At 42.1% G+C, this 71,328-nt stretch overlaps 5 protein-coding genes across 8 annotated transcripts in view; 2 read left to right on the top strand and 3 right to left on the bottom strand.

The window, feature by feature from the left end:
* LOC109874357 (V-type proton ATPase subunit B, brain isoform) overlaps nt 1-6,956 on the bottom strand; it is a 17,179-nt gene extending 10,223 nt beyond the window's left edge. The window contains exons 1-5 of one of the 2 annotated variants that reach the window (XM_031809382.1): nt 6,724-6,956; nt 6,119-6,265; nt 5,708-5,763; nt 5,444-5,542; nt 5,235-5,328 (exon numbers count right to left, since the gene is read on the bottom strand). In XM_031809382.1, the coding sequence (XP_031665242.1) occupies nt 5,235-5,328; nt 5,444-5,542; nt 5,708-5,763; nt 6,119-6,257 (388 nt within the window). In that variant the 5' untranslated portion in view covers nt 6,258-6,265; nt 6,724-6,956. Of the gene's footprint in view, nt 1-5,234; nt 5,329-5,443; nt 5,543-5,707; nt 5,764-6,118; nt 6,418-6,723 lie in introns of those variants that run through there. The other variant, XM_020466229.2, reaches the window with a different exon arrangement.
* Nucleotides 6,957-11,083: 4,127 nt separating this feature from the next.
* Nucleotides 11,084-19,692, bottom strand: dusp11 (dual specificity phosphatase 11 (RNA/RNP complex 1-interacting)). Of its 2 annotated transcripts, none has more exons than XM_020465861.2 (10): nt 19,264-19,692; nt 18,966-19,058; nt 18,764-18,839; nt 18,024-18,155; nt 17,822-17,945; nt 17,618-17,678; nt 17,467-17,513; nt 17,316-17,391; nt 17,095-17,217; nt 11,084-12,175 (listed from the first exon to the last, which is right to left on the bottom strand). In XM_020465861.2, exons 2-10 carry the CDS (start codon nt 18,998-19,000, stop codon nt 11,782-11,784), a joined length of 1,068 nt encoding a protein of 355 aa, XP_020321450.1. In that variant the 5' UTR covers nt 19,001-19,058; nt 19,264-19,692; the 3' UTR covers nt 11,084-11,781. The 2 variants fall into 2 exon arrangements, with proteins under 2 accessions (XP_020321450.1, XP_020321451.1); XM_020465862.2 differs by having other exon boundaries at nt 18,966-19,017; nt 19,264-19,684.
* Nucleotides 19,693-23,420: 3,728 nt separating this feature from the next.
* Nucleotides 23,421-31,120, top strand: LOC109873559 (caspase-7-like). The gene is made up of 3 exons (XM_020465215.2): nt 23,421-23,980; nt 29,942-30,105; nt 30,207-31,120. The coding sequence occupies exons 1-3, from the start codon at nt 23,764-23,766 to the stop codon at nt 30,627-30,629; spliced, it is 804 nt and encodes a 267-aa protein (XP_020320804.1). The 5' UTR covers nt 23,421-23,763; the 3' UTR covers nt 30,630-31,120.
* Nucleotides 31,121-32,211: 1,091 nt separating this feature from the next.
* Nucleotides 32,212-54,214, bottom strand: tcf7l1a (transcription factor 7 like 1a). 2 transcript variants are annotated; one of them, XM_020465663.2, is made up of 12 exons: nt 53,155-54,149; nt 52,932-53,010; nt 52,424-52,587; nt 43,601-43,684; nt 41,314-41,431; nt 35,411-35,504; nt 35,190-35,276; nt 34,363-34,479; nt 34,111-34,276; nt 33,855-33,962; nt 33,682-33,769; nt 32,212-33,571 (listed from the first exon to the last, which is right to left on the bottom strand). In XM_020465663.2, exons 1-12 carry the CDS (start codon nt 53,338-53,340, stop codon nt 32,997-32,999), a joined length of 1,866 nt encoding a protein of 621 aa, XP_020321252.1. In that variant the 5' UTR covers nt 53,341-54,149; the 3' UTR covers nt 32,212-32,996. The 2 variants fall into 2 exon arrangements, with proteins under 2 accessions (XP_020321252.1, XP_020321251.1); XM_020465662.2 differs by having other exon boundaries at nt 32,215-33,571; nt 52,932-53,013; nt 53,155-54,214.
* A 9,062-nt stretch (nt 54,215-63,276) lies between these two features.
* The window catches only part of cox5ba (cytochrome c oxidase subunit 5Ba), an 11,381-nt gene continuing 3,329 nt past the window's right edge, over nt 63,277-71,328 (top strand). The window contains exons 1-2 of the mRNA XM_020465873.2: nt 63,277-63,456; nt 63,940-64,010. Of these exons, the coding sequence (XP_020321462.1) occupies nt 63,360-63,456; nt 63,940-64,010 (168 nt within the window). The 5' untranslated portion in view covers nt 63,277-63,359. The remainder of the gene's footprint in view (nt 63,457-63,939; nt 64,011-71,328) is intronic.

Genomic DNA, 71,328 nt, shown 5'->3' on the forward strand with positions numbered 1-71,328 from the left:
AGTTTGCCAAAAGGCACCTACAGGACTCTCAGACCATGAGAAACAAAATTCTCTGCTCTTTTGAAACCAAGATTGAACTCTTTGGCCTGAATGCCAAGCCTCACGTCTGGAGGAAACCTGGCACCATCCCTAAGGTGAAGCATGGTGGTGGCAGAATCATCATGTGGGGATGTTTTCAGTGGCATGGGACTGGGAGACTATTCAGGATCAAGGCAAAGATGAACGGAGCAAAGTACAGAGAGATCCTTGATGAAAACCTGCTCCAGAGCTCTCAGGACCTCAGACTGGGGCAAAGGTTCACCTTCCAACAGGACAACAATCCTAAGCACACTGCCAAGACAACGCAGGAGTGGCTTCGGGACAAGTCTCTGAAAATAGCTGTGCAGCAACGCTCCCCATACAACCTGACAGAGCTTGAGAGGATCTGCAGTGAAGAATGGGAGAAACTCTCCAAATACAGATGTGTCAAGCTTGTAACGTCAAACCCAAGAAGACTTGAGGCTGTAATCGCTGCCAAAGGAGCTTCAACAAAGTACTGAGTAAATGGTCTGAATACTTATGGAAATGTAATATTTCAGTTTGATTTATTTTTATACATTTGCAAAAATGAATTTTAAAACTTTTTTGCTTAGTCATTATGGGATATTGTGTGTAGATTTAATCACTTTTAGAATAAGGCTGTAACGTAACAAAATTTGGGAAAAGTCAGGGAGTCTGAATCCTTTCCGAAGGCACTGTAAGTCATCAAGCATTGATATTTATTCGCAACAAGTTGTTGGTGGGGAAATGCTGATATTTTCAATTAACAAAAATATAAACGCAACATGCAACATTTTCAAAGATTTTACAGATTTTGTTTGTTTGTTTGCATATTACCCCCTTTTCCCCAAAAATGTGATCTTGTCTCATCGCTGCAACTCCCCAACGGGCTCAGGAGGTGAAGGTTGAGTCATGCGTCCTCCGAAACATGACCCGCCTAATCGCGCTTCTTAACACCACCCGGAAGCCAGCCGCACCAATGTGTCGGAGGAAACACTGTTCAACTGACGACCGAGGTCAGCCTGCAGGCGCCAGGCCCGCCACAAGGAGTCGCTAGAGCGTGTTGAGCCAAGTAAACCCCCCCCAGTCAAACCATCCCCTAACCCGGATGACACTGGGCCAATTGTGCGCCGCCCTATGGTAGGCCCGAGTTACAGTTCATATGAGGAAATCCGTCAATTGAAATAAATTCATTAGGCCCTAATCTATGGATTTCACATGACCAGGAATACAGAAATGCATCTGTTGGTCACAGATACCTTAAAAAAAGGTTGGGGCGTGGATCAGAAAACCAGTCAGTATCTGGGGGACACCATTTGACTCATGCAGCGCAACAAATCTCCTTCTCATAGAGTTGATCAGGCTGTTGACTGTGGCCTGTGGAATGTTGTTCCTCTCCTCTTAAAATAGCTGTGCAAAGTTGCTGGATATTGGTGAGAACTGGAACACGCTGTCGTGCACGGCGATCCAAAGCATCCCAAACATGCTCAATGGGTGACATGTCTGGTGAGTATGCAGCCCAAGGAAGAACTGGGACATTTTCAGCTTCCAGGAATTGTGTATAGATCCTTGCGTCATGGGGCCATGCCTTATCATGCTGAAACATGAGGTGATGGCAGCGAATGAATGGCACAACAATGGACCTCAGGATCTCATCACGGAATCTCTTTGCATTCAAATTGCCATCGATAAAATGCAGTTGTCTTTCGTTGTGTGTAGCTTATGCCTACCCATACCATAACCCCACCACCACCACAACGGGGCACTCTGTTCACAACGTTGACATCAGAAAACCACTCGCCCACACAACTCCATACACGCTGCCATCTGCACGGTACAGTTGAAACCGGGATTAATCTGTGAAGAGCACACTTCTCCAGCGAGCCAATGGCCATAGAAGGTGATCCTTTGCCCACTGAAGTCGGTTATGATGCCAAACTGCAGTCAGATCAAGAACCTGGTGAGGACGACGAGCACACAGATGAGCTTCCCTGAGACGGTTTGTGACAGTTTGTGCAGAAATTCTTCGTATGTGCAAACCCACAGTTTCATCAGCTGTCCGGGTGGCTGGTCTCAGACGACCCGCAGGTGAGTGGTTACACGTGATCTGTGGTTGTAAGGCCTGTTGGACGTACTGCCAAATTCTCTAAAACGACATGTATGGTATAGAAATTAACATCACATTCTCTGGCAACAGCTCTGGTGGACATTCCTGCAGTCAGCATGTCAATTGCACGCTCCCTCAAAACTTGAGACATCTGTGGCATTGTGTTGTGTGACAAAACTGCACATTTTAGAGTGGCGTTTTATTGTCCCCAGCACAAGGTGCACCTGTGTAATGATCAAGATGCTAATCGGCATCTTGATATGCTACACCTGTCAGGTGGACGGATTATATTGGCAAAGGAGAAAGGATCGCTAACAAGGATGTAAACAAATTTGTGCAAATATGAGAGAAAAAAGCTTTTTTGTTCATATGGAACATTTCTGGGATCTTCTATTTCAGCTCATGAAACATGGGACCAACACTTTACATGGAAACCTAGCTAGTGTTAGTAAATGTCGCAACTTGAATGGCTTGGTGTGCTAAGTTAAAATCAGGGCTAGAATTGAGGGGGTATGTGAGGGTATTGGGGCCTTTGTTAAAGAAAAAGGCTAAAAGCATAGGCTTACCTCTTAAGATTTTATATAAAGCGATCTATAACTAAGCTTTAGTACGCAATGCCATTTAAAAAAAAATCTATTGTGAAGCATTTGTTACACACAACAGGCTGGCAGGAGCGCTCAGCATTTCAACAACACATCAACAACATGCCCGTGATTTTGACATTTAGTATAAAATGTTAACTAATTACTTAGAATCAGATAGTAATTAGACAAAATAGTCTTATTATGCTATACAGTCATTCTACAGTGCCTTTTGAATTCACTTGAAGAAATATGAGTTTGGCCAGTCTTTGGTTTGAGGATAATGCAGTGACCTACGCATGTTCATTTAGACTAGCAAATGCTCTTATATTTCACAGTCAACACAAATCTATTTTGTAACAACAATATCATGGAATAAAATATAATAAATTAGAAAAATGACAGGTTTCCAAATGACAAAATGTTACAACCTGATGATATGCGGCTGCTGTTTTAATAAACAAATGGCTTTTTCTCAAATGTTTTGATGATGATCAGATACTTCAGTTGTCATTGGTTCTGTTGATCGACAACTGTTCCAAACTTAGACTACCCTCTTTTTTTTTAACAATAGCCTACAGTGGGGCAAAAAAGTATTTAGTCAGCCGCCAATTGTACAAGTTCTCCCACTTAAAAAGATGAGAGAGGCCTGTAATTTTCATCAATAGGTACACTTCAACTATGACAGACAAAATGAGGGGAAAAAAATCCAGAAAATCACATTGTAGGATTTTTTATTAATTTATTTGCAAATTATGGTGGAAAATAAGTATTTGGTCAATAACAAAAGTTTATCTCAATACTTTGTCATATAGCCTTTGTTGGCAATGACAGAGGACAAACATTTTCGTAAGTATTTACAAGGTTTTCACACTGTTGCTGGTATTTTGGCCCATTCCTCCATGCAGATCTCCTCTAGAGCAGTGATGTTTTGGGGCTGTTGCTGGGCAACACGGACGTTCAACTCCCTCCAAAGATTTTCTATGGGGTTGAGATCTGGAGACTGGCTAGGCCACTCCAGGACCTTGAAATGCTTCTTACAAAGCCACTCCTTCGTTGCCCGGGTGGTGTGTTTGGGATCATTGTCATGCTGAAAGACCCAGCCACATTTCATCTTCAATGCCCTTGCTGATGGAAGGAGGTTTTCACTTAAAATCTCACGATACATGGCCCCATTCCTTCTTTCCTTTACACGGATCAGTCGTTCTGGTCCCTTTGCAGAAAAACAGCCCCAAAGCATGATGTTTCCACCCCCATGCTTCACAGTAGGTATGGTGTTCTTTGGATGCAACTCAGCATTCTTTGTCCTCCAAACACGACGAGTTGAGTTTTTACCAAAAAGTTGTATTTTGGCTTCATCTGACCATATGACATTCTCCCAATCTTCTTCTGGATCATCCAAATGCTCTCTAGCAAACTTCAGACGGGCCTGGACATGTACTGGCTTAAGCAGGGGGACACGTCTGGCACTGCAGGATTTGAGTCCCTGGCGGCGTAGTGTGTTACTGATGGTAGGCTTTGTTACTTTGGTCCCAGCTCTCTGCAGGTCATTCACTAGGTCCCTCCGTGTGGTTCTGGGATTTTTGCTCACCGTTCTTGTGATCATTTTGACCCCATGGGGTGAGATCTTGCGTGGAGCCCCAGATCGAGGGAGATTATCAGTGGTCTTGTATGTCTTCCATATCCTAATAATTGCTCCCACAGTTGATTTCTTCAAACCAAGCTGCTTACCTATTGCAGATTCAGTGTTCCCAGCCTGGTGCAGGTCTACAATTTTGTTTCTGGTGTCCTTTGACAGCTCTTTGGTCTTGGCCATAGTGGAGTTTGGAGTGACTGTTTGAGGTTGTGGACAGGTGTCTTTTATACTGATAACAAGTTCAAACAGGTGCCATTAATGCAGGTAACGAGTGGAGGACAGAGGAGCCTCTCATTTTGTCTGTCATAGTTGAAGTGTATCTATGATGAAAATTAGAGGCCTCTCATCTTTTTAAGTGGGATAACTTGCACAATTGGTGCCCCACTGTATATTTTAAAAAATTAAACGTCTCTGTTGCTGCAGCGTGCGCTTATTCGTTGTCATGCTCTGATGTGGTATTAAAAACTGATTCTGCAGTCATGTAAAATGACAGAATTGTATGAAATGCGTTTTTAAATGGATATTTTTTTCTTAGACCGCAAATAAGATGGTTCATTCGGTGTATAATAATGGAGATCTCTTCACACCTTACCCTTACCCTTACCTTACCCTTACCCTTACCTTACCCTTGTCCTTCTGGCTACGTTGCCATGTAATGCTTACAAAATGCAGAACAGTTTCTAAAACGGCATATCAAAGGGTCTGGTCTGTCTGTCCTAGGTGTGAGGGTAAATGATAGGCATGTTCTCTGCTATCCACTTTGTTTTTATCTATATTTTGAGTATAGGGGAATATCTGACCTCACTTCAGAGGTCAGATTTTCTCCAGGTATCCCTCATTATGAATAACATACAGTCCCTAACTGCCGTACCCAGCATATCTTCAGAGACAGGGGTGCGTAGGATGTCTCCTGTAAACTCACAGCTGGTCTTCTTAGCATCAATACCTGATGTCCCCTCAAACACCTACACACACACCCACAAACATACACACACACACGCGCAAAGGGACAGTTAACACTGGGCTCTGAGTTGTAGGATTTTGAGACATGACTGGCAAGTCACACACAGACACACTGACCTGCACCACGGCTTTAGACCCTGTAACCTCCAACACCTGGCCACTCCTCTTGGTTCCATCTGGCAGGGTCAGGTGGACGATCTCTGCATACCTGGGGAACTGTCTCACACACACACACACACACACACACACACACACACACACACACACACACACACACACACACAGGGTCACCTGGGAAACTGAATAACACGCTGGTCAGAGCCTGGCTGTGTTTTAATACAATATGTTGATTTGAAGATGTACTAATCTGTGATCGCTCACCTTCACCTGGTCCAGAATCACGAGAGGCCCGTTCACTCCAGACACTGTCCTATAGGCTACAAAGAGAGCAGAGTCAGGTATTGATGCTACAAACAGAGAGCAGAGTTACTCACACACTGCTCACACCCGTTGTAGTAAGAAGCTGCAAGTCATGCAACTGCTGCAAAACATTTTGAGGGAGTGATGGTGAAATTAGATTTATTTTCATTCATTAGGATATGAGAAACGTATATTTCCCAGCAACATATGATACAAATGCGTTTCAATAGCAATCGATCCCCCTGAATACTACTACTAGTCATCATAACTTGCCGCAGAATGCGCAACGTTATCTCCTATCGTGCTGTCTGTCTAGCCCCTCCGTTCCTGCGTTATTCTCCGGTTTACCGGGCACGACAGCTAATAACTCACTCAGGCGCGGCTGGGAGATGTAGTCGCGTTTAACGGCCAGGACTTGCTCCCGGGAGGCAGCCGTCTTGTTGCCGGTAACGGCTGATGAGAGCTCGTTAACAGCTCCGCTGACCATTCCCTTCAGCACCTTCAACGCCATGTTTACCTCTGGATTGGAGTTGGAGCAGACAGTCGTGACAGCAAAACTGCGCATGCGAGGTAGCTACGCGGAGGAGCTGATTACTCCAAGATTTATTTTATTATAAGGTGTGTGACATTTTGGGCTAAAACAAGTATTATAAATTGGGTGGTTCGAACGCTGAATGCTGATTGGCTGACAGCCATGGTAAATAATACCTGTATACCACCGGTATGACAAAACAATGTACAGTATTTTAAAATGTTCACACATTTATAGTGAAATGTTATCAAATCAAATAAAACAATCAAATGTTATTTGTGACATGCTTTGTGAAGAACAGGTGTAGACTAACAGTGAAATGCTTACTTATGAGAAATAATAGAAAAATAATAACAAAAAAGGGATAACTACACAATGAGTAATAATAACTTGGCTATATATTATATTAACTCAATACATTAAGTAATGACTTAAGAATTATTACCTTCTACACTAAAAGATAACGAACCTACAGCACTAGACTAACATCACATGCATCATCCTTGTGGTATTGAGAGATAAACATGGTAATGACTTCACTGATTGCACATAAATGAAGATAGTTCCGACCCGATAGAGTGCTTGCTTTGTTATCCAACTAATCTTGTGTTCTTTCTGTCATCCTGTGAACCCCGTTAATTGCTGCTAGCAGCTATATTTCAGTGTTGTGTTTCTGTGATCCTGAGGCTGAGAAATTTGCAATTGCGCTAATATGACCACAGGAGGTTGGTGGCACCTTAATTGGGGAGAAGGGCTTGTGGCAATGACTGGAGCGGAATTAATGGAAAGGTATCAAATACATCAAACACATGGTTTGATGCCATTCCATTTGCTGTGTTCCAGCCATTATTATGAGATGTCCTCCCCTCAGCAGCCTCTACTGATTCTGACATACTGGTACGACCTAAGATGGCGGCTGATATAGGGGCCGGTGCCATCAGACATTTAGCTCTAACTTTGGAACGCTATGGGCTATCAACTCAGTTCTAATTGACCCAGAATTTTGACCAACCAATTGCAGAGCTCCATGAAAGCCAGTGAGGGCAGTGGGGAATAATTTGGCTAAATAATTTAACAATGAACCAGGTGTACTTGCTAATGTGATTCCTGAAATCTATAATACATTTTTCTAATCTGAAATTATATTTTTGTTACATTGTTTGCTAGCTCAGCTGGTAAGCTAGCTCTGTTTCATTGACCACCAAACATGGCTAATGCTAGCTAGCTAGCCACATAATATAACTTCTCTCATAACGGTTGTTAGCCATGTTAATAATACAACTCCCATCAGAATACAATTTGGGAGAAGTAGTTTGCTCCAAAATTGGTTGTAGCTTTGACAATGCTGACAGTGAATTCAGAGCTATTCAGTGGCTAGCCACACTACAAAGATAATTTTACGAGGTTCACGTGAAGCAATTATGATGAAAGTCCACAACAAATACCGAAGAGTTTCCTGATTAGCAAGGTGTAGTTGGTGTTTAATTTCAAAGTATATTAAAAACACAGTTTGAAATCAGTGGTTAGAAGGGGGAATCGAGTTTTCCAGAAAAAAGTTGTCAGAGATTGCAACAGTAAACAAGGGGATCAGGGCTTAACAATGAGCCAATTGCATCTGAAAGCTGAGACTCAACTTGGTATAGAGACATTAGTTGTTGTTTTTTTAGGTCTGGTGGCACTTTCAGGGTTAAGGATCGGACAATTTTTTTCAATTTTCCAAATCTAACTGCCTGTAGCTCAGGACCTGAAGCAAGGATATGCATATTCTTGATACAATTTGAAAGGAAACACTTTGATGGTTGTGTTAATGTGAAATGAATGTAGATCTGGTAAAAGATCATACAAACCAACAAACCAAAAAACATGAGGTTTTTTTGTACCATCTTTGAAATGCAAGAGAAAGGCCAGAATGTATTATTCCAGCCCAGGCACAATTTTGATTTTGGCCACTAGATGGCAGCAGTGTATGTGCAAAGTTTTAGACTGATCCAATGAACAACTGCGTTTCTGTTCAAAATGTTCTATCAAGACTTCCCAAATGTGCCTAATTGGTTAATTAATAACTTTAAGTTCATAACTGTGCACTCTTCTCAAACAATAGCATGGTATTCTTTCATTGTAAAAAGCTATAGTAAATTGGACAGTGCAGTTAGATTCACAAAAATCTAAGCTTTCGGCCAATATCAGATATGTCTATGTCCTGGGAAATGTTCTTGTTTACTTACAACCTCATGCTAATGGTATTAGCCCATTTTAGCTCAACCACCCCAAGGGGGACCTACTAATCCTGTAAAGGTTAATATGTAATCAGATTATGAAATCAAATCTAAATCTAATTTTACTTGTCACATGTGCCGAATACAACCGGAGTAGACAATGAGAAATAGTTACTTTCACTACAGCCCCGTCGATGAGAATGGGGGGGTGCTCGGTCCTCCTTTTCCTGTAGTCCACAACCATCTCCACAACCGTCTTAATCACGTTGAGGGAGAGATTGTTGTCCTGGCACCACACGACCAGGTCTCTGACCTCCTCCTTATAGGCTGTCTCATCGTTGTCGTTGATCAGGCCTACCACTGTTGTTTCATCAACAAATTTGGTGTTGGAGTCGTGCCTGACCATGCAGTCATGAGTGAACAGGGAGTACAGGAGGGGACTGAGCGTGAACCCCTGAGGGGCCCCTGTGTTGAGGATCAGCGTGGCAGATGTGTTGTTACCTACTCTTACCACCTGGGGACCACCCATCAGGAAGTCCAGGATCCAGTTGCAGAAGGAGGTGTTTAGTCCCTGGGTCCTTAGCTTAGTGATGAGCTTTGTGGGCACTATGGTGTTGAACGCTAAACTGTAGTCAATGAATAGCATTCTCACATAGGTGTTCCTTTTGTCCAGGTGGGAAAGGGCAGTGTTGAGTGCAATAGAGATTGCATCATCTGTGGATCTGTTTGGGCAGTATGCAAATTGGAGTGGGTCTAGGGTTTCTGGGATAATGGTGGTGATAGCCATGACCAGCCTTTCAAAGCACTTCATGGCTACAGACGTGAGTGCTATCGGTCAGTAGTCATTTAGGCAGGTTACCTTAGTGTTCTTGGGCACAGGGACTATGGTAGTCTGCTTGAAACATTGGTATTACAGACTCAGTCAGGGACAGGTTGAAAATGTCAATGAAGACACTTGCCAGTTGGTCAGCACATGCTCGTAGTACACGTCCTGGCAATCCATATGGCCCTGCGGCCTTGTGAATGTTGACCTGTTTAAAGGTCTTACATCGGCTACGGAGAGCGTGATCACAGTCATCCGGAACAGCTGGTGCTCTCATGCATGTTTCAGTGTTACTTGCCTCGAAGCGAGCATATAACTAATTTAGCTTGTCTGGTAGGTTCGTGTCACTGGGCAGCTCGTGGCTGTACTTCCCTTTGTAGTCTAAGTTTGCAAGCCCCGTCACATCCGACGAGTGTCGGAGCCCGTGTAGTACGATTCAATCTTAGTCCTGTATTGACACTTTGCCTGCTTGATGGTTCGTCGGAGGGCATAGCAGGATTTCTTATAAGCTTCCGGGTTAGAGTCCCACTCCTTGAAAGCAGCAGCTCTATCCTTTAGCTCAGTGAGGATGTTGCCTGTAATCCATGGCTTCTGGTTGGGGTATGTACACAGTCACTGTGGGGAAGAAATCGTCGATACACTTATTGATGAAGACAGTGAGAGATGTGGTGTACTCAATGCCATCGGAAGAATCCCGGAACATATTCCAGTCTGTGCTAGGTTAACAGTCCTGTATCTTAGCATCTGCTTCATCTGACCACTTTCTTTTTGACCGAGTAACTGGTGCTTCCTGCTTTAGTTTTTGCTTCTAAGCAGGAATCAGGAGAGAATTATGGTCAGATGTGCCAAATGGAGGGCGAGGAAAAGCGTTGTACGTGTCTCTGGATGAGCTTTTCCGGTTTGCTTATGGAAGAAAACAGCTCATTGAGTGCGGTCTTAGTGCCAGCATAGGTCTGCGGTGGTACATAAACAGCTACGAAAAATATAGATGTAAACTCTCTTGGTAAATCGACTTGTCTACAGCTTATCATGAGATAACCTACCTCAGGCGAGCAAAACCTCAAGACTTCCTTAGATTTCATGCACCAGCTGTTGTTTACAAATATGCATAGGCCACCTCCCCTTGTCTTACCAGAGGCCGCTGTTCTATCCTGCCGAAAAAGCTTAAAACACGCCGGCTGTATGTTAATCATGTCGTCGTTCAGCCACTACTCGGTGAAACATAAGTTATTTCAGTTAATGTCTCGTTGGTGGGATACACGTGCTCGTAGTTCATCTATTTTACTATCGATTGATTGTACGTTGGCTAATAGGACCGATGGTAAATTACCCTCTCGGCAATGGATCCTTACAAGGCACCCGGACCGTCGTCTACAATACCCCCGTCTTTTCCTCCATGCAAATGACAGGGATGAGGGCCTTGTCGGGTGTATGGAGTAAATCCTTCCCGTCCGAATCGTTGAAGAATTCCTCCAGTACAGTGTGAGTAATCGCTGCCCTGAGATCAAGAAGCTCTTTTCGGTCATGAGACACAGTGGCCGAAACATTATGTACAACATAAGTTAAAACACACAAAAAAAAAAAAACATACCGTAACCAATTGTGCTATTGTATCATAAAACGGCTGCCATCGCCATCGGCGCCATTATCACCAGGAGACAGAAGTCTTTACAGCAATTCAACAAGTATTGTTTCATTCTTGTAGTTTGAACAGTTGGAACAGACCATGTAGTTAGTTAAGACATAGTGACCATTCAACCATGACACATGTTTTTCCCGCTCCCAATGTTCTTTATTACCTTTGATCAAAAACACTCAGACCAAAAAGCACATAAATGACATTTTCATGCATGTATATGATTTGCCTGTCATACATGATACATACATGAAACAGAGTGCATTGGCAACTCATGTCTAATTGAAACCAGTCAGTCAGCAAATCAATCGTCAAGTCATCTCATTCCCAGGCAATTCCACCCAAATTGCGCAAAAAGCCTGGTGGACCAACGTGTTAAACTTGGCCTCCGTTAGCCAATACAGAAAGACCTGGAGAAACTCCAGGTGCATGGGAGTCAACTTAATATACCAACCAATCATCTCCCATAATACCTCCCCCATACGCTAACACACCACAAGCAGAGCCTTGCCTTTCACAAGTGTTATTCTCTCAAACAAAATGCCCCTTTACCCAGTAAGGCCAAAATTGAATAGTTGATGTACCAGCCTTACATACGCAATAGCCTGGGGACAAGGTTAGTCAGTCAGAAAACAGTCAGTCAGGCACTTTATGTAAGTGAACTAAGGCCTTTCTCTCCGTCTCAACCGTACACATCTCAATTAAAACCTCAAATCTGTTTCTAAAAGCAAATCAAACTATTCAGCCCCCATGGAACTGTAGCAGTCAAACACAGGGAAGCTTCACTTTTAATTTTTAAAAAGCTGCACTGCACTCCCCCTCTCTCCTCTATTTAGTCCAGTCGTTGCTGCGTTTGTGTCGTGGGCGGAATTTCCTCTGTGGGCCACTTATCTCTTCAGAGGGGAGGGAGGAGGCAGACCCCTCAGGCTCATTAGTCCACCCTTTGGGGGAGTAACGAGGAAGAACAGGGAAAGGGGGAGGGCAACGAATTCTCCTTTCGCCTTCGTAGTGGGAGGACCTCCAGTCCTCCCATCCCCTCCTGTCTTCCTCTGGTGGGTAGGGCCTCCTCCAGTTGTTCTGTGGCTGGGGGGGTCTCCATTGGTAGTTGTTGAAGTGAGGAGGATGGGGGAGAAGGCTCGGGTGGGGAGGCCACATGCCATAAGGAGGCAGAGGAGGGGGGAAGCCGTGAGTCTGGTGGTTCATACCCCTCTGGTGGAGAGGCCTGTAGAGAGAGCGAGAGCAGAACCGGCAGACCAAACTTCAACATATGGAGTGAATTCGGGAAGTATTCAGACCCCTTGACCTGTTCCACATTTTGTTGTTACAGCATTATTCTAAAATAATAACTTATTATAAACTTAAATATCACATTTACATTATTAGTATTCAGACAATTTACTCAGTACTTTGTTGAAGCACCTTTGGCGACAATGAAAGCCTAGAGTCTGTGGTATGAAGCTACAAGCTTGGTACACCTGTATTTGGAGCGCTTCTCCCATTCTTCTCCGCAGATCCTCTCAAGCTGTGTCAGGTTGGATGGGGAGCGTCGTTGCAGAGCCATTTAAAGGTCTCTCTACAGATGTTCGATCATGTTTAAGTCTGAGCTCTAGCTGGGCCACACAAGGACATTCAAAGACTTGTCCCGAAGCCACTCCTGCGTCGTCTTTGCTTAGGGATGTTGTCCTGCTGGTAGGTGAACCTTCGCCCCCCAGTCTGAAGTCCTGAGCACCCTGGAGCAGGTTTTCGTCAAGCATCTCTGTACTTCGCTCCATTCATCTTTGCCTTGATCCTGACGAGACTCCAAGTCCCTGCCACAGCACGATGCTGCCACCACCATGCTTCACCGTAGGGATGGTGCCAGGTTTCCCCCAGATGTGACACTTGGAATCAGGCCAAGCTTGGTTTCATCAGACCAGAGAATCTGGTTTCTCATGGTCTTAGTCCTTCAGGTGTCTTTTGGCAAACTCCAATAAGGCTGTCAGGTGCCTTTTACCGAGGAGTGGCTTCCGCCTGGCCACTACTATGGTGGAGTAGGGCAGAGATGGTTGTCCTTCTGGAAGGTTCTCCAATCTCTACAGAGGAACTCTAGAGCTCTGTCAGAGTGACCATTGGATTCTTGGTCCCTTGCCTGACCAAAGCCCTTCTCCCCCAATAGCTCAGTTAGGCCAGGCGGCCAGCTCTAGGAAGTCTTAGTCATTCCAAGCTTCGTCCATTTACGAATGATGGTCACTGTTTGTCAGGGGCTTCAATACTGCAGACACTTTTTTGGTACCCTTCCTAAGATCTGTGCCTCGACACAATCCTGTATCGGAGCTCTACGGACAACTCATTCGACCTCATGGCTTGGTTTTCGCTCTGACATGCAATGTCAACTGTGGGACCTTATATAGACAGGTGTGTCCGCCTATCCAAATCATGTCAAATCAATTGAATTTACCACAGATGGACTCCAATCAAGTTGTAGAAACATCTCATGGATGGTCAACGGAAACAGGATGCACCTGAGCTCAATTGCAAATCTCATTGCAAAGGGTCTGAATACTATAGTTGAAGTCGGAAGTTTACATACACATCAGCCAAATACATTTTAAAAATCAGTTTTTCACAATTCCTGACATTCAATCCAGGTAAAAATTCCCTGTCTTAGGTGAGTTAGGATCACCACTTTATTTTAAGAATGTGACATGTCAGAATAATAGTAGAGAATGACTTATTTCAGCTTTCATTTCTTTCATCACATTCCCAATGGGTCAGAAGTTCACATACACGCAATTAGTATTTGGTAGCATTGCCTTTTAAACAATTTTACTTGGGTCAAATGTTTCAGGTAGCCTTCCACAAGCTTCCCACAATAAGTTGGGTGAATTTTGGCCCATTCCTCCTGACAGAGCTGCTATAACTGAGTCAGGTTTGTAGGCCTCCTTGCTCGCACACGCTTTTTCAGTTCTGCCCACACATTTTCTTTAGGATTGAGGTCAGGCCTTTCTGATGGCCACTCCAATCCCTGGACTTTGTTGTTAAGCCATTTTGCCACAACTTTGGAAGTATGCTTGGGGTCATTGTCCATTTGGAAGACCCATATGCAAACAAGCTTTAACTTCCTGACTGATGTCTTGAGATGTTGCTTTAAAATATCCACAACATTTTACTTCATGATGCCATTTATTTTGTGAAGTGCACCAGTCCCTCCTACAGCAAAGCAACCCCACAACATGATGCTTCCACCCCTGTACTTCACGGTTGGGATGGTGTCCTTCGGCTTGCTAGCCTCCCCCTTTTTCCTCCAAACATAAATGGTCATTATGGCCAAACAGTTCTATTTTTGTTTCATCGGACCAGAGGACATTTCTTCAAAAAGGACATTGTCCCCATGTGCAGTTGCAAACCGTAGTCTGGCTTTTTTTTAATGGCGGTTTTGGAGCAGTGGCATCTTCCTTGCTGAGCGGACTTCAGGTTATGTCCTTATAGGATTTGTTTTACTGTGGATATAGATACTTTTGTACCTGTTTCCTCCAGCATCTTCACAAAGTCCTTTGCTGTTGTTCTGGGATTGATTTGCACTTCTCGCACCAAAGTACGTTAATCTCTAGGAGACACAACACGTCTCCTTCCTGAGCAGTATGACGGCTGCGTGGTCCCATGGTGTTAATACTTGCATACTATTGTTTGTACAGATGAACGTAGGACCTTCAGGCATTTGGAAATTGCTCCCAAGGATGAACCAGACATGTGGAGGTCTTGGCTGATTTCTTTTGATTTTCCCATGATGCCAAGCAAAGAGGCACTGAGTTTGAAGGTAGGCCTTGAAATACATCCACAGGTACACCTCCAATTGACTCAAATGATGTCAATTAGCCTATCAGAAGCTTCTAAAGCCATGACATCATTTTCTGGAATTCTCCAAGCTGTTTAAAGGCACAGTCAACTTAGTGTATGTAAACTTCTGACTGGAATTGTGATACAGTGAATTATAAGTTAAATAATCTGTCTGTAAACAATTGTTGGAACAATTACTTGTGTCATGCAATGTAGATGTCCTAACTGACTTCCCAAAACTATAGATTGTTAACAAGAAATTTGTGGAGTGGTTGAAAAACAGGTCAATGACTCCAACCTAAGTGTGTGTAAACTTCCGACTTCAACTGTACATGTAAATAAGGTATCTGGTTTCAAAAATGTCTAAATACCTGCTCTCGCTTTGAAATGATGGGGTGTTATGTGTAGATTGATATATTTCATCAATTGTAGAATAAGGCTGTAACTTCACATTTTGGGGGAAAAAGTCAAGGGATCTGAATACTTTATGATAGTACTGTATGTAGACATACCTGTATGTCTATAAGGGTTAGAGGTGATAGTACTGTATGTAGACATACCTGTATGTCTATAAGGGTTAGAGGTGATAGTACTGTATGTAGACATACCTGTATGTCTATAAGGGTTAGAGGTGATAGTACTGTATGTAGACATACCTGTATGTCTATAAGGGTTAGAGGTGATAGTACTGTATGTAGACATACCTGTATGTCTATAAGGGTTAGAGGTGATAGTACTGTATGTAGACATACCTGTATGTCTATAAGGGTTAGAGGTGATAGTACTGTATGTAGACATACCTGTATGTCTATAAGGGTTAGAGGTGATAGTACTGTATGTAGACATACCTGTATGTCTATAAGGGTTAGAGGTGATAGTACTGTATGTAGACATACCTGTATGTCTATAAGGGTTAGAGGTGATAGTACTGTATGTAGACATACCTGTATGTCTATAAGGGTTAGAGGTGATAGTACTGTATGTAGACATACCTGTATGTCTATAAGGGTTAGAGGTGATAGTACTGTATGTAGACATACCTGTATGTCTATAAGGGTTAGAGGTGATAGTACTGTATGTAGACATACCTGTATGTCTATAAGGGTTAGAGGTGATAGTACTGTATGTAGACATACCTGTATGTCTATAAGGGTTAGAGGTGATAGTACTGTATGTAGACATACCTGTATGTCTATAAGGGTTAGAGGTGATAGTACTGTATGTAGACATACCTGTATGTCTATAAGGGTTAGAGGTGATAGTACTGTATGTAGACATACCTGTATGTCTATAAGGGTTAGAGGTGATAGTACTGTATGTAGACATACCTGTATGTCTATAAGGGTTAGAGGTGATAGTACTGTATGTAGACATACCTGTATGTCTATAAGGGTTAGAGGTGATAGTACTGTATGTAGACATACCTGTATGTCTATAAGGGTTAGAGGTGATAGTACTGTATGTAGACATACCTGTATGTCTATAAGGGTTAGAGGTGATAGTACTGTATGTAGACATACCTGTATGTCTATAAGGGTTAGAGGTGATAGTACTGTATGTAGACATACCTGTATGTCTATAAGGGTTAGAGGTGATAGTACTGTATGTAGACATACCTGTATGTCTATAAGGGTTAGAGGTGATAGTACTGTATGTAGACATACCTGTATGTCTATAAGGGTTAGAGGTGATAGTACTGTATGTAGACATACCTGTATGTCTATAAGGGTTAGAGGTGATAGTACTGTATGTAGACATACCTGTATGTCTATAAGGGTTAGAAGTGATAGTACTGTATGTAGACATACCTGTATGTCTATAAGGGTTAGAGGTGATAGTACTGTATGTAGACATACCTGTATGTCTATAAGGGTTAGAGGTGATAGTACTGTATGTAGACATACCTGTATGTCTATAAGGGTTAGAGGTGATAGTACTGTATGTAGACATACCTGTATGTCTATAAGGGTTAGAGGTGATAGTACTGTATGTAGACATACCTGTATGTCTATAAGGGTTAGAGGTGATATACAGGTATGTCTACATACAGTACTATCACCTCTAACCCTTATAGACATACAGGTATGTCTACATACAGTACTGTCTATAAGGGTTAGAGGTGATAGTACTGTATGTAGACATACCTGTATGTCTATAAGGGTTAGAGGTGATAGTACTGTATGTAGACATACCTGTATGTCTATAAGGGTTAGAGGTGATAGTACTGTATGTAGACATACCTGTATGTCTATAAGGGTTAGAGGTGATAGTACTGTATGTAGACATACCTGTATGTCTATAAGGGTTAGAGGACAAGGTGCTTACACAAATTGGTTGTAGTCATGCCTGTCGTAATGTCTGTCGCGGTCAGGAGAGTCGAGAATGTTATGACGACTGCCAGAGCGGCCTCTGATTGGCTCCTGCTCCGACTCCTCCATCCCATCATTACTGCAGAGGGAGGGAGGAGGGATGGATGAATAAAAGTATGGATGGACAGAGACAACAATAGAGAGACCGACCGATCAACCAACAGAGACACAAATTACCTTCTCTTTGGCCCAGTCTGTAGGTCTTTCAGGTAGTTCTCTCTTTCTATGGGGTGACCCCGCGAAGAGTTAAACACTGGAATAACACATAGAAAATACATTACACACATGCATGTGTGCACACAATTTTTGAATGAGGTTCAGTACTCACACTCCACAGCCTCTTTAGGATCGATCCCATCTACATCTATCAGATACCTGAAAAGGAGAGAGTGAGAAGAGGAAAAGAAAGATGTAGGTTACAAACTAAGCACATGTAGAATCTACCAGAAACTCCACAAAATCTGCTGAAAGCTCCTTACCTACAGACCAGGTAGCCTGTCCTGTTGAGCCCATGAGTGCAGTGTACTCCGATCAGCTTATCTTTGAAAGAGAAAGATAATAAATAAGTTTACATTATCGTGTATTTCTGCTGATGTGTTGACGATTAACTAACAAGACACAGACAATCAGTTTCACGAACCACAAGTGAGGGTGTGGATGTGTGTGTGTGGTGTGTGACTGACCGTTGTGTGTGTTGTCTCGTAGGAACCCGCGGACGGCACGTTTGAAGCTAAGGATTGTGGGGTCACTGGGAACTTCATGACCAGCTGTGAAAATCTTCAGGTAGAACACGGAGTCTGGAAGGTCCTACACACACACACACACAAACTACACTAGACTACACAGTAAGTGATTGTGTGTGTATGTGTGTGTGTGTGTGCGTACCTCAGGTTTGTAGTAGCGCGTAGTAAAGGTGAGGTCTATAATCAGTCCCAGCTCCTGTCCATCTTTCTCCATAGTCTGCATCAGCTCCCATGGACCAAACGCCTGCGAACGTTCAACATGACGACACAGGGACTGGAACACACACACACAGTTATTAGCCTAGTAACTACTAACACTCCTAGCTACCAGGGGTGTACCATTATTCGGACTCCGTTGCAAAACGTTTCGTCTGTTGCAAAAATGTTTTGCAACAGAAATAATTTACTCCAAACGGAAAACATTTTGCAACAAACAACATTTTCTATTTGACATATTCAGGTAGGTCCCACACCGTTTTGTTTGCATCCTAGAGTAAAAGGTTTCTGTTGCAAAACGTTTTGCAACGGAATCTGAATGACAAATACATCCCAGTATACCTATTACAAACCCCAAGGCCACTAACACCAACCCTGTAACCCAGTGCTTAATCTCTTTTGGACAGACTCGCATAATGGTAGGCCTTCATTGTAAAATAAGAATTTGATCTTAACTGACTTGCCTAGTTAAATTAAATAAAACATAACATTGAGCAGCTGACACAATTCCGCTAGATTCTAGTTCTGGGTTTCCTAACTACCCAGTGCTTGACAACACACCAGGGGGACACACAGCGAAGTCACTGAAATCCATGTATTTCACATCAAGTACATCGTGGAGTTGAGTGACTTAACACACACACACACACAGCTCTTGACTGTTACCGGTTTCAGAGGGACTTTAAAAGCGATGAACCGCGTCCCAGATATAATCTTCCCTACGGCCTGGTAGTCTCCCCATCTGTAGGAGAGATTGCAGGACATCAATATGACAGTCTAGAATCCCGTCTACATTACTATTTGAGGTCCAGCTCTGGGGGCTAACATTAGCATTAAATAGTTAACCGTTTAAACAGTGGCTATTTACCTGTCCGGTATCCCGTTTTTCTTGTGAGGAGGCATCTTTTTCTTGGGTTCACCTTTGGATAACAGTTAACATCACTTATACAATCAACATGATCTGCAATAAAAAAAAAAATATATGTATTAGCCACTAGCAGCAAAACCAAAGTATGTCTACGTTAGCTATCCAATTATATCGACAACACAGACGTATTGCGAAAGGTATCACAAAAGTCTGGGCGGTCGACGGAGGATTAGCCAGCGCTAGCTAACTACGTTAGTTCCCAAGGCACATTTTTCACGTCAACAATTTCCTTACTCACCCAGTCAAATATTAACTCTTCTCAACAGTTAACATGAACCGTGTTTCATTTGACCTGAAAACAGAAGTCAATGTATTCAACCGAAAGCAAGTTAGCATGAATCGCATTCCACCTTTCAGATGCCGCGTTTGGATGACGTAAGGAGAGTCTAGTGTATCTTGCGGTCTCTGTTCTCCCCTAGTGGTTTGGATGTGTTATGGCAGGAGAGGAACCCCAATTTAAACCTGAATACAAGCATAGTAGATATTGCTAGACCAATTTTGACACGGTCTTTCTAAAGCACCATTGGGTTGTCAGTCAGTTGTCTGTAGTGATACCGGAGCACCGAGGCCGGCGGCGAACTCGCTAAGCAGCTGAATTCGAAGCAGTGTGCGGGGTGGCGGACGCGTTTTTCGCTTTATCAAAATGACGTCATCAACGACATCCGAAGCTTCATTTAATCACGTGATTTTTCAACCCTTGTGTAGCAAAATGCGGGATCCCGGCTGGTTTTGCCATGGTTCCGGTGTTTTCTTCCGAGTCCAAGCTGCTTTCTAACGCCGACTTCTACTGTACACCGTACTCACAAATATAATTAGGATGTTGTGCCAATAGGTTCACCTGACTGGTAGACCGGTAGCTTAGCCGGTAGAGTCGGGAACTATAACGGTTCTATACTATAGTATAGTCTATACTAGTATAGTCTATACTATAGAACAGTTAGAGACGTAACGGTGTGAGGTTGAAGGCACTCTATTTTGCAAATTGTTTTATGTGAAACCATACTTTCTGCAGTGTGTTCATATAATGTGTTTTACTAAGTCTAGTGTAAGATTCGGTCTTAAGCACCCTAATTAATGCAATAGGTTCCGTTTTAGAAAAATAGTCAACTTGAAGGCAGACAGGATGTAGACATGCTATTCCAATCTATTATAGGCTATTACAATTTAAAGTGCCTTTATTGGCATGGGAAACATATGTTTACATATTTACAAGTGAAATAGATCATTAACAAAAGTGAAATAAACAGTACAAATATGTAACAGTAAACGTTACACTTACACAAGTTCCAAACGAATAAAGACATTTCAAATGTCATATATCTATATACAGTGTTGTAATGATGTGCAAATAGTAAAAGTACAAAAGGGAAAATAAATAAACATAAATATAGGTGTTTGTTTTTCACTGGTTGCCCTTTTCTTGTGGCAACAGGTCACACAGCTTGCTGCTGTGATTGCACACTGGCATTTCACCCAATAGATATGGGAGTTTATCAAAATTGGAGGTCTGTGTAATATGAGGGAAACGTGTCTCTAATATGGTCATACATTTGGCAGGATATTAGGAAGTGCAGCTCAATTTCCACCTCATTTTGTGGGCAGTGTGCGCATATTTATTTAACCTTTAATTAAGGCAAGTCAGTTAAGAACAAATTCTTATTTAAAATGATGGCTTACCAAAAGGCCTCCTGCGGGGACGGGAGCTGGGATCAAACATAACATATATAAATATAGGACAAAACACATATCACGACAAGAGAGACAATACAACACTACATAAAGAGAGACCTAAGACAACATAGTCTTCTCTTGAGAGCCATGTCTGCAGTCGGTGGCCTTTCTCAATAGCAAGTCTATGCTCACTGAGTCTGTACATTGTCAAAGGTTTCCTTAATTTTGGGTCAGTCACAGTGGTCAGGTATTGTGACACTATGTACTCTGTTTAGGGCCAAAGAGCGTCCTGTTTTGCTCTGTTTAAAAAAGATATATATTTCCAATGCGTCAAGTAATTATCTTTTTGTTTTCTCATGATTTGGTTGGGTCTATATGTGTTGCTGTCCTGGACCTCTGTGGGGTCTGTTTGTGAACAGAGCCCCAAGACCACCTTGCTTAGGGGGGGCTCTTCTCCAGGTTAATTTCTCTGTAGGTGATGGCTTTGTTATGGAAGGTTTGGTAATCAATTCCTTTTAGGTGGTTGTAGAATTTAACAGCTCTTTTCTGGATTTTGATAATTAGTGGGTATCGGCCTAATTCTGCTCTGCATGTATTATTTGGTGTTTTACATTGTACACAGAGGATATTTTTGGCAGAATTCTGCATGCAGAGTCTTGATTTGGTGTTTGTCCCATTTTGTGAATTCTTGGTCGGTGAACGGACCCCAGTCCTCACAACCATAAAGGACAATGGGTTCTATAACTGATTCAAGTCATTTTAGACAAATCCTAATTGGTATGTCGAATTTCATGTTCCTTTTGATGGCATAGAAGGCCCTTCTTGCTTTGTCTCTCACATCGTTCACAGCTTTGTGGAAGTTACCTGTGGCGCTGATGTTTAGGCCAAGGTATGTACAGTGTTTTGTGTGCTCTAGGCTAGCACAACAGTGTCTAGATGGAATTTGTATTTGTGGTCCTGGCAACTGGACCTTTTTTGGAACACCATTATTTTTGTCTTACTGAGATTTACTGTCAGGGCCCAGGTCTGACAGAATCTGTGCAGAAGATCTAGGTGCTGCTCTCGGCCCTCCTTGGTTGGGGAGAAAAGCACCAGATCATCAGCAAACAATAGATATTTGACTTCAGATTCTAGTAGGGTGAGGCCGGGTACTGCAGACCATTCTAGTGCCCTCAACAATTCGTTGGTATATATATTGAAGAGGGTGGAGCTTAAGCTGGCCCTGTGGAAAGAAATGTGTGTGTTTTTTACCCATTTTAATCGCACACTTGTTGTTTGTGTACTTGGATTTTATCATGTCTATAATAGTTTTCCCCCAACACCACTTTCCATCAATTTGTATAGCAGGCCCTTATGTCAAATTGAGTCAAAAGCGTTTTTGAAATCAAGAAAGCATGAGAAGACTTTGCCTTTGTTTTGGTTTGTATGTTTGTCAATTAGAGTGGCAGGTAGCCTAGTGGTTAGAGCGTTGGGCCAGTAACCGTAAATGTTGCTAAATCGAATCCCCGAGCTGACAAGGTACAAATCTGTCATTCTGCCCCTGATCAAGGCGGTTAACCCACTGTTCCTAGGCCGTCATTGTAAATAGAATTTGTTCTTAACTGACTTGCCTAGTTAAATAAAGTTTTTTTTTTTTTTAAGTGTGTGCAGGATGAATATGTGGTCTGTTGTACGGTAATTTGGTAACACAGATAATGAACCTCCCAGTAACGATCAGTTTTTTCGGGCAAGCGCCGAAGCCTTCAGAGAGCCTTGGGATCCCATTACTGTTAGTATGTGTCTGCTCCAGGCAGGTGTGTATGTCTGTCAGTCAGTCATCCGGGCTGTGTTAAGTTCATGTGGCGATTATTATGTGGCGCTCACAACAGCTCCTCCTCTGACGTCACACACTAAGGAAATTACCTCGATAACAGCATTTTTCAGAAGTTAAATGCAACAACAAAACATTATTTGTGAAAAACAATATATTAATATGGTTTTTAACACTACAATTTGCGGCGTTCTCAAGTTGAAAGCACGTGAATGCACACAACTCTTTGCTCCCAGTTTACTAGTACTTTCTGAGTATCCCACTTGAACACAGCATTAGTTATTGACTCCTAACCTTGAATTGAGTACTCAGACCCATCCCTAACAATAAGTAAAAATAAGATAAAGACAGTAGTCTGGTCTTTGTGGTTCCTCCCCTGTGTGTAGGTGAAAACAAATACTTTAAATGTTCAGGCAAGTGATCATAATCTTTGGGCAACACCTCAAAAATCCTGACCTGCCTGATGGGCATGTGCCTTTCAGACTTTGGTTTAATGTCAATCCCTGCAGTGATGTGATTTCTCAGAACCCTTTACCCCTATTCATATAATGTGACCTTTTAAGTCCCAAGTCATTGTGAAAGTGAAGCTACTGATGATAGTCTGTCCAGCAAGCCCTGTAAAAATGATAGATGAGCTGGTAATGAATTGCTATTGAATGTAAAAGGTGGGTAAGTCCAGAGATGAGCTAGCACATGTTTTACTGAGCTGGCATTCCCAGTAGACAGCAAAGAGGAATGGAGGAGGGAAGGAGGAATGAATGTAGAAAATAACAGGTAATACCAGGAACTGTGATGCAACAGCATGCGATCGTGACATTTTGCCAACAACCACCCAGGTGTGTTAGTGTTGAGGGCGTGGCTGTAGTCGGTAGCCTTCCTGTCTGCCAGTTGGAACAGCTGCAGTATAAAATACATATGCACACATGAACCGGACACTCTCCGACATTACACTGACTGACACACAGCTCAGGTGGATGCTGGTGGTCTATTCAGGTAGGTTTTTACCTGTTGGACCTTACCCCATAAGGGACTCACTTCATTCAGTGCTCTGATCCACACTCTGTCTATTACATTGGACTTGTGTCGCGCTTTGTGCACAATATAGTGGTATATTTGTCACAGACTCTGACATAAACACCCAGAGAGCAAGCAGGGGAAGACAGGAGCACGGACACACTCCCAAGGGATAGGTAGAAATCTTGAGAGGAACCAGACTGCAACAACGTGACTGGGCCGTTGGTCTCTATATATTTGGACATGCCGCTGTGGAGAAGGACAAATGCTGGCGATGAGGAGTGCAACCGGGCCGTGCTGGTCTCCGAGTCAAACTTTGACCACGGGGTACCACTGGGCAGAAGGCCGGGGGCAGAGAAAGACACCAAGAGACTCCACGGTGCCTTGACCAGACTGGGCTACAGGGTGGACATTCACATGGATCTTAACGCTCAGGAGATTTACACACTCTTCAAGACAGGTAACACACATCTTATACACACACCCCTGCTACAAATCAGCTCCAAAACAATAATAAATACTTTATAACCTGGTTTTATCAATGTTATCAAACTTATCAGAGTTGCTACATAATGTTATCAATTAGGGGATGGTCACGGAGTCCGCCGCAGCCCAGCACACAAAGCAATGGAAAACGTATACACACACATACAAACACACGTATCATGTTCTCTAATCCAAAAGTCCTAAAAGTCTATGAAGGTCTCAGATTCTGGGAGGAATCGTTAACTGTTCGTCTCCTGAAAACAGCCCAACCCTCAAGATCCTTCGGAGTCAACACTGATTGATCTTGTTTTAACACCAGAGAAATATGTTAAATGTTGTTATTTTACTGCTGCTCTTTAATTATTTGTTACTTTATCTCTTACTGTTTTTTAGGTATTTAAAAAAAAACTGCATTGTTGGTTAAGGGCTTGTAAGTAAGCATTTCACTGTAAGGTCTACACCTGTTGTATTCGGCGCGTGTGACAGATAACATTTGATTTGATTTGATTCTACTGGTGTCTTTGCCCAAGACGTTAATGACCATTGCCCAGTTGTTTGTGTTAGAGATGTGAGAATACAAAAATCTAAGCCTTGTGTCATGACAAATAGGAACTTTAAAAACCACAGCGAATATACTTTTTTACAGGATCTTTATTTTAGTGAGCTTGATTGTATTTCAGCTTTCCCTGAACCTGATTGAGCTTTGAGCCTTTTTGCAGATGTCTTCAATGCTATTGTGGATAATCATGCTCCCTTTAAAAAATTAAGGGTTAAAGGTAGTTTGACTTCCTGGTGCACTCCGGAATTATCAGAAGTCATTCATAAAAGAGATAAGGCTTGGGTCAAGGCCAGAAACACAGGCTTAGGCCCAGACTGGCAAGCTTTTAAGCAACTGAGGAATCATTGTGTAAAAAAAATCAGAAAGGCAAAATCTGATTAGTAAGTAACTGTGCTTTCAGATTGTAATGGGAACCCGGCTAAATTCTGGAAAACTGTAAAAATTCCTTAATAGTTCTAGTTCCCCCTCTCTGCCACAACAAATTAATTCAGACTCTGGCTTCATTACAACAACAACAAAAATGTCATAATTGAATCACCATTTTATTTGGGCTATCTCTTTGAAAATAACTTCTTAGCCTATTCACAATGATATTATGCTGGATGCTGATAGCCAGTGCTTTTCTTTTTGTTTATTTACAGAAAGGGAACTCCTGGATGCTTTGCTAGCAAATAGACAACAAGAAATCTATAGGAGCTGGAGCTGACCAATTTGGATCCTGGTCTGCTTCATTGTGCAGCGCCCATCATCGTTGGTTCAATAACCCACCGTTTTTATTTAACGTTGTTATCAGGAAATATTTCAAATGTATGAGAAATCAGCTCTTGTGCTGCCACTCCATATTTGCGGGGATAGAAGAGATCTTAATCACTATCGCCCCATTTCAATATGTCCTTGTCTAGCTAAGATTCTCGAATCCTTGGTAATTGTACAACTTTGCTAAAAAAAAAATATCGGAGAAATGTATTTTGAACATAAGCCAATCAGGGTTTAGGCCTGGCGTAGCGTTATGACAGCAACCACTTTAATTGTTAATGATCTTGTCAACAGCTTTTGATACTGTTGGTCGTGCTATTTTATTGACTAAGTTGATAGGCCTCGATAGGCCTGAGCTCTGACGCCTGTTCATGGTTTCATGATTATCTTATTGACAGAACTCTGGCCATCGAGATTTATGCGGTTTAGTCTGAATTTCTAGTCCATAAAGGTGTACTACAGGGGTCAGTTTTGGGACCTGTTCTCTATTTATATTAACATCATACGTCAATCTGTTACATTTCATCTATATGCGGACGATAGTATTATGTATGTTATTTCCTGACTGTTGGTCTGGCTGTGTCTAAACTACAGTCAGGTTTTATAGCTGATTTAAAACTTGTGCTTAATATGGGCAAGTCTATATTCATGTTGTTTTTAAATTCTCATAAGAACGTTTCAAATTACTTACATGTTCTCTCATTAGATGGTTCTCCGATTGAATGAATCCCGCGTATAAATACTTAGGCACTTGTATTTGTATGTGTTTGACATTTAGAAAACATATAGATGAGCTGGTTAAGGAGCTAAGATTTGAAGTTGGCTTTGTCTACAGAAACAGATCATGCCTTTCTCTAAGCAGGTAGGAAGCAGATCATTCAGTCAACCTTTTGATCTGTTCTTGATTATGGTGATGTTATTTATCAAAGGGCAGCTGCTCCTACTCTTAAACCTTTGGATGCCACCACCCATAGTGCCCTTCGTTTTGTTTACAGGTGACAGTTTCGATACCCATCGCTGTATCCTGTATCAAAACGTTGGCTTAACTTCGCTAAAGACCTGTAGATCTCTACATTACTCCCAGGTGAAGCTGGTTGAGAGAATGCCCAGAGTGTGCACAGCTGTCATCAAGGCAAAAGGGAAGAATCTCAAATGTTTTGTTTAACACATTTTCTGGTTACTACTTATGTGCTATTTCATAGTTTTGATGTCTTCATTATTATTCTACAATGTATAAAATTGTGAAAACATAGAAAAACCCTTGAATGAGTAGGTGTGACCAAACTTTTGACTGGTACTGTATACTGAACAAAAATACAAATGTAACATAAAATAATTTCAAAGATTTGACTGAGTAGCCATTTGATTAACTGTTTAGCAGTCTAATACAGTGCCTTGCGAAAGTATTCGGCCCCCTTGAACTTTGCGACCTTTTGCCACATTTCAGGCTTCAAACAAAAAGATATAAAACTGTATTTTTTTGTGAAGAATCAACAACAAGTGGGACACAATCATGACATTTATTGGATATTTCAAACTTTTTTAACAAATCAAAAACTGAAAAATTGGGCGTGCAAAATTATTCAGCCCCCTTAAGTTAATACTTTGTAGCACCACCTTTTGCTGCCATTACAGCTGTAAGTCGCTTGGGGTATGTCTCTATCCGTTTTGCACATCGAGAGACTGACATTTTTTCCCATTCCTCCGCTCGAGCTCAGTGAGGTTGGATGGAGAGCATTTGTGAACAGCAGTTTTCAGTTCTTTCCACAGATTCTCGATTGGATTCAGGTCTGGACTTTGACTTGGCCATTCTAACACCTGGAGATGTTTATTTTTGAACCATTCCATTGTAGATTTTGCTTTATGTTTTGGATCAATGTCTTGTTGGAAGACAAATCTCCGTCCCAGTCTCAGGTCTTTTGCAGACTCCATCAGGTTTTCTTCCAGAATGGTCCTGTATTTGGCTCCATCCATCTTCCCATCAATTTTAACCATCTTCCCTGTCCCTGCTGAAGAAAAGCAGGCCCAAACCATGATGCTGCCACCACCATGTTTGACAGTGGGGATGGTGTGTTCAGGGTGATGCGCTGTGTTGCTTTTACGCCAAACATAACGTTTTGTATTGTTGCCAAAAAGTTCAATTTTGGTTTCATCTGACCAGAGCACCTTCTTCCACATGTTTGGTGTGTCTCCCAGGTGGCTTGTGGCAAACTTTAAACGACACTTTTTATGGATATCTTTAAGAAATGGCTTTCTTCTTGCCACTCTTCCATAAAGGCCAGATTTGTGCAATATACGACTGATTGTTGTCCTATGGACAGAGTCTCCCACCTCAGCTGTAGATCTCTGCAGTTCATCCAGAGTGATCATGGGCCTCTTGGCTGCATCTCTGATCAGTCTTCTCCTTGTATGAGCTGAAAGTTTAGAGGGACGGCCAGGTCTTGGTAGATTTGCAGTGGTCTGATACTCCTTCCATTTCAATATTATCGCTTGCACAGTGCTCCTTGGGATGTTTAAAGCTTGGGAAATCTTTTTGTATCCAAATCCGGCTTTAAACTTCTTCACAACAGTATCTCGGACCTGCCTGGTGTGTTCCTTGTTCTTCATGGTGCTCTCTGCGCTTTTAACGGACCTCTGAGACTATCACAGTGCAGGTGCATTTATACGGAGACTTGATTACACACAGGTCTAATGTTATCATCATTAGTCATTTAGGTCAACATTGGATCATTCAGAGATCCTCACTGAACTTCTGGAGAGAGTTTGCTGCACTGACAGTAAAGGGGCTGAATAATTTTGCATGCCCAATTTTTCAGTTTTTGATTTGTTAAAAAAAGTTTGAAATATCCAATAAATGTCGTTCCACTTCATGATTGTGTCCCACTTGTTGTTGATTCTTCACAAAAAAATACAGTTTTATATCTTTATGTTTGAAGCCTGAAATGTGGCAAAAGGTCGCAAAGTTCAAGGGGGCCGAATACTTTCGCAAGGCACTGTAGCTTCGGTGTAGAAGCTGTTGAGGAGCCTTTTGGACCTAGACTTGGAACTCCCGTAATGCTTGCTGTGTGGTAGCAGAGAGAACAGTCTGTGACTAGGGTGGCTGGAGTCTTTGAAAATGTTTAGGGCTTTCCTCTGACACCGCCTGGTATAGAGGTCCTGGATGGCAGGAAGCTTGGTCCCAGTGATGTACTGGGCCGGACGCACTACCCTCTGTAGCGCCTTGTGGTTGGATGCCAAGCAGTTGCCATACCAAGCAGTGATGCAACCTGTCAGGATGCTCTCGATGGTGCAACTGTAGAACTCATTGAGGATCTGAGGACCCATGCCAAATCTTTTCAGTCTCCTGAGGGGGAATAGGCATTGTCGTGCCCTCTTCATGACTCTTGGTGTGTTTGGACCATGATAGTTTGTTATTGATGTGGACACCAAGGAACTTGAAGCTCTCGATCCGCTCCACTACTGCCCTGTCGATGTGAATGGGCTACAGACGTGAGTGCTACTGGGCGGTAGTCATTTAGGCAGGTTGCCTTGGCATTCTTAGGCACAGGGACTATGGCGGTCTGCTTGAAACAGGTAGGTATTACAGACTCGGTCAGCGAGAGGTTGAAAATGTCAGTGAAGACACTTGCCAGTTGGCCAATGCAGCCACTGAGTATGTATCCTGGTTACCCTTTGTAATCCATAATAGTTTGCAAGCCCTGCCACATCCGAAGAGCGTCAGAGCCGGTGTAGAATTCTAGAATTCAATCTTAGTCCTTCATTGACGCTTTGCCGGTTTGATGGTTCGTCGGAGGACATAGCAGGATTTCTTATCAGCATCCGGATTAGTGTTCCGCTCCTTGAGTGGTAGCCCTAGCTCAGTGTGGATGTTGCATCTAATCCATGGCTTCTGGTTGGGATACGTACTGTACGTATGGTCACTGTGGTGACGACGTCGTTGATGCACTTATTGATGAAACCGGTGACTGATGTGGTGTACTCCTCAAAGCCATTGGATGAATCCCGGAACATATTCTATTCTTTTAGATTGCATTATACAGGGTACATTTGTAAATAGACTTAGGTCTCAATATGTCTTCCCTGTCAAAATAAAGGTTAAATAAATATTAGGGAGGGGGGAGGCAGAGGAAAGATACTGTCACTCATTGTTATTTACAGTAAAAACCACTGGAGATGTGAAATATGTAAAGGGCGCAGACAGGATGAAACTATGACACACACACATGCACACAGCGAGAGAGACATAATGTCCTAGTGATGCATTGCACAGTCCCATACACACCTATTTAATAACTACTCTGCAAACACCTGCAGACATGCGCACACTGTGTTGTGCCCTGCAGACAGAAGGATGACTGATGGGTGAGCTAATTGTTAGTTGAAGCAGACTGTTTCGAGGAATCAAGGGCCACCATCGTCACATGCCACAGCAGGAGATAGAATTTTCTAGTTGTCTTTTTTCTGCTAACCGGCTCAGCCAGAAAGCTAGTCTGGTCCTCTCAAGGTTTTTTTTACTTGCCACCGTGCTGCTGCTTGCTCTTAGTGGGTCTAGGCCAATAAAGCATTTTCTGACCCAAAAATGTATAAATGAATACAATTTGATTAATTGATTGATTGCAGAGAGCGAGCAGCCGGTGAAAGAGTGCTTCCTGGCGGTGCTATCATCTCACGGGGAGGAGGGTTGTGTGTTCGGGGCGGACGGAATGCCGGTTAGACTGTCCCACATCTTCTCCTGCTTCAACAACACACACATGGAGGGAAAGATCAAACTGTTCTTCATCCAGGTCAGTACCATCATCACCACACCCACAACAGTGAAGTCAGTCATTCAATCAGTCAGTGATAATAATCAATAGTAATCATCTTTCCCTCTTTCTCTCTCTAGTCGTGTCGTGGGGGTGAGCTGGATGATGGCGTGACAGTGGAGACGGATTCAGCAGGAAGTGACATCATTGAGGACACCTTGTCTCAATACATGTCCATCCCCATGGATACGGCAGTTATGTACGCCACCGCACCAGGTTACGGGGCGTTCATGAACCCTCTGGGGGCCGTCTTCCTCCAGACATTCTGCATCCTATTGGAGGAGGAAGGGGGTGGTGCCCTGGAACTGACACGCCTTCTGACACGCCTTTCCCATCGTGTGGCCTTTTGCTTCGAGGCCAAAGGTCGTCTGCTGGGGGGGAAAAAGGAAATGCCTTGCTTCGTATCACGACTGACCAGAGAGGTGTTCCCATTTGCCGAGCCCGGAAGGAGGGCGTGGCCAATGGACTTTCTGCCGAGTACAACAGACCTCACAAACATATAAGCTGAACCCAAAGCCTTAGTTAGATCTGAAGAGAACGGTCTCTCTCGGATTGTTATGCTTGACTCTTGCTCTGTCAGCTAGTACGGTTGACTTCGAGTGTTGTTGGTCAGAAGGTTGTGTTTGTGGGTCTAGGTTGCGATGGAATTTCATTTGTGTGCATGAAATAAAAATAACATTGTGATGATCAGACATGTGGATGCAGGAACAGATCGGGAGGTGTTGATGGTTTGACCATAGCGTAGATTATCATGGCCCCTTTCCTCAACAAACGAATGCGTCTTAAAATATCCTAGAGGGTGAAAATGGCTAGATATCACTTAGCTTCTGCTGCTATGCTCTTATTTGAAACCATTTAATGTAAGTTGAGTGTGCTAAAAACTACCTTGAGGAAATTGATATTTTTAATTCATTGACTGATATGTTCAAGGTATTTTTTTGTATTGTAACTAAGACAAATTAGATTATTTCTGTTATGGCTCTGACTGGGCTGATACAGTTGATTTATTTTTTATTTCACCTTTATTTAACCAGAACAAGTTCTCATTTGCAACTGCGACCTGGTCAAGATAAAGCATAGCAATTCGACACATACAACAGAGTTACACATGGAATAAACAAAACATACAGTCAATAATACAGTAGAACAAAAGAAAACAAAGTATATATACAGTGAAGTTGAAGATACAGCCAAATATGAGTACCTCTGCTGTAGAGGAATGAGGAGCAACAGCCCATATATACTAAAAGATTAAACCCACTTGTGTAGGTGGGCAGGTGAGGAAGACATACTGAGCTGTTGGATGGACTAGGGGCATTTCCCGACACAGACAGGTAAGAATGGGACAGAGGAACACATGAGTGACCGAAAGGTCGCCGATTAAAAATCTGTCTGTGCCCTTGAGCAAGGTAGTTATCCCTAATTGCTCCTGCAGGTCGATCTGGATAAGTGTCTGCTAAAGGCTTTTCAATTAGGAACATTTGTTTTGATTTCAGAGTTGACAAATATAAATGGAGTCGACCCCAACTCTGCCACACATTATTGATTCATTACTGATAAAATTGTGCTTCTTAGCTATTGCTTTTCACTCTAAAGATTAATTTACGGGAAGCCGGTGTTCCATCAGGAAGCTGATCAGACACAGAACTGAAACAGTTTAAAAGAGCAAACATTATACAACACAGTTTACCCAGGGACGGTACAGGGAAACCTAAACTGGTTCGTACGCACACATACAATCTAAGCAGGGTTTAGCATAATTTGGGTAAGACGATCATATAATATTAAATTAGTCCGGTAGTTTCTGCAACATATTGGGTGTTTCTGGAGCACACCCAGTAACTGCATTTTGTAGTTTGTTTATTGTAGCAATAAAAGGTTGAGTTAAGGAAACATGTTCTTGGACAAAGTCCATATCTAAAACATGTTACATCTGCTGGTCAAACATTGTATTTGTTTGTTAAGAAACAACTAGCTTCAATGATGAGATCCATTGAAGTTGCCTTGAGTTCATGTCAAAGACCATCCTACCAAAGGCAAAGACCACACAGGAACAATAACACACAGATACATACAGGCAAAGACACGTTTCAGAAATAAGTAGATGTTTATTATCAACAAAGACTCAGTCATACAGGAGGGGGGATTTATAAGAGTAGGGGGGAGAAACAGATCTGCACTCATTACTACCAAAGACAGAAATTATTACTTTGATCTATTTTTCTTTAAAAAAAAATGTGCCTTTACATTTTTGTATTTCATACAAGTAACAAATTGGACAAATTCATCAAAAAAAGGCAATATTCTACAATTCCATTTGACTAAAAATATGCTTGGTTAAAAAGAGGTGGTCAAATATTGACCAATAATTGTTTTCTTTTCATACTAATATAAAACCAGATCTACTATCTAGAAAAGGTTTAAAAAAAAAAAAGTTTATTTACAAACAGACAAAAAAACAAAAACAAAGTGTAGGAAAAAGTTGATCCTAATTCGAAGGCAACAGGTTATTGGTTATTGCAGGCTTTTTCCCAGCCCAGCACATGATTCAACTAACCAACTAATCATGATCTTCATTTAAACCACTATTCAAATTGGGTGTATTGCTGCTCTGGAGCTAAAACCCTCAAGGAGTTGTTCACCCCTGCCCAGACTAGAGTACCCTCCTATCCACTGATACAGGGTCAGATAGTTTTTCATCCGACCCATGAATATGGATAGACTGTGCATAAAGGATCTGGGGGTAGTGTAATGCTTACGATTTGGTAAAATCTGATCCCAGATCAGTGGTTAGGGTTAGTGTAATGCTTAAGGTTAGGACTGGGCATAGCAAAATTGTATCCTAGATCTGTGGTTAGCATCTTTGGGTTTCAATGATTATTTCTGGTGACGAGGGAGAGAGGCTGGGACTGGAGCATGGCATGATGGGAGCTCATCGTCGATTGGTGGATGGAGGTGGTAGGAGCTAAGCCAGAGGTGAAGGGGATTGGTCCAGTAAGGAGCGGCGGAGTCTGGTTACTGGATGAGCTCGTGTGGGGAGAAAAGGGGGGATGAGAGGAAGAGGATTGAGATGAAGTGGTCTTAGTGGTGAGGGGCAGGTGTGTGTGAGTGAACAAGTGTGGGTGTGTGTGAGACTGGATGTGGGTGTAAGTCTGACCGTGTGTCTCCCTGTGCGAGTGTGGGCGAGGGGGTTTGGTGGTGAGGGAGAGGGGCTGGACCTGCTCAGGATGTGTGTGCTCAGAGTGAGAGTGTGTGTGTTCAGTGTGTGTGGGTGCGGGAGCGGCAGGAGAGGCCAGAGCAGTGGTGGGCGTGGCTGGAGAGTCCAGGGAGGAGGCGGGACTAGCCTGGGACAGGTGTGTGTGTGTCAGGTGTGTGTGAGAAACACTGGGCCTCTCCTGAGTTCCATACGACACACATGACTTCTTGGGCTGTGGAGAGAAGTGCTCTGGAGAGACAAAATAAAACACTGATCAGTCTTTGCCGTTAGTTTCCAGTAATGTCAAAAAATATAGTTTGGTGACTTCTCATAATTCTCTGGTGTTGGAAGTCACTTACCCTCTGGAGCAGCAGACTGGGTGTGTGTTATTTGTCCATCTGGAGCAGTCTCTGGCCTGCCATCTCTCTTCCTCTTCTTTCTCTTCCCCTGCACACAAACAACCAATCACATCACACCCTCCACCTCAAAGCAACCAATCAAATCACTACTAAATGTTTACTATAGTACTTACGTAGTTGTCTCTAGCTGACCATCCAGGGTAGAGTTGGGAGTGTAGCTGTCTCTCTTTACGGGCCATATCGTAGTATTTTGACTGCTCCTCACGAGATAGAGAGTGCCACTGTAGAGAGACACACACACACACACACAAAGGGTTAACACATGCTCCCTTCTGGAGCATAGGCCATCGACAACAGTTTTCAGTATGAACACAGCCATTGTATAATCCTCCAAAGAAAGACAGTGTGCAAGCTCACGCTGCCACTTACCCTGCGTCCCAGTATCTGGTTGATGGCAGCGCTCTCCTTCAGCGTGCACTCTGCCACCACCTTGGGTCTCTGCTCCTTCATGTACAGCATAAAGGCATTCAGGGGCTTTTTCACATGGGGCTTCTTCTCCTCCTCTTTCTCTCTGTCCCCCATGGATACGCCACACCTACACACACCAGACAGAGACAGTCAGTGAGTCGGCAAGAGGTGTTAACATGTGTGTGATAGAAAGGTGTGTGTTTGGATGCGTACCCGTGGCGGTTGCCGTCTCTTGGTTCCTGTTTGATCGCCGTGGAAACGATGGCAGGGTGAGGGACAGACGTCTGCAGGGACGGGACCATGTGGGGCGAGAAGCGACTGGCCACCAAGCTGTCAATCACACACACAGGTCCATAAAGCATAAATGCCATTTGAAATGACATGATTGCTGTAATAAATACAGAGGTTCTCAAAGTGGGTCCGGGGCTCAAAATATAACGATCAATAAACATTTTTTCATGAATATTACTAATAACCGATGAAACACATTTTGATCAGGGGATTCGCGTAATAAGTTGAGGGAGCAATATAATTTTCTTCATCTCCAGTAGATGTTAACAACCCTGGGCAACATGGACCAGGGAGGCTCACAGGGGGATATTGGTATCCATAGTACTCCACCAATTACTCATTATCCAAATCAATACTTCTTGTATTTAATTAAAGCATAAAAAAAAGCAGCCACATTTTCTCTCTGCGTTATGGCAAATTGTGTAGAATTCTAGAATATTAGCTTTAATGCGGCAACAACATAAATCTCTGCCCCATGACAAATTGTATAGATTTGCAGAAAATGAGCTTGGACACTGCAACATTTTCTCACCGATGCCAAAAGGCAGGCCTTTAAAAATGTTATTTCCCAGGGCCCGACACTTGGTTCATCCGGCTGAAGTCATAGTAAAAATGTTCTATTTCAAAAGGGGTCCAGGCCACAAACAGTTTGAAAGCCCTTGCTTTACAGATATAAGTCCAGTCTCTATAGTATTAAGTCTCCAGAGCAGTAATACATGGATGTGTGTGAGTGATTAGGTGAGCTGTACCTGGACATAGAAGAGTTCATGGCGAGAGCTGCAGGGTAGGATGGTCTAAATCCCCCCGCTGGAATACCGTACATAGACTGGCCCGGCCTGGAGACAAAGAGAGAGGGGAAACAGTGTCACTTGTGTTGCAATATCATTCATTCGGCTAGAAATTGTTAGCAAAATAAACTAAACCATCATTGTATCCATCACAAGATGGTAAATGTGAGTGTGTGACTCACAGCCAGCCCAAAGGATGTGTCATGTGTCCCATGCCTCCAGGAGAGAGAGGGTAGTAGGGGGAGAGCTCTGCTGGGTGGGGAGTGCGGGGAAGACCTGGAAGGTGGAGAAGGACAGTGGAGAGAAAGCAACACACACATATACACACAGTTAAAGTCAGAAGTTTACATACAACTTAGCCAAATACATTTAAACTCAGTTCACAATTCCTGACATTTAATTTGAGTAAAAATGCCCTGTCGTAGGTTAGTTAGGATCACCACTTTATTTTAAGAATGTAAAATGTCAGAATAATAGTAGAGAGAATGATACATTTCAGCTTTTATTTCTTTCATCACATTCCCAGTGGGTCAGAAGTTCACATACACTCAATTAGTATTTGGTAGCATTGCCTTTAAATTGCTTAACCGGTTTTGGAGACTGGTTTTTGTTCGGAATTTCAGATGACTGACTTGCCCAAAGTAAACTGCCTGTTACTCAGGCCCAGAAGCTAGGATATGCATAAACTTGGTAGCATTAGATAGAAAACCCTCTGAAGTTTCTAAAACTGTTCAAATGTCTGAGTATAAGAGAACTGATATGGCATGCGAAAACCAGAGGAAAATCCATCCGGAAATGTAATTTGAGGTCACAGTCCATAAGAAATACAAATAGAAAGGACCCATATTGCAGTTCCTATGGCTTCCACTAGATGTCAATTCTTTAGAAAGGGTTTCAGGCTTGTTTTTTGAAAAATGAGTAGTTGGAAAAACTACAAGGTGTCTCATTAGAAAAGTGGTCTTGTTAGAGCGTGAATGAGGTGCGCACTCTTCATTATTTATCTTGACAATTCAACATACTATTCTCCATCTTAAATATGATCGTTAATTTAGATATTAGAGTACCTGAGGATTAATTAGAAACAGCGTTTGACTTGTTTGGACAAACTTTACTGGTAACTTTTTGGATTAGTTTGTATGCATGTTGAATGAGTGGATTACTGAGATCATTGGCGCCAACTAAACATACTTTTTTTAAATATAAAGGACTTAAACAAAAACGACCATTCATTGTGTAGCTGGGACCCTTGGGAGGAAGAGGAAGCTCTTCAAAGGGTAAGTGATTTATTTAACCACTATTTGTGATTCTGTGACACCTGTGCTGGTTGAAAAAGTATGTGTGGGGAGCTGTCCTCAGATAATCGCATGGTATGCTTTTGCCGTAAAGCCTAAAAAGAGTAAATCTGACAACGCAGTTAGATTAACTTCTTATGGCTGGGGGGCAGTATTGAGTAGCTTGGATGAATAAGTTGCCCAAAGTAAACGGCCTACTCCTCAGTCTCAGTTGCAAATATATGTATATTATTATTAGTATTGGATAGAAAACACTAAAGTTTCTAAAACTGTTTGAATGATGTCTGAGTATAACAGATCTCATATGGCAAGCAAAATCCTGAGGAGAAATCAAAACAGGAAGTGAGAAATCTGAGCTTTGTATGTATTCACCAGAGTCCCCAATGAAATCCCCTTGAGATATGATGTTGCACTGTCTAGGGGTTCCACTAGATGTCAACCATCAATAGAAATTATAATGAGACTTCTGGTGTTGTGGGAGTGAATGATAGCAGAATCAGTCAGGTGTCTGGGAGTCAGCCATTTTCTGATCATGCTTATTCCTCATGGTCACTTGCGTTCCATAGCTCATGAAGACAAGAAGGAATAGTCCGGTCGGAACTTTATTGAAGCTATATGTTAAAAACATCCTAATGATTGATTCTGTACATAGTTTGAATTTTTTCTTTGACCTGTAATATAACTTTTTGAAGTTTTTGTCCGATGTAACGCTGACCAGAATGAGCGTTTGGATATGTATACCAAACGCGCTAACAAAACAAACATTTATTGTGGACCTGGGATTCCTGGAGTCCTTTCTGATGTAGATCAAAGGTAAGGGAATATTTATCATGTAATTTCTTGTTTGTTGACGTCAACATGGCAGCTATTGTGACAAATGTTTCTAAGCGCCGTCTCAGATTATTACATGGCTGGTTTATTCCGCAAAGTATTTTTGAAATCAGACACAGCGGCTGCATTAACTAAGGAGAGGTATATCTATAATTCCATGTGTATTATCATCTACATTTATGATGAGTATTTCTGTTGAATGATGTGGCTATGCAAAATCACTGGATGTTTTTGGAACTAGTTTTTGGAACGCGCCAATGTAATCTCATATTTTGATAAATATGAACTTTATCAAACAAAACACATGTATTGTGTAACATGAAGTCCTATTAGTGTCATCTGATGAAGATCTAAGGTTAGTGATTAATTTTCTCTATTTGTGGTTTTTGAAACTCCTCTCTTTGGCTGGGGGAAAAACAACGGCTGTGTTTTTCTGTGGCTATGTGGCGACCTAACAATTGTTTGTGGTGCTTTTGCTGTAAAGCATATTTGCAATTGGATACTGTGGTTGGATTAACAATGAGAATAGCTTTAAAATGGTATGAGACATGTATGTTTGAGGAATGTTAATTATGAGATTTTTGATGTTTTGAAAATGGCGCCCTACACTTTGACTGGCTGTTGTCATATTGCCCCCGTTAACAGGATTGCAGCCATAAGAAGTTAACAAGAAGTTGAGCTTTTAAATGACACATTGTATTTTCATGAATGTTGAATATTACGATTTTTTATTTTGAATTTCGCACTCTGCAATTTCACCGGAAGTTGTCGAAGAAAAAAGGTTAACTTGGGTCAAATGTTTCGGGTAGCCTTCCACAAGCTCCCCATAATAAGTTGGGTGAATTTCGGCCCATTCCTCCTGACAGAGCTGGTGTAACTGAGTCCGATTTGTAGGACTCCTTGCTCACACACTCTTTTTCAGTTCTGCCCACAAATGTTCTATGGGATTGAGGTCAGGGCTTTGTGCCACACCACTCCAATACCATGACTTTGTTGTCCTTAACTTCTTGGTGACAGGGGGCAGTATTTTCACATCCGGATGAAATGCATGCCCAAATTCAACTGCCTGCTACTCATCCCCAGAAGATAAGACATGCATATTATTAGTAGATATGGATAGAAAACACTGACGTTTCTAAAACTGTTTGAATCATGTCTGAGTATAACAGAACTTATTTGGCAGGCGAAACACAGAGGTCACTCCATTCAGATGTTTTTTTTTTTTTGAGGTCACTCTTTTCAATGGGTTTTCATTGGGAATCCACATTTCTAAGAGACCTTCTTGTAGTTCCTATCACTTCCACTGGATGTCAACAGTCTTTAGATATTGGTTGAGGTTTTTCCTTTGTGTAATGAAGTACGGCCATCTTGAACGAGGGTCACTTGAAGATAGAGGCATGTGACCAGAAAGCATGCTACAGTTTGTTTTACTCCTGTATTGAACACAGATCATCCAGTCTTCAATTTGATTGATTATTTATGTAAAAAAAAACACCTAAAGTTGTATTACAAAAGCAGTTTGAAATGTTTTGGCAAAGTTTACAGGTAACTTTTGAGATATTTTGTAGTCACGTTGCTCAAGTTGGAACCGGTGTTTTTCTGGATGAAAAGCTCAAAATAAAATGGACATTTTGGATATATATAGACTAAATTAATCAAACAAAAAGGACCATTTGTGATGTTTATGGGACATATTGGAGTGCCAACAAAAGAAGCTCGTCAAAGGTAAGGCATGAACTATATTTTTATTTCTGCGTTTTGTCGTGTCTGCAGGGTTGAAATATGCTTCCCTCTCTGTTTACTATGGTGCTATCCTCAGATAATAGCATTGTTTGCTTTCGCAGAAAAGCCTTTTTGAAATCTGACATGTTGGCTGGATTCACAACAAGTGTAGCTTTAATTTATTTTCAAAATATTGTCTGAGTATAACAGCACTGATATTGCAGGCGAAAACGTGAGGAAAATCCAACCCAGAAGTGGCCTCTATTTTGAAAGCTCCATGTTCCATAGCCTGCCTTCACTCCATTTAAAGGGATATCAAATCAACCAGATTCCTTTTCCTATGGCTTCCCCATGGTGTGAACAGTCTTTAGACAGTTTCAGGCTTTTATTTTGAAAAATGAGCAAGAAAGATCACATCGCGTCACTGTATGATGGCTGGGTGCCAGCAGCATTTTGTATGTGCAACAGCTTGGAGCAGCCATTTTCTTTCTCTCTCTCTCCTATTGAAGAAGCTACAGTCCCGGTTGATATATTATAAAAACAACCTGACGATTGATTAGAAAAAACTTTGACATGTTTCTACGAACATTACGGATACTATTTGGAATTTGTCTGCGATGTCGTGATCGCTCGAGCTTGTGGATTTCTGAACATACCTCCATTTGGTTGGCGCGTTATTTTAGATATAAAAATAATCTTTATGGAACAAAAGGAACATTTATTGTGTAACGGAGTGTCTCGTGAGTGCAAACATCCGAAGATCAAAGGTAAGCGATTTAATTTATTGCTTTTCGTGACCAATCTACTTGGCTGCTAGCTGTTTGTAATATTTTACCTACTGAGAGAGATGTCCTTACAGACGCTTGGTATGCTTTCGCCGAAAAGCTTTATTGAAATCTGACACGCCAGGTGGATTAACAACAAGCTATGCTGTTTTGCTATATTGCACTTGTGATTTGTCATTTAATTTAAATTTGGCGCTCTGAAATTCAGCGGTGGTTGACGAAAAAGATCCCGCTACGCGGGATGGGTGCATCAAGAAGTTATGCCATTTTGCCACAACTTTGAAAGTATGCTTGGGGTCATTGTCCATTTGGAAGATGTCTTGAAATGTTGCTTCAATATACCCACCTCATTTTCCTACCTCATGATGCCATCTATTTTGTAAAGTGCACGAGTCCCTCCTGCAGCAAAGCACCCCCACAACATGATGCTTCCACCCCCGTGCTTCATGGTTGGGATGGTGTTCTTCAAATGGCAAGCACCTCCCTTTTTCCTCCAAACATAACAATGGTCATTATGGCCAAACAGTTCTATTTTTGTTTCATCAGACCAGAGGACATTTCTCCAAAAAGTACAATCTCTGTCCCCATGTGCAGTTGCAAACCATAGTCTGGCTTTTTTATGGCGGGTTTGGAGCAGTGGCTTCTTCCTTGCTGAGCGGTATGTCGATATAGGACTCGTTTTACTGAGGATATAGATACTTTTGTACCGGTTTCCTCCAGCATCTTCACAAAGTCCTTTGCTGCTGTTCTGGGATTGATTTGCACTTCTCGCACCAAAGTACGTTCATCTCTAGGAGACAGAACGCGTCCCCTTCCTGAGCGGTATGACAGCTGCGTGGTCCCATGGTGTTTATACTTGCTTACTATTGTTTGTACAGATGAACATGGTACCTTCAGGCATTTGGAAATTACTCCCAAGAATGAACCAGACTTGGAGGTCTACAACATTTTTCTGAGAACTTGGCTGATTTTTTGATTTTCCCATGATGTCAAGCAAGAGTTTAAAGGTAGGCCTTGAAATACTTCCACAGGTACACCTACATTTGACTCAAATTATGTCAATTAGCCCACCAGAAGCTTCTAAAGCCATGACATAATTTTCTGGAATTTTCAAAGCTGTTTAAAGGCACAGTCAATTTAGTGTATGTAAACTTCGGACACACTGGGATTGTGATACATTGAATTATAAGTGAAATAATCAGTCTGTAAACAATTGTTGGAAAAATTACTTGTGTCATGCACAAAGTAGATGTCCTAACCAACTTGCCAAAACTATAGTTTGTTAACAAGAAATGTGTGGAGTGGTTGAAAAATGAGTTAATGAATCCAACCTAAGTGTATGTAAACTTCCGACTTCAACTGTATGTGTGTTATATATATATAAATATATAAATAAATAAAACACACATCCATTGTTACAGAGAGACTAGCGAGAGGGATGAGGAGGTTCCATACCTGTGTCAGGTGAGAGGTGAGGAGGGGGTGTCCGCGGGGGGAAGGGGTCTGGACTGTAGGACAGGAGGGGAGAGAAGGGGGGCAGGTGACCGTGCTGCACCACTGGTACCTTATTGGACTAGAGAGGAGAAGAGCGAGAGGGATGAGAGCAAGAGATTAGGAACAGAGGAAAGTTCTTACTGTGTCTGGTCACAAGGAGTAACAGTTTCTCCCCTAGGTGGAACTTTCACTACATTGAGCATATCGGGATATTATTTTTTGATAATATATCATATAGTTTTGACAATATCGCAATATTATTTGCCTTATTTGCTTGTTCTTTATCTTTTTAAATAGGCATCCACATTTTTTTCCCCCCAGCACTTATTTACATGACTGACAAACTTGTTTTCTCATGACTCTCGTCCCTCTGCAGCAGCAATATGTTTGGAACATCGAATCAAAATAAATCAGTATCGTGAGAATCGCAATACATTTTGTATTGGCACCTAAGTACCGTGATAATATCGTAGCGTCCGGTCCCTGGCAATTCTCGGCCCTACTGTACAACGCCTTAAAATCTACACATGAGCATAAGGGCTTGTTTCTGGGTAGGGCCTCTCTGTCTGACTATCAATGACAGGGGATCAGTCCTCCATGGCAGAGCAGGTCTATCCTCAGATACACAACACACACTGGCTAATACTCACTGGAATACAATCCCGCTCATCTTATACACACTCACTCCACCGATCTTAGACACACACACCCCGAGGTGTGAAAGTCCTGTGTCTCCATGCTGAATAGTGTTAATCTGCCTGAACATTCCAGTGTCTGTCTGCAGCGAGTTTGAGGGAGGTCAGGAGTCAGGTCACCTGAGTGCTTTGTGTGTATGTATGTGTGTGTGTGGGTGGGTGCACTCTAGGAGACAATCTAAATGGCTTATACTAGCAGAGCAGGGTTACATACCCAGGTACGTTTTGTAAGAAAGACCAGGTACTTAGCAAGAAGCTAGCTTGAGCAACAGTTGGCCTTTTAGATGTCAGTTAGGGTGTTTTAATTTTATTTATGTAAACTTATCTAGGCAAGTCCATTAAGAACAAATTCTTATTTACAATGAGGGCCTACCCTGGTCAAACCCCCCCCCTAACGACGCTGGGCCAATTGTGCTCCAACCATTGTCACTGCATGGTGGCTAGATTGTGAAGCGTGCACACACGGTGTGATGGTATTTGGATAGCATTTTATGTTTTTGACAAAACAATAATCGCTCCACATTTGCTTTTATGGGTAAGTAGTGCATGACGATAAGGTGGAAACAAATACATTATTCTAAGTGATTTCAATGGCTCTCTTCTGAAAGTTTTACACTTAAAATTTCAGCATTTTCATCCATTTCCTACGCTCTTTTGAGACCATTTCCACACTGCCACATAGGGCTGCACAATATGGGCAAAAATCTAGGCCTTATTTTTTTACCAAATATTGCAATTGCAATTTGACTTGCGATTTAGATCAAAAAACTTGGGGGAACGTTAGAATATAATAGTGGGCACTTCGAATACAGTGTTTGACATGACAAATAAAAAAAGACGGAGTAGTTGTGACAGGGTAGGAACCAAAGTGTTGGTCAGTGTTTCCTAGGGGACCCTATAACCTTTGGTTACATTAAAATGTTCTCTTAGCTACGTCATGTAACATTCACGCTTTGCCTATTCCCCTTTGATTTGGAAAGAAATGTGCTGATTTAGGCCTACACCATCACTAGTACAAGGCTGTATTAGCTAGCTACGTTTGCTCTGACTCAGTCGATTTATTAGCTAGCTAGTTAGCCAGACATCTAACTAATGTCAAAAACAATACATTTTTGAAACATGCTAAGACAAACTAGCTGTTTGCAGACAGTAAGATACACAAACAAAGTGTAATTATAGAACGCTTGTAGATTTATATTTAGTAAAGTGGAAATCAGCATGGTGGTCATCAACATCTTGTTGCATGTGCTGCATTGACCATGCAAACTGAACGCAACAACTGCACGCTCCTTGAGTGACAGGGGTGGGAGCTTGGGCTGTGTGGAAAGTGGCATGGAGAGAGAGAAGAGGAGAGAGAGATCTCAAGTTGCGGGGGAAACTATATTAAATGGACGCTACACACGGCGCAGTAGCGTATCACATATATCACGTATCACAAACATTGAAAAAATGTTATATAAAAGGTGAAGTAAAAACCAAAACTGGTCCGTGCATCAATACCGGTATATAGTAAAACACAGTATACCGCCCAGCCCTAAGACACACAAACCCACCATGTGAGCGGGGGAGGTGGAGCGAGGGTCTTTTAAAGCAGAGGTTCCAGGAACATCCAGCATGGGCCACTTCATCTGTAGATACTGGAGAGAAAGACAAAGGAATGGGGAGAGAGAATTCAAAGATTTAAAGACTGCGTGCAAACAATTAAGCGCCACACAAAAAAATGTAACTGTGGACAAACAACATATCATGAAATGGGTACAGCTGGTAGGATGTGTGTGCGTTAGTGTGAGAGGTGAGAATGAGAAGTGAATTCCGATGACTCTCCACATGGGTCCTGGTCGGATTACTTTCTGCAGACATCTGGTGAGTGTATCAGTCAGACTCCAGCTGTACGTCTCTCTGCATGAAGGTTTATGTGTGGGAGCGCATTAGTTTAGAAAAGCAGCGGGCACACACACATGCTTTTAACGTAGGGCACAACCGCTCAGCGGTCAGTCACCACTCCAAGGTGGTGAGACAGGAAGGAAGAAGGGATAAGATATAGGGCTAAAAATGGACATGGCAATATAGAGGAGTAGAAAAGGGGAGAGTGTCGGGGAATGTGTGTCAGGGTTGTGGTATAATGTTCACAGCAGACCAACATGCTACGTCGAGTCACTGACTTTCAGTTGAGGAAAAAAAACAAGAGCACACGCACATCATGGATAAGGGTCCCATTGTGTGGCAGGTCAAATAAAACTCAAATAATGAGGACCACAAGAACATAATAAGTGTTTGCCTGTGCAGGGAGTGTGTTCACTGCACAAGGAGAAAGTGTAGAGGAGAGAGTGTGTGTGTGAGGGAGAGTGGGGCTGAGCACACACACACACACACCGGCCTCCAGTACACACACACATATATACCCCCATTCCAAGGCCCCAGGAAGTTCTGGCTGTGAGTTCTAAATGAAACCAGCTGTTAGAAATACCATACTGATGAAGCCTACACAACTCTGCCTCTCCCTCTTTATCCCTAAACAATCAGTAGTTTGCTGTACAATCATGATGTTGCTGCATGGCTGGAGGCTAAACTTACTGCTTCTTACAAAACACCAAGATAGAAACCACACACACCAACACCCCCTTCCCTCCACTTAGGTTTGTGAATGCTATTCACCATAAATGAAAAGGGTGCGTAAACAGTACACGGCTTGACATACAGGAGTGTCCGCCGGCCAGGCGACATTATATATTTTAAATTAGCATGCCATTCTGTGCTTACATTAAACCAAAATATTAAACGCAACATGTAAAGTGTTGGTCCCAAAGTTTCATGAGCTGAAATAAGATTGCAGAAATTGTTCACACACAAAGAGCTTACTTCTCCCAAATGCTGTGCACAAATTTGTTTACATCCCTGTTAGTGAGTTTCTCCTTTGCCAAGATAATCCATCCACCTGAAATGTGTGGCATATTAAGAAGCTGATTAACCACCATGATCATTACTCAGGTGCACCTTGTGCTGGGGACAATAAAAGGCCACTGAAATGTGCAGTTGTGTCCCACAACCCAATGCCAAAGATGCCTCAAGTTGAGGGAGTGTGCAATGAGCATTCTGACTGCAGCAATGTCCACCAAAGCTGTTGCCAGAGAATTGAATGTTAATTTATCTACCATAAGCCACCTCCATTGTTTTAGAGAATTTGGCATAACAGAAACTATGGGATTACACAACAGAAGCTCATCTGCGTGCTCGTCATCCTCACCAGGGTCTTGACCTGACTGCAGTTCCGCGCCATGTCCGACCTCAGTGGGAAAATGCTCACTTTGACGGCCACTGGCATGCGGGAGATGTGTGAATCCCGGTTTCAACTATACCGGGCATTTGGCATGCAGCATGTACAGCACCGTGGGGAGAGCAGTTGCTGATATCAACGTTGTGAACAGAGTGCCACATGGTGGTGCTGAGGTTATGAGTAGGCATAAGCTACAGAAAAAAAACAACTTGCATTTTATCTATGGCAATTGGAATGCTCAAAGATACCGTGACGATATCCTGAGGCCCATTTTCGTGTCATTCATCCACAGCCACCACCTCATGTTTCAGCATGATAATGCACGGCCTCACGTCACAAGGATCCATACACAATTCCTGGAAGCTGAAAATGTCCCAGTTCTTCCATGGCCATACTCAGACGTCATCATTGAGCATGTTTGGGATACTCTGTGTCGACATGTATGACAGCACATTCAAGCACGTTCCAGAAGAGGAGTGGGACTACATTCAACAGCCTGATCAACTCGTAGATGTCGCACTACGAGACAAATGGTGGTTTTCTGATACACGCCCCTACTTAAGGTATCTGTGACCAAGAGATGCATATCTGTATTCCCAGTCATGGAAAATCCATAGATTAGGGCGTAATAAATGTATTTAAATCGACTGATTTCCTTATATGAACTGTAAAGCATTAAAATCTTTCCCATCTTTGATGCACCTGTACTGACCTCGCCGTCTGGATGGTTGCGGGGTGAACAGGCCGTGGCACGGTTGGTTGATGTTCTTGATGATTTTCTTGGGCTTCCTCTGACACCGGATGTTATTTATGTCCTGGAGGGCAGGCAGTGTGCCCCCAGCGATGCATTGGGCAGATCGCACCACCTTCTGGAGATCTCTGACACAGCCCGACAGGATGTGAAGGTAGTGAGGGTCTTTTGCCTCCTTGGGTTGAAGAGGACCTGTTGCGTCTTCTTCACCACACTGTGTGGGTGGACCATTTCAGATTGTAGCTTTTCAACCTGAAGTTTTTCCTGTCAATGTGGATGGGGGCAGTTTCCCTCTGCTGTCTCCTGAAGTCTTCAATCAGTTCCTTCATTTTGTTGATGTTGAAGCATTCAGACCCTTTTCCCAGTTCTTTGACGAAGCACCTTTGACAGCTATTACAGACTCCAGTCTTCTTGGGTATGACTAGGGTTGCACATTTTGGGGATATTCAGAGGTGGAAACTTTCCATGGAAATATATGGGAATTCATATTAATACCATTTAAATGTATTTGTTATTTTTGCATTGGATATATTTACCATATCATATGGAGACAGAAACAAACCTTTTACCTTATCATAAGTAGACAATTGCAAATGACTAAATCCTTCCAAAATAAAACATTTAGTTACGAATTTAACTTTAATTAAATTAGTTGACTCTTCACATGGGATGATTTCACTGAAAAACAAAAGGGAATATCGAATGACACCCAATGGCCTATCACATCCCCAAAAATGTTTTTCAACATACTAAAGCTTTGGTTGTCTTCCTCTCAGGCTTCCATGTCTTCTCCCTGGACCTTCTCAATGTCCACCTCTTGAACATCAGTCCGTGAGGCCTCCTCTTCACTGTCACTTTCCAACCTTGTTGAGGATGGCTCGTTGTCAGGCTCAAAAAGCCTCAAATATGCCCGGATGGCCACCAATTTTTCAACCCTTGTATTGGTCAGCCTGTTGTGTGTTTTGGTGTGTCTGTTCCCAAATAAGGACCAGTTGCGCTCTGAGACGGCTGATGTTGGTGGGATTTGGAGGATGGAGGCAACAGGGGAAAGAGCCTCAGATGCGCAAAGTCCCTTCCACCAGGTGGCTGATGAGATATGTTGGCACGACTGCCATATTGCATCTCCATCCCAAAGCCCTTGCTTGGAAGTATACTTCGCAGACCGCCAAGAACCTTGCTCTCATCCAGGCCAAGGTGGCGAGACACGGTAGTGATGACACCATAGGCCTTGTTGATCTCCGCACCAGACAGGATGCTCTTGCCAGCATACTTGGGGTCCAACAAGTACTCTGCAGTGTGTAGGTGCTTCAGGCAGAAGTCTTCACACATTTTGATGCATTTCAGAACTGTAGTTTCCTCTGCTTGGAGCAACAGTGAAGTGGGCAGGGCAGTACGAATTTCTTCCCTTACATCTGCAAGCAGAGTGAACATCAGACAGGATGGCATTGTCTCCCTCAATCCGTGCAAAGGTTACTGCAATAAGTTTCAGGAGTTTCAGGGTAGAGTAGATAAAGCATGTCTGGTTGGGGGGGGTGTTTGCTGGACAAAGAACATTCCGAAATCTCTTCCAATACACATTGCCTGTGAGCAGAGGTGAACCAGTTGCATACACAGCTTATGCAAGAAATTCATCAGCATTTCTCTGACTGCGTTCCTCCATTGAGTCAAAAAACCTTCTGATTCCAGGAGGACCATGAGCTGTTGCTATCGATAAGGTGTCTAATTCATAATTTTCACCTCGAATAGTAGTAGAGGGACTTTTGTCAGAGGTTGCTTGTTGTGAGCGCTGAGGGAACTTTATGCACTTGGCCAGATGATTCTGCATCTTTGTTGCATTCTTCACATATGATTTGGCACAGTATTTGCAAATGTACACAGCTTTTCCTTCTACATTAGCTGCAGTGAAATGTCTCCACACATCAGATAGTGCCCGCAGCATTTTCCTGTAAAGTTTAGAACAATGAGTTTTTAAAAAATTACAACTATTCCATGTACAGATAAATAGTTAGGCAGTTAGATTAAACAACTCCTTTGAAAGATAAAATGTTTTAAAATGAAACGTGTATGGAAACAGGTGAATCAACACTCATAGCAGGCTCAAGCAAGATAAACCCCACATGGTGGCAAAAACTAACTAGCGGAAACTTAAGTTATAAATGATTTAAACACTTTGCTGTAGGCTACTATTTAACTTGTTGAATCTAGGGGTAATTTTTGTATTTTTGGAAAAATAACGTTCCCTAAGTAAACAGGCTATTTTTCAGAACTAGAAAATAGAATATGCATATAATTGACAGCTTAGGATAGAAAACTGTAAAGTTTCCAAAACTGTAAAGATATCGTCTGTGAGTATAACAGAACTGCTATTGCAGGCAAAAGAATGATAACAATCCAATCAGGAACGCAGCGGTTTCTAAATAAGAGTCCCTTCCTATGCTTCCCTATTGAGCAGTGAACGGGATATCAACGAGATTCCTTTTTCTATGGCTTCCTTAATGTGTCTAGTATCACAAGATATAGTTTCAGGCTTTTATTTTGAAAAATGAGCCTGAGCGACAGCATTGCGTCTGTGTCCACCTGATGGCTCTTTGTGTATGTCACGCAAAAGACAGAGGTAGCCATTTTTCCACCCGGTCTTACTGAAAAAAGCTTTGTCCCGGTTGATATATTATCGAATAGATATTTGAAAAAAACCTTGAGGATTGATTATAAACAACGTTTGCCATGTTTCTGTCGATATTATGGAGCTAATTTTGTTGTGACCGCAATTTCCTGTCATTTTCTCAGCCAAACGTGAAGAACTAGCGGAGCTATTTTTGGCTACAAAAATATTTTTTCCTCAAAAAAGGAACATTTGCTATCTAACTGGGAGTCTCGTGAGTGAAAACATCCAAAGCTCAAAGGTAAACGATTTCATTTGATTGCTTTTCTGATTTTGTGACCAGATTGCCTGCTATCAATAAGCATGTGTAAGTTTTGTATTGCTTTGGCTGTAAAGCATATTTTCAAAATCTGAGATGACAGGGTGATTAACAAAAGGCTAAGCTGTGTTTGGCTGGATCAGACAAGAACATTAAAAGACTTGTCCCGAAGCCACTCCTGCATTCTCTTGGCTGTGTGCTTAGGGTTGTTGTCTCGTTGGAAGGTGAACCTTTGTCCCAGACTGAGGCCCTGAGCAGGTTTTCATCAAGGATCTGTACTTTGCGGCGTTCATCTTTCATTTGATCCTGACTAGACTCCCAGTCCCTGCCGCAGAAAAATATCCCCACAGCATGATGCTACCACCACGCATCACCATAGGGATGGTTTTGGCCTGGTGAAGAGCGGTGGCTGGTTTCCTCCAGACATGAAGCTTGGCATTCAGGCCAAACAGTCCAATCTTGGTTTCATCAGACCAGAGAATCTTGTTTCTCATAGACAGAGTCCTTTAGGTGCCTTTTGGCAAACTCCAAGCAGGATGTCATGTGCCTTTTACTCAAGAGTGGCTCCCATCTGACCACTGCCTGATTAGTGGAGTGCTGCAGAAATGTGTCCTTCTGGAAGGTCCTTCCATCTCCACAGAGGAACTCTGGAGCTCTGTCAGAGTGATCTTCGGGTTCTTGGCTACCTCCCTGACCAAGGCCATTCTCCCCTGATTGCTCAGTTTGCCCAGGCAGCCAGCTCTAGGAAGAGTCTTGGTGGTTGCAAACTTCTTCAATTAAAGAATGATGGAGGCCACTGTGATCTTGGGGACCTTCAATGCTACGGACATTTTTTGGAACCCTTCCCCACATCTTTGCCTCGATGCAATCCCATCTCGGAGCTCTACGGACAATTCCTTTAACCTCATGGCTTGGTTTTTACTCTGACCTGCACTGTCAATTGTGGGAATCTTCTATAGACAGTTCTGTGCCTTTCAAGGATGAAACTAGATGCACCTGAGCTCAATTGAGTCTCATAGCAAACCTGCTTTTGTTTTGTTATTATGGGGTATTGTTTGTAGATTGATAAGGGGGAAATGATTTTATCAAATTTAGAAAAAGGTGGTAACGTAACAAAATGTGGGAAAGGTGAAAGTGTCTGAATACTTTCCGAAGGCACTGTATTGTAAATAAGATATTTCTGTATTTAATTTAATAGATTTGCAAACATTTCAGAAAAGATATGCACTTCATTATGGAATATTGTGTGTAGATGGGCGAGAATTTTTTATTTATTTGAGTCGATAACAATTTTGACCAAGTCAAGGGGCTTTGAAGACACTGCATAAAACAGGAAAATCTATTTTTTTACTGCGCCTTTCTTTGTAGGCTTTATTAAGAAGGTATGATCATATATGATCATATATTTAGACTAATACCAATACATATATGATCATATATTTAGACTAATACTAATACATATATGATCATATATTTAGACTAATACCAATACATATATGATCATATATTTAGACTAATACTAATACATATATGATCATATATTTAGACTAATACTAATACATATATGATCATATATTTAGACTAATACTAATACATATATGATCATATATTTAGACTAATACTAATACATATATGATCATATATTTAGACTAATACAAATGTTGTAGATTTTGGTTCTTCGACAAATATTCGCCAGTCATAAATACATTTGTCAAATAACTTGCATATGTCCTAATACCTTCAAATATGATTTGGTTTTCTGAGACCTGTATTTGAATATCAAATTGTTGCATTTTAGTTGAAACGCAAAACAAACCATCTTTGACTACCTTGAGTATTTGATAAGTTGGCATTTTCAAATAAACTACTATAATAAAAAATCGAACTATTTTCTGCCCAGGTCTGTGGAAAACACAAAAGTCAACTCCATGTCAGCCTTGCAGACTTTGTGCAACTGACCTCATTGTCCCATGTGAGTTCACTCTTCAGACGGTCGGTATCTCTCACTCAGTGTGTGTGTGTGTGTGTGTGTGTAAAGGTTGCAGTGTGTGTTTATGTAAAGTGTGAGGCCCTCTGGCTTGTGTTTACTCCACATTGTCTCACTGGACTTAAAATACCAGGAGAGAAGGCTGTCGACAGCACACACACCATTCACAAAGAGAGAGTGAGGTAGCGAGACGTGTTAAAACAGTGTCAGTAATCTCTCCCAGCATCCCCTCCACAAATTCACTAATGCTTAGGGGTGACTGACAACCAAGTGTGTGTGTGTGTGTGTTGAAAGCTCACCAAGTGAGTAAAATCAGCAACTTAAGGCTGAATCCATCCCCAACACTCCTGTCTAACTCCAACGCGTGTGTTAAAAGAGGAAAGGGGCCAGAGCAACTCTCCCTGGGGTTACAGTATCCGTGGGGGGGTCCACCTATATCAAGCCCCGATCACAGAACGTTTCACACTTAACTTTCAGTCCTGGTCTAGAGTGCACCTGATTTCACCCTTACTGTTTAGGATACCCCTAGAGTTTTTGTTATATAATTTGGTGAGGGTAGACGCTGGACAACACACATGGTGGTGTGCTACGATTCAGCTATTGTACAATTTACATTAGCATGTAGATCTTCACTCAGACAGAGAGGCGTGCATCTCTTATACACATGCCATCTAATGAGGAGGAGGGAGCATTAACCACGGTGCTGACTAAAGTCAACACAACCTCCACTGTGTGTGCGTGTGGTAATGATCTCCTGTGGAGAGCAACATTAGGTCAATTGAGCTTCTCCACCTCCTCCTCCTCATGACAATAATAGCTCATTAATACCTGGGGAGGGGAATGTAGAGGCTGGCAGGGTATGCGAGTGAGGGGGGGGGGGGGGGGGGGGTAAACGTACATGTTAAAAGAGCAGCTTCTGCCAGTTCGTAGGGACTATTTCACATCCGAGTTAAAAAGCTAACATTATGATCTAAGATTTTATGTCTTATTAGACACAAACAGAACGGACTTAGGGGATAAACCCAAATAGGTCCTAGGCCCCAATATACAGAAAGCAAACAAAAAAACTGTTAACTACAACTAACATAGGTACACATGGATGGTGATGACAGAAATACTGTAGCATCTATACATGTCTCTCTCACACGTGCACACATTCCTGCATCAGCGTTTTAGCAGGATGGTGTTGAGGCCTGCCTGCTGCTGAAACGCTAGTGTGTTATCATAACACACCATTAATCGCTACGAGACATATTACACTGCTCAGAGTCAGAGCACACACAGAACTCATCGTTCACTGTCCCTTATAACACACACCAGATACACCGCCACACCACATAGAAAGTGTTAGTCTATGTTAGTCTAGCAGCCTTACTTGCAAAAAAATATTAGCTAAAGATTGAGTGTGTTTAATGCATGTTCGTGCATGCGTGACTGACTCACCGTCCTGGCGCCGGGTGAGAGGGCTCCGGGAGAGAGGTAGGGGTTGCCAAGGTTCCCCAGGTGACTCAGGTTAGCTAGGTTACCCAGGTCAGGGATCATCAGTAAGGGATAGCCAGCATATGGAGATGCCTTGAACAACCCACTGTCGTGTTGCTGTCTCAGAGCTGGAAAAGACACACACGCAACTTTAGCAATTGCTGATCCACTCCCTCCTGAGCTGGGGGATAGACTGGGGTCAACAGTGCTCATTGAATTGAGAGAGAGGAGGGGCGGAGGGATAGGAAGAGGGAGAAAGGAGGGTTTTGGTTGTTTCTTATAAGGGGTGTAAAATGACCTCATTTCAACAAAGCTTGTTTAAATGAATGGGGAGATAAAGGGAGACTGGGAGATAGAAAGAGAGAGGAAAGATAATGCATAGGAGAACGAGAGAAAACGGGGGAGCATTCATAAAGGATCCGTGAGAGTTACAGTTATAGTTTTTACTATGAGTTTGTAAAGTTTTAGCCACCTTCTGCAAAGAACTCTCTCTGCCTGACATAGCTCTCCCAATCTGGTCTGTGCTGCTGGGGACGTCTGTGACTGCCTGCCTGCTGACAAACACATAAACATAGTTTGTAAAACAACACAGATTGGTAGCTAGAAGACAACGGCTAGTACTGTACTGCAGTGGTTTATAGAGTGATTCAATCTTCCGTCACATTAACATTAAGCTAAGTAGACAAAATAGTTACCTCGGAGTCAGACGAACTGCTGTTGTTCTCCGTCTCGTTAACCAGCGAGGACTTGACGTCGTCCAGGTCCCGCTCAGAGGACACATTCTCGGCTGTTTTTTCCTCATGTTCCCCCTCGTCTTTAAACGAAATTAACTCATCGTTTGCCCCCAAATCATCGCCTCCTCCCCCGTCCAGCTGCGGCATCTTGGATTTCGAAACAGTGTGGTCTTGCTGTGGAAGTCCTGTTTTAGCTAGCTAAATATCCAGTTCCAAAAACCCTCTCTCAAAACACTTAGCTACCTAGCTAACACACGGTATTATTTATATTTCCACGCTTTTCAGTGGTAGTAACAATATAACCCATAAACAAGAGAATATTTATCGCAAACCCCGCAAAAATAAGCATTCAACGACTGTTCATTTTTGTTAGCTACAGTAGCTAAGCTAACTACAGTAGCTATTTGGGTAGCTGATTTCTTGACTTGCCCCCCTCGTTCCTTGTTGCGTCTTCTGGGATAGAAAAACAAGTTACAAAACACACCGACGAAACCAAAAAGTTAAATCCATGAATATTTGCATACGGGTGTAAAAATATATATATATAGCTAGGTATCTCCTCCAACTGAAAGGGAAAACGACAACAATGAAAAGTTGTGCGTCGAAGTTCGCTGAAACACGCACGCACATAAAACTTTATCCTGTTTCCCCCCGAGTAAAATCCATCCGAAGCGAAGTCAGCTCACCAGCCCTACTTTCTTGCTTATTTCGTCGTCCATTATCGTTAAAACTGAGAAAAATGTAATCGTTGTGACTTCGAGAAGAAGTTACTCGCGGGCTGTCTGTGTTCTGTTTTTGTGTGTCTGTGTTGGCGTGGGAAAGAAGAAAAGTCGCTTGGTGTTTCTGAAGTGGAGTGGAAGGAAGAGAGCTAGGCCGCCGCCGGGAGACTGGGGGAGGGGGTGAAGAGACAAGAGGGAGGGGGGAAGGGAGGAGGAGGGAAAGAGGGGGAGGAAGGTAGACAGAGGGAGGAGGGAAGACGTTTGGGCGGAGAAATCCCAGTCCAGCCATCAATCATGTGTAGAACCTGATCTTTCCCAGTTGATTTCTTTAAAATGAAAAAATATATATATTCTTAAATCAGTGTGAAAGTTCTGGCAATACGTGTACATTTTTTGAATATCTTTGCCATGTCTGCATTAGTCTGGATGGCACACTGAATATCGCTGTTTTTTCACTACACTGAATTAGACTGGATTTGCATTGGCCATGTACATATTCGTGGTGTGAAGTGAAGAATGTACTATGATGATAATGCGCATGCACCCATCCCTATCATAATCCCACCACACACCAATGAGTTAAATGAGACAACCCAGATAGCAAAATTATATTGAAAGACCTCTAAAGGGAACATTTTCCAGTCATTGAAGTTAGGTCCATTTTAGGTTCTGAATGAAAGGTGAAAATATGTTTGTTTTTTCGGACGTCGAAAATACGTATTTTCTGGATGTTGAAAATATGTATTTTCTAGGCGTTGAAATTAGGTTCATTTTCGGATCTGAATGAAAGTTGAAAATAATACTTTTTTTCGGAAGTTGAAAAGACCTCTTTTCCAGATGTCGAAATACGTATTTTACAGTCGTTGAAATCAGGTTCATTTTCAGTTCTGAATGAAAGTATTTTAGTAATAGCTAAATCTATACTGCACATTCAATCTCACTGAAGTAAGCATGATATCACAATAACGCTTTTAAAATCCATTTCATATTGGAAAAAGGAACCAAATAAATATTGCAACATATATTTATTATTGATACAATCTGTCACATGTACTTTTATGTTAGCTTTTTTCAAAAATCTTTAAAGGTGGCCAAAACAGTCAACAGTTACAGTAACTCATCTTCTATATAACTTGTAACAGTCTAACAAGGTCTTGAAGTCGCCTAGGCTAGATAGGGCTAGTCAACTTCTTTCACCAGTGTGCGAACAAAATGGACCGTGGGCATGATTGCGTGCAGCCGCGCTCAGAATTGACGATTACTTGGGTGATGCCAACTATGGGTACGTGGGCAGGGTTGAAATAAACTAAACCAAAATAAAACTGTTAAGGTACCCTTCATTCCGAAGATTTTCCTAACAGCTCGCAAATCTCCGTTTTGGAGGAGACTGACTTTAATGACAAATATTATCATATTTACACTGTATAGTTTATTTTGACACTAGAATTAATGTTTTTGATTCATATCAATACCATATAGGCCATTGTCAAACGGAGACATTACTTTTTAGGCAAAGCCACTCTTTAAAACTGGCAGTAAATCTACATAATAAACCAACAGACCACTTCAGGTACAATAACATTCACAGTAAAGGTAATATATTTTTGTTTTATTGCTATGACTGTTATACAGTGCCTTCGGAAAGTGTTCAGACCCCTTGACTTTTTCCACATTTTGTTACGTTACAGCCTTATTCTGAAATGTATTAAATAGTTCAACCCCCCCCCCCCCTCATCAATTTACACACGATACCCCATAATGACAAAGCAAAACAGGTTTGTAGAAATTTTACTAATTTATCATTTAAAAAAACTGAAATATAACATTTACATAAGTGCAGACCCTTTACTCAGTACTTTGTTGAAGCACATCTGGCAGCGATTACAGCCTCGAGTCTTCTTGGGTATGATGCTACAAGCTTGGCACACCTTTATTTTGGGAGTTTCTCCCATTCTTCTCTTCAGATCCTCTCAAGCTCTGTCGGGTTGGATGGGGAGCGTTACTGCACGACAGCATTCTGCAGGGATATGAAGTCCCATCTCGTTTGCACTTAGTGGGATTATCATTTGTTTTTCAACAGGACAATGACCCAACACACCTCCAGGCTGTGTAAGGCTATTTTACCAAGAAAGATATTAATGGAGTGCTGCATCTGATGACCTGGCCTACACATTCACCCGACCTCAACCCAATTGAAATGGTTTAGGGTGAGTTGGACCGCAGAGTGAAGAAAAAGCAGCCAACAAGTGCTCAGCACCTGTGGGAACTCCTTCAAGACTGTTGGAAAAGCATTCCAGGTGAAGCTGGTTGAGAGAATGCCAAGAATGTGCAAAGCTGTCATCAAGGTAATGGGTGGCTACTTTGAAGAATCTCAAATATAAAATCTATTTTGATTTGTTTAACACTTTATTGCTTACTACATGATTCCATATGTGTTATTTCATAGTTTTGATGTCTTCACTATTATTCTACAATGGAGAAAATAGTAAAAATAAAGAAAACCCCTTGAATGAGTAGGTGTGTCCAAACCTTTGACTGGTACTGTATATATCATTTCCTGATCTCATCTCTCAGATACAGGACAGACACTTCGAAACAAACTTCTTATTTATGTATTTTTTGGCTATATGTTTTCCATGTATGCATCTGTTACTCAATATGTTTCTATGGGCTAATAGCGGTAAGGCCAAATTCAATGTTTAATCAAAATGTTATTATTTATCTTTATACCTGAATGGGGTCCAAAAATTAAATCAAATATTTAAATTATCCTTTTTCTGACCATCTGAAAACAATTCCCCTGGCTTAGACTTGTAATAGCCCGTTTGTAGAATAATACCCAGATATGCAAAGGAGGATATTGCATATTTCTACCTTTCTTTGTGGGCCTATTTAGAATACATCTCCATGAAGAGATTGACATCCATTTTGTATTTCTGTGTAGTACAGATTATGGGTCCCTGATCTGTACTACACATAAATACATAATGGATGTCAATCTCTTCATTATTCTACACAATCATTAAATTAAATTAATAATTAAATTATGCTACTGGGTGTAAATCCACTTCACTTATTGTAGATCAAGAATCTAAATAGATTTTTTTCAAACTCGAGGTGTCATGTCATGGCTGGCACCCCCTTCTTTCTGCAGACATCATGGAAAACGAGATCACATAAAAATAAACTGAGGGAGATTTTACATAAATTATTTTACCAAACTTTTTGCATCTGCACAATTCTTTCAGTAAATGTGTTTTTAGGTAAAATGTTCAGTGTAAATTGTTAAAGTAGTTGTGCATAGAGTATGGTTTGTTAAACTTTGAAATCAATGGTTTCTGAGTCTTGGCGCATTTCAGTTATCGTGGAATTGCCCATAAATAAGCAACACCATCAGATTTGCCACCAATGCTTCTTATAGGACACATCACTGCACTCTATACTCCTCTGTAAACTGGTCATCTCTGTATACCTGTTGCAAGACCCACTGGTTGATGCTTATTTATAAAACCCTCTTAGGCCTCACTCCCCCCTATCTGAGATATCTACTGCAGCCCTCATCCTCCACATACAACACCCGTTCTGCCAGTCACATTCTGTTAAAGGTCCCAAAAGAGCACACATCCCTGGGTCGCTCCTCTTTTCAGTTCGCTGCAGCTAGAGACTGGAACAAGCTGCAACAAACATTCAAACCAGACAGTTTTATCTAAATCTCTTCATTCAAAGACTCAATCATGGACACTCTTACTGATAGTTGTGGCTGCTTTGCGTGATATATTCTTGTCTCTACCTTCTTTCCCTTTGTGCTGTTGTCTGTGCCCAATAATGTTTGTACCATGTTTTGTGCTGCTACCATGTTGTGTTACTACCATGTTGTTGTCATGTTGTGTTACTACCATGTTGTTGTCATGTTGTGTTACTACCATGTTGTGTTACTACCATGTTGTTGTCATGTTGTGTTACTACCATGTTGTTGTCATGTTGTGTTACTACCATGTTGTTGTCATGTTGCGTTACTACCATGTTGTTGTCATGTTGTGTTACTACCATGTTGTGTTACTACCATGTTGTGTTACTACCATGTTGTTGTCATGTTGTATTGCTACCATGTTGTTGTCATGTTGTATTGCTACCATACTGTGTTGTCATGTGTTGCTGCCTTGCTATGTTGTTGTCTTAGGTCTCTCTTTATGTCGTGTTGGGTTGTCTCTCTTGTCGTGATGTGTGTTTTGTCAGATATTTATTTCATTTTTTCTTATGTTTAATCCCAGCCCTCATCCCCGCAAGAGGCCTTTTGCCTTTTGGTATGCCGTCATTGTAAATGAGAATTTGTTCTTAACTGACTTGCCTAGTTAAATAAAGGTTAAATAAAATACAAAAAATTAAACAAGCTAGATGGGTATCGACTTAGAAAACCAGTCAACATTAAACACTTATTGACTTTAAGGTTCTCAATTAATAATTATGACATATCAATAACACCCCCCCCCCCCCCCCCTTTCAGGGAATCTGCAGAGCCCCTTTCTGTCTCAGAAGTCCACTGAGAGAGAGACGCCAATCGAACCACAGTCCCCAAAATCCCCTGCTCCACTTCTCCGAGAAGCCCCTGCTCCTCTGCTCCCAGAAACCCCTGCTCCTCTGCTCTCAGGGCCAGAGGCACCGACAGCTCTGCTCTCACTTGTCCAACACACAGGTAATACCCACACACACACACACATCTGTATTATAAATAACCCTTTAGCCCCTGCTCCACTGCTCCCAGAAACCCCTGTTCCCAGAAACCCCTAAAACTGCTGCCCCGCTCTCACCTGTCTAACCCACAGGTCAGACATACATGCACACACCTTTATCATAAATAACCCTTTAACCCCTGCTCCTTTGCTCTCACAGCCTGAGTCACCAGCTGCCTGCCCTCACCTGTCCAACAAACAGGTCAGACATGCATGCACGCCGCTAACCCTTTCAGCCTTTCAGTCAAAATAAAATGTTTGTGTGTGTCAGTCTTCATTTACTGAAAAGGAGTACTGGCCTGATGATTTTGATGATCCAGAGGACACAGCACTAGAGGACAGTAGGCCTCACACACGTGCACTCATTTCCACTCTCACTTTGTTACCGCTTAAAAACTACAGCTGGCCGGAGGTCTTTTTCATCTCTCTGAGCCAACCGTTGCCACCCTGGTTCCGGGTACAGAGGCGCCCATTGGCCCAGACGAGGTTTACGAGCCCCTGCCATTGGCTGAGACAAATGAGAACATTTATGAGGGCATCTACCAGGACACACCAACACTGAGTCTACATGAAGTAGGACGACATTGTCCTTAGCCATGTTATGAATACAACGTTAATCGTCTTTAGGTTTTCTTTAACTACTTATCACTTGAAAATCACTTGAATAACTTCTCTCTCAGGTGGTGGAGCAGGGAGAGGAGGCCAGTGGACAGAAATTGCGTACTAGGGCCCTGTATGACTACTAAGCCAATGAGTGTTGCCCAGCTCTGGTTTCAAATCACATCCCTCTTTATCTCATTCCATATTTTCTCATCTCTCATGTCTTCTGTCATCTTTCTATTTCTTCCCTTCGTTCATCTATTCTCACCTCTCAATCCTCTCTTCAGCTGACCACTCTACTATCACCTCTGATTCAGATGACGTCATCTCAGGGATCGATATGGTGGACAAGGATTGGTGGGGAGGCCACAGACCCGGACGGACACTACAGAATGTTCCCGGACAATTACGTTGAGCTCCTGTAGTTCCAAAGCCCCCACATGCCTATACAACTAAGCGGAGCATCAGTTGGATCATTCTGGGAACCGTGCTAAGATTTATAGGGGGAGAGTGGAGAGACATCAGGGAAAGAAACTGACTTGATTACTGTATCTTAATTAACCCAGGGATAATGTCAGTTTATTAGTCTGGTTTTAGTCCGGTCTTAGACTATTAGGCTCTAACTCATGGTCTTCTACGTGATCAGGGAAATGTTTTACTATCTGTCTTGTCAGGCTTTTGATTTTGATTGAGCTTTTAAATCAAATAAAGATGGTTGCATGTCCAATTGTTTACGTTTGCGTAATCTTTTCTAGCATTTGAAGCACAGTCAAGTCTAGATTATTTATGGTCTTCCCTCGACTACGAAATGTGGGTAAGTGTATTTGGGCTCATCTGATTATTAGCAGAGGAACAGTGCCATGCCACCATCTTTGTCATGAGCCATGTCATATAGAATACTGAATGTACAGAAAGCTGGAGCTAATTAGCTGGCATGATGAAGTACTGTATGTGTATAGTCTACCTTTTCAGGTACAGTCAACCACCACAAATGGAGCAGTTGTTTGAGAGCATTAAAACCGTGATGCGTCATGGGTAAATTGTGACTGACTGACATCTGCAAATCATATTATTTATGGCAATGGTGGTCAATGGCATGGCTAAGGTGGAGAAGAGGTCCAGAAAGATGTACGTTATTGTGGATGTGGCAGAGCGGTTCCTGGGCCTGAAGGATTTTTCGGCAAAGGATTTACATGATGTACTTGCACGAGCAGTACCACCCTCTCAGGCCCCGGAGCTTGGGGAGGGAGTTAGAACTTGCACTAGCAGTACCACCCTCTCAGGCCCCGGAGCTTGGGGAGGGAGTTAGAACTTGCACTAGCAGTACCACCCTCTCAGGCCCCGGAGCTTGGGGAGGGAGTTAGAACTTGCACTAGCAGTACCACCCTCTCAGGCCCCGGAGCTTGGGGAGGGAGTTAGAACTTGCACTAGCAGTACCACCCTCTCAGGCCCCGGAGCTTGGGGAGGGAGTTAGAACTTGCACTAGCAGTACCACCCTCTCAGGCCCCGGAGCTTGGGGAGGGAGTTAGAACTTGCACTAGCAGTACCACCCTCTCAGGCCCCGGAGCTTGGGGAGGGAGTTATAACTTGCACTAGCAGTACCACCATCTCAGGCCCCGGAGCTTGGGGAGGGAGTTAGAACTTGCACTAGCAGTACCACCCTCTCAGGCCCCGGAGCTTGGGGAGGGAGTTAGAACTTGCACTAGCAGTACCACCCTCTCAGGCCCCGGAGCTTGGGGAGGGAGTTAGAACTTGTTACGTTCATTTTGTTTTAGTTTGTGTGTATTAAGGAACTGGAACCCTGGCCCTTCGAACGCACCCCATCTATTTTTTAATACAAGAGCACAGACTGTCTTTGACTCAAAAGAAGACGGGTGGACAAAATGGCGGGTCGGATTTGGAGATGGAGTCGAAGGAACCCATAGAGGTTGGTAAGAAGGTGGGCAGGAAAAAAGGAAGAAAGTACAAAATATTAAGAGTATGGAGTGCTGCAGAAGGAAGTTGAACAGGACTAGAGTGATGATGAATTAACTGCGGAGGCATGTGCGGTGAAGACCGCTGAGTTTGAGCCTGGTCCAGATGGTGATAAAAATGTATTTTTTTTGCCCAGTGGGAGTGAGATTTTTTGGAGAGAATGGATCCTTGTCCTCTGGCTGATCCATATGTGGTGCCAGGTTGGGTGGAGAAAAGGTTGGGTCGGTGGAATCATGTAGATTTTTTGCGTTTCTGCTGTTCAGAGGGAGCGTGCTCTCCGCACCATGCGACTGGGGACAAGAACTGTGACTTGCTTTCCTTCCCGGAGCAGGGTGCCATTGAAAGGAGTGATAACTGGAGTGGCATTCAGTGTTGAGAGCCAACAGAAGTTTAATATGTGTAGTTTTGATATGAGTTTTGATGCAGAGTTTTGACCAAATAGTCAATTTAGGATGTCAGTTATCCCGTGAGAGCTTTTGTCCCGAACCCATTACGATGTTTTAGGTGTCAAGCTTACGGTCATATGGCAGCAGTGTGTAGGAGAGAAATTCCTAGATGTGAGAAATGTGCAGTTGGACATCAGACAAAGGAATGTGTGGTATCAGTGGAAAAACTTGTGTGTAAACTGTAGGTTCTGTAGGTGCTAAACCCATGGTGTTAGAGATCAGAGGTGTACTGTGAGAGAAAGGAGAGTAGTAGAGTGGGAGGGATCTTAAGAGTATCCCTGTGAGTAGGCTGAGATCAATAGAGAGTGATAGGATTAACATGTGTTTCAGTAAGTTTTTTTTTTGCCGTTCATGGTCATGGTTGTCAACAGTATCGCGGGAATAGAACGTAAATCACAGAGGATAGATATTGTGATGTTATCTGCAGAGAAGTGCTTGGGTGTATGACATTTTACTGCAGAAGAGTTACAATGTGTTTTGAGCAGATCAGGTAGGGCCACGGTAGTGGAATAGTGATCAATCAATCAAATGTATTTATGAAGTCCTTTTTACATCAGTATCTGTCACAAAGTGCTTATACAGAAGAATTCAGCACGTTGGCTAGGAAAACACCCTAGAAAGGCAGGAACCTTTTTCTCCGGACGCCATTGAATGGAGTGATAACAAGGGTGGCATAAAGTGTTGAAGAGGAGCAGTTGAAATGGAAGATCCTCCGAGTTTGTGACGCCCGCCGCTTGATGAGATGTAGATCCGGTGGGGAAAAGGAGAAGACATCTGTCATGCTGTGCTTTGATGCGGCATTGTTACCAGATAAGGTCATGGTGGGAAGTGTCAGTTATCCTGTGAGAGTTAATGTGCCAAAAATATGACAGTGTTTTAGGTGTCAAAGTTATGGGCATATTGCAGCAGTGTGTAGGAGGCCGAAGCCTAGATGTGAGAAATGTGCATGAGTGGGCATGAGACGAGGGAAAGTGTGGTATCTGTGGAGAAAGTTGTGTGTGTTAGTCGTGGGGGTGATCATGGGGCAGGAGATCGGAGATGTCCGGTGATAGAAAGGCAGATTGAGTTTGCCAGGGTTAAGGTAGTACAGAAAGTGTTGTATGCCGACGCAGTGAAGAGTGTTAGAGGAAGATGGCTACAGGGTGAAAGATCATGAGAGGATTCCTGTGAGGAGGCAGAGGTCAAGAGAGAGAGTAATGGGAATAATATGTGCTTCAGTAACATGGGCTTTTTAGCATTTATAGCCATGGTTGTTAATTGTACAGCAGAAATGAATTGAAAGTCACCGAAAATAGAGGTTGTAGTGGCAGCGGCAGAGAAGTACTTGAGATTGCGAAGATTTACTGCAGAACAGCTGCAGGGGGTGTTGAGTGGTATTGATATGTCCCCTCAGAACATTGGTCTGGAGTAGGACTAGATAGGGTTAAATAGTGGAATGGGTGGTGTTTTTTTATAGAGGTCTAATAGATGGTAGGGTTATTTTCCTTTTCCCCAATTTTGATTTATTGTATCTAACAATATAATGTAGGTAGGCCGTGAATGGCATCACACACTAGTGCAGTAGGTGGCGGTGTGTGCACCTAAAAGTTGGATGCGATCCGCCAATTAACTTCCAAAGAAGAAGAAGAAGTAGAAGAAGTTGAAAATAGTAAACGTCATCAGCGTGCTGCCAGTTGTATTTTCGACCAGAAGGAGAAATGGCTGCAAGGTTACTGCTCCGATCGTCCATTAGGGCCGCTACAACTTGCCGGGCCGCACCGGTCCCTATTCTCACCCGCGGCATGGCTGCTGGAGGTGAGTCGGTAATGTTGAGTTTTTGGGCAGAAGCATCATATTAGACATATTTGATGTCATGCCAAGGACAGACGATGCCAGGCAATGGCGCAAGGCTTAGCTATCCAATTTATCAGAGCTAGCTAACAGTATAGTATTAGATGGCTGTCATAAAATGTTCGTTGTAGCAATATATATATATATATATATATATATATATATATATATATATATGTTACGTTTTTTGTTCACATGAAGTAGCTAACTGAGCAGATGTAATTTTTTCCATGTTCTATATTGAGTTATTTTGTCTTTATAGCGACCGTAGCCAAAGATGGTGCATTAGCCTTCTAGCTTAGTGTCGACATTATTATTATTGAGTGTAGCGCGAAAGTAGCCCAGTGCTAATTTTGCTAGCTGGCTAGCTAAATCCAATCACATCAGCCAGCTGACAAGCTAGTTAGCTAAGCTTGCTAGCAAACACTGACGATGACATGTTTTCAGGCATCCCCACCGACGAGGAGCAGGCCACTGGTCTGGAGAAGATCGTTATGAAGGCTGCCCAACAGGGCGCGGTAGGTCAAGATTTTGGAGTATTTAAAAAAATTATATTTTATTGTCAGTTAGCTAGTTAGTGGAAAATACTTAACGTTAGAACGCTAGCGTTGATGTAGCTCTCGAGAACCCAAGGCCAGGGTAAGTCAAATCAGTTTTTTTTGTTTTGTTTAATCATTTCTGGTAGATCATCAAAATCACGTTTTTGTACTCATTACGCAGTTTTGTTCAAAATGAAGTACAATACTTTTGGAATTGAATTGTCGAAAGTTTTGAAGGTAGATTCTTATAACCGGTTGAAAATGACTCCGTCACGACATCCTGTTGGCAGCAACCTTTGATAAATAGACCAATGTCAAAACAAAGGTCAGTTTAAATCAATGAATATGTTGAACCAGTTCATGATATATTTAAAACCTAAACATAAAATGTGTTACCTACACATGCATGTGCTACCTACACATGCATGTGCTACATTGGTCATCATATTTTTTAGAGCACCTTATAAACTGTATTTGCACCAATCCCCCTCTTTTGACAAGTGGAAATAAATCACTCGTATGAATTACTATACACTGTTGAAACTAACACAACTCAAAAGACACATGGAAATATTGTTTACAGCACTCATTAGAAGACAAGTTACTGAAGACAGCCAGCTACATTTTTGGAGTGATTCATTTATTTGTGAAATCACTTGTACCGCTTTCGTGTTGAAATCATTAGGGGAGGGGGGAGAGTGGAGCGTAAGGTTGCACATCCTATTCAAACTAACGACTATAAAACACATGGACTCTGGCAATATGTATATCACTAGTTAGAAATGTTAATCCTCACTTTTTGCAAACCTTTGGACCTCATTTTCATACCAGTGTGAAATTATATTTTTAATGTACAAAAGATGCACTTAATGTACGCAGTTTAGCAAAGTTGCACCTGGCTTTAACAGTCTCCAGCCAAGGTACGACATCTTCTCACATTGCACTCGTATTTCTATTGGACCATTCAATCCACGTTTCCGGTGGGAAGCAGGTGTTAAGGCGTCTGCATGCTTCCCAGCCGAAACAGTTCAGAAGAGTTTGTGCATATACATCAAAATGTCATCCAAATATGTTAGTTTTGAGCTTCGCCAAGGGTTTTTTGAGCAATAATTTTTCTTGAGGCAAGCTGAAGTCTACGCCCCTTCATCGTGATTGGTTAACAGTATGGATTCTTCAGGAAATCTTCAATTCAACGAAAGACTACTTATTTTCATGCGCACTGACATTTAGAAATACTGCACCAAACATCTTGGATGTAAAATTGTGTGACTAAGATCTCTGCAAAAATGTAATTTATGGACAGATTTCTTGAGGTTCCTTAGATGAATTTTGACCATTTTGAGGAAGCTAGGACATCTCAAAATGGACAAACCACACTATTGTTGCTTTTTGTCTCGTTTTTGAAGCACAGGTCTTTTACGGGAGTGTGCGAACACACTCGTTCGCCTAGCTGACTTTACTCAAAACAACTTTGTTAAACTGCATACAGTATGTTTATCTTTTGTATCTGGAACATTTGTTCTTGTTCATATGAAAGTTAATGGACAACTCCACCACGTTTTAACCTAATTGTCATTATCTCATCCAGCACAATACCAGTGTCAACATATATGTGAAAATTCAACATTTCTATGTTGAAAAAAATAACATCAGGTAGAACTTTAGCTTAATTTTTACATTTATCTAGGCTAGCCTGTTAAGAACAAATTCCTATTTACAATGACGGCCTACACCGGTGTTAGCAATTGATGTTATTCTTCAATAACACTGACCCCCCCCCCAAAGCAAATCAGGGGGAGAAAATATATTTATTTGAGAAGGACAAATCATAGATGCTACGCTAAAAAGTGGACGTTCAGTCTTCCCTGTCAGTTTTTCTCCACAGAACAAAGGACAGGATGCCACTTATAACCCCCCCACCCTAGCCTGGGGTGACAATTTTTTACCAGTTGTCGGTAGGCTATATTGATTGTCATTATGGAGACACCTATTTCCAACACTTTTCCCATAAAGCATATTAACACGCTAGAACTGATGTGCAGTCCTTTTATAGAAATAAAGGCCAACTCTGCAATGTGACGTCATCACAGTGCGCAGCTGAACACTGTATGCTGGAAAACACTCGATTTGTTAGTTTTGATTAAAGCGAAATGGCAGGTAATTAAATACAAAGACCAAATGTGTTTTTGAATGGGTTCTGCGAGTGCTAGCTGGCTGTACTACAGACACCTGTTGTGGGAAAGACTCATTGTTATCTTTTCGGAAAACTGGTTGCAGTAAAAGCGAACCTGGCTACTAAGGAGATCCTGAGGGAAATAGACGAGTACCAACAGCTTTACGCCATGGAGGAACAACATTCTCCATGGAAAGATCCGACTACCTCACAAAATAACTTTAACCCCAAAAAAGAAACCGAGTTACCTACCGTTGAATTAGAGGCTAGTGCTCTGGCTGGAATTCATGCAACACTGTAGAAGTTGTGAGAAGGTAGCAGGTCTGGGGGGGGAGTTTGGAGTTTAGCCGAGTGAAATTATCACACTCCAAGGAGAGAACAAGGCACTCGCAGCCAAGGTAAAAATCCACAATTCCAACATGGATTGTCTACTCAGGGAAAACAGGGTGGTGGAGTTGCTACTAGACATACAAAGTCGTAGCATGCGTGAATCTTTTTTTTCTGAGATTCCTGAGGACGCATCCAATAATCAAGATCAGAGAATTCATGCAATCCGCCTTGAAACTTCCTATAGAGACACAAGGTGACTTTCCACCGAGTACAGACTTGGAGCTCTGAGTGACAAGACCATAAGTCCCTGACCGATCATCACAAAATTTGAACACTACCAACAAAAGGAGCTGATCAGAATCAGGGGAAGGCAGCTTAACCTCTCTAGGGTATGTGGGACTTCCCACCTGGCCAACATCCAGTGAGATTGCAGAGCGCCAAAGTCAAATACAGAAATACTCATAAAAATTCTGAACTTATTTTACATAGCTTTAAAGATTAACTTGTGAATCCAACCACGGTGTCAGATTTACGGCAAAAGCATACCTTACGATTATTTGAGAACAGCCCAGCAGACAAATCATTACAAACAGTAACAATCAAGATAATTAATCCCTTGTCTTTGATGATCTTCATATGGTTGCACTCAGACATTCATTTACTCAAATGTTCGTATTCGATAGTCTCTTTATATACAAAAACCTCAGGCAGACAGAATTGTATCTTTAAAGTTCATAGAAACATGTCAAACGATGTTTATATTCAATCCTCAGGTTGTTTTTAGCCTAAATAATCAATATTTCAACCGGACAATAACGTCCTCAATATGAAAGGCACTCTCTCGGGATTGCGCATGAAAAAGCTGTGACACGGCAGGGTCCACCCATTCAGACTGGTCTTACTCCCTCCATTTATCAGAATACAAGCCTGAAACCATTTCTAAAGACTGTTGACATCTAGTGGAAGGCATAGGAACTGCAATTTGAGTCCTAAGTCAATGGATACTGTAATGGCATTGAATAGAGAACTACAAAAAAAAAAAATCCTACTTCCTGAATGGATTCTTCTCAGGTTTTCGCCTGCCAAATCAGGTCTATTATACTCACAGACACTATTTTTAACAGTTTTGGAAACTAAAGAGTTTTCTATCCAAATCTACCAGTTATATGCATATTGTTGTAAGCTAAAATATGGATTTGTTTTGGTCTTACCAAGGATAATTTTTAATTAAGACCCCTTAAGGTATAAAGAGAGAAATTATTGGATGAAACATTGAATTTGGCATTACTGCTATTAGCCAATAAACACATTTAATAAGTCCCCCCAAAAATCAAAAGTAAGTTTATTCTGAAGTCTCCTATATATGAGAGATCAGGATTTTTATTTTATTTAATTTTTAACATGTATTTATCCCCTTAGTTTAGAGCCTAAAATATCTCTGTATATACTTTCATTTTCTTTTTACGATCATGAGGTTTGTGGGCATCCTAGAGCTAAAGTGGTTCAGTAGTGGTCATAACACTTTGTAGGCCAAACCGTTTGGACACTACAGACATTTGTGAGAAGATTGCTCATGCTCTGATAAACACCGCTCAAGCTCTGCCACCTTTCACTGGAAAGGGCGATATCAGTGGATGTGGTGGGTTGAGACGCAGCCCATGCAAAAACAACACATCGCTAGCTTAGCAGACACATTTTGATTGGGATTTTATGTTACTTAGATTTCCATGGGGCGGTGTAAATTATAGGCTAAGGATTTAAGTGCATCAACGGCGTCGTCCCCGGTCACCGTACGTACATATCCCAACCAGAAGCCATGGATTACAGGCCACATCTGCCTTGAGCTTAAGTCAAGAGCTGCCGCTTTCAAGTAGAGGGACACTAATCCGACCGCTTATAAGAAATCCTGCTACGACCTCCGAGCCATCAAACAGACAGTGTCTACACAGGACCAAGATTGAATCCTACTAAGCCGGCTCTGATGTTCGTCAGATGTGGCAGGGCTAGGGCTGTGGCGGTCACACACTTTTGTCAGCCGGTGATTGTCGAGCAAATAACTGCAAGTCTCACGGTAATTGACTGTTAATTAACATAAACATGTTTATCTCCTGGCTTCCATGCATAGTCTACAAGCCACTGACACACACCTTTTTGGAACGTCTACATTTTAAACTAATAAATCGATGTAAAATATTCTACACCATCACCATAAATCCATTATTTTACACAGGTTTAAAGAAACATAATTTGAAGAAGATGTAGTATATTTCAGAAGAACAGAATAGCATGCAGAGTTCTTCTGAAGTGCTAGGCCCTGATATGGCTATGCCACATGGCTGTCGGCTACGGTAGTTAATTTAGCAGGCAAGATTTGCTTAGAATTCCATGCCATACATTTTTATTTTATAGTATGAGGGATACAATTGAACATCTTAACAGCTTAATAAAATGGAAAGGATATTTAAAAAGAAATCCATGCCTTTTGTGTCCTTGGGCTGAATATAATTGTAATTCCTGGCTGCTGTGCTCCGAAGCCCCTCATTCACTTGGCCCCTTCAGATTGTAGCCAATGCATTTTAACTCATAAGTAGGCTACAATTCAATTCCGACGCCCATATTGAAAATGTTAGAGGTTTCCATATTTAGCCTAATTTTCGTCAGCCAACAAGATGAGTAGGCCTAAAGAAAAGCAAAGCCTATGTCAATCTACTATCCCTAATAATACAAAAGTTGACCTATGCTATTAGTCAACTGTTCTGCACAATAAATAAATATTCCAAACATACTCTGGGACAGTTGTGGGATGGGATATATCCCAAATTAATAAAACTACTCACATCAATCTTTTAAAAGCAATGAGGCTGATGCAACAGATCAGAACATTTAGCTTAATATGTTGCTAAGCTATTATGTGATTTTCTTCACATTTTAAGCGCAGCAATGCGCACATGGCAGTAGGCTATACGCGCATATGTTCCCAAATGCAATCAATTAGCGGGAAAACACTTCTGGCAAGTGAAGGCCAATGCGATTTATGCATGTAATGCTTTATTAAAAAGGTGTGTATTTATGGTGACCAATATCTTCCCCAAACTTAACTCAACTCAAATTTTATTTGTCACATACACATGGTTAGCAGATGTTAATGCGAGTGTAGCGAAATGCTTGTGCTTCTAGTTCTGACAATGCAGTAATAACCAACAAGTAATCTAGCTAACAATTCCAAAACTACTACCTTATAGACACAGGTGTAAGGGGATAAAGAATATGTACATAAAGATATATGAATGAGTGATGGTACAGAGCGGCGTAGGCAAGATGCAGTAGATGGTATTGAGTACAGTATATACATATGAGATGAGTATGTAAACAAAGTGGTATAGTTAAAGTGGCTAGTGATACATGTATTACATAAAGATGCAGTAGATGATATAGAGTACAGTATATACGTATACATATGAGATGAATAATGTAGGGTATGTAAACATATTAGGTAGCATTGTTTAAAGTGGCTAGTGATATATTTTACATAATTTCCCATCAATTCCCATTATTAAAGTGGCTGGAGTTGAGTCGGTGTGTTGGCAGCATCCACTCAATGTTAGTGGTGGCTGTTTAACAGTCTGATGGCCTTGAGATAGAAGCTGTTTTTCAGTCTCTGTCCCAGCTTTGATGCCCCTGTACTGACCTCGCCTTCTGGATGATAGCGGGGTGAACAGGCAGTGTCTCGGGTGGTTGTTGTTGTCCTTGATGATCTTTATGGCCTTCCTGTAACATCGGGTGGTGTAGGTGTCCTGGAGGGCAGGTAGTTTGCCCCCGGTGATGCGTTGTGCAGACCTCACTACCCTCTGGAGAGCCTTACGTTTGTGGGCGGAGCAGTTGCCGTACCAGGCGGTGATACAGCCCGACAGGATGCTCTCGATTGTGCATCTGTAGAAGTTTGTGAGTGCTTTTGGTGACAAGCCGAATTTCTTCAGCCCCCTGAGGTTGAAGAGGCGCTGCTGCGCCTTCACGATCCTGTCTGTGTGGGTGGACCAACTCATGCGTGTGCTTAATTTTAAGGAGCTATTTGCCCTTTTTAGTTGTAATATAAACCATATCATATAGGCCTTTGGGCTAGGCTACATAAGATGTGCGACTATGATTTTGAAAAAGATGCAAAAGGCATTTACTATTCCTTACTGCACAAGCTGGGTATCATTCACAAGTGGTAATACATGATCCACCTGATGGGCTACTATTGTCACCCATCAAACTATTCTTAAATGAATGTCTTTGCATATACTAGATAATAAGTGTGAAATTAGTTTTGATTTATAATGGACCATTATCATGCTCCTGTCTTGGAACAGGGGCATGCGAAGGAAAAAACATGTCAACTACTTAAATAGCGACTGGACGCTTTTCCCATGGTTCATTTTCATGCCATCCAGGTAGGCTATACTCCTGTTGTAAAGAGAAGTGATGTGCTTAATATTAGGAAAGTTGATAAATAGTAGGCCTAGCCTAAAGAAAGCTGATGGAATCCATCAAAACTGTTTTCTCACACAATAGCCTATAGAAATGTTATACAACATGAGCTCATGGGTGGTCATGAAGTGATTGATTAGATTTTCGATTACATTTGTATTGATCTCAGTGATTAGAGGGAAAATGGAGTGCTGAGTACCAGGCAGTTGGCAAGTTTGGTAATGACCATCAGCAGCATTAGAGCTTGGAGAAGCCTAATTACCGTGACTAAACAGTAATGTGGAATTTGACTTATGACCGCCGGGCTTAAACGATCAGAGATTA

This window comes from Oncorhynchus kisutch, linkage group LG29 (genome assembly GCF_002021735.2).
Source record: "Oncorhynchus kisutch isolate 150728-3 linkage group LG29, Okis_V2, whole genome shotgun sequence".
Classification (NCBI taxonomy): domain Eukaryota; kingdom Metazoa; phylum Chordata; class Actinopteri; order Salmoniformes; family Salmonidae; genus Oncorhynchus; species Oncorhynchus kisutch.

Coding starts and splice junctions, on each gene's coding strand:
- dusp11 (XM_020465861.2), bottom strand. CDS start 19,000: ATGCCTCCTCACAAGAAAAACGGGATACCGGACAG. Junction 18,156..18,763: donor TTAAAGTCCCTCTGAAACCG/GTAACAGTCAAG, acceptor TGTGTGTTCCAG/TCCCTGTGTCGTCATGTTGA. Junction 12,176..17,094: donor CATGACTACAACCAATTTGT/GTAAGCACCTTG, acceptor CTCTCTCTACAG/GCCTCTCCACCAGAGGGGTA.
- LOC109873559 (XM_020465215.2), top strand. CDS start 23,764: ATGCCGCTGTGGAGAAGGACAAATGCTGGCGATGAGGAGTGCAACCGG. Junction 23,981..29,941: donor TTACACACTCTTCAAGACAG/GTAACACACATC, acceptor GATTGATTGCAG/AGAGCGAGCAGCCGGTGAAA. Junction 30,106..30,206: donor TCAAACTGTTCTTCATCCAG/GTCAGTACCATC, acceptor TTCTCTCTCTAG/TCGTGTCGTGGGGGTGAGCT.
- tcf7l1a (XM_020465662.2), bottom strand. CDS start 53,340: ATGCCGCAGCTGGACGGGGGAGGAGGCGATGATTTGGGGGCAAACGAT. Junction 43,685..52,423: donor TCTCACCCGGCGCCAGGACG/GTGAGTCAGTCA, acceptor CTTTCTCTCCAG/TATCTACAGATGAAGTGGCC. Junction 34,277..34,362: donor AGAGACGGCAACCGCCACGG/GTACGCATCCAA, acceptor TGGTGTGTGTAG/GTGTGGCGTATCCATGGGGG.